We start from the raw sequence: 72089 nt of genomic DNA, 5'->3' as shown, positions 1-72089 counted from the left end.
GTTCCAAGTGAGAAGCAACTTGCAGATATCTTTACCAAGCCACTGGATGAATCCACCTTTTCAAGGTTGGTAAGTGAGTTAGGTATGCTTAATTACTCTTGAATTTATCTGAGTTATTTTGCAAGTTGAAATGTAGACAGAAATTTAGCTGATTTTTAGTCATGGATGAAATTTTGGCTAAGTCAAAATTTGCATCTCGACGGATGACCATTATCCATCGAGTTGAGCCATCCGTCGATATACTATTTGCAAATAAAAATCAATTACTTTTCTGGAATCTTTTAAAACTCGACGGATAACAGTTTATCCTCATCCGTCGAATTGTCTAAATCTTAACCGTTAATTCCCTGAACACTATCCATCGAGTATACTTAAAGTTTGTAAGCATTACACAAAGGATAATGGGTGGAATTTTTACAGTTTATTTTTTTTAAACGGCTATTTTAGGCAATTTCTATTGGGTAATTTACTTTTCTTTATTATTTTCATCCGTTGTTTTTGAGATAGTATAAAAGCTTATTTCATTCCAATTATTTTCTTTTATCATTCTCGAATTCAACTGCTTTTATTTCATTCTCTCTCAAGCAAATATCCTCTTTCTCTTTAAGCTTTCATTTTCTAACAATGGCACCTGTAGTAAAGATTATGTCTCAAACTGGGTTCATTTATGAGAAGAACAACTTCACTGCTTTGGTCAATAAGGGTATTCAGCAATCAGAAGACTATCACAAGATGATGGACTTTGTGAAGAACTACAAGTTAAGTTATGCCATGCTTGAATCACCCACAATTTTCTGTGAAGTTGTTGAAGAGATGTGGACCACTGCAATCTACAACTCTACTGACAAAACCATCACTCTAACTATCAAAGGTAATGAGTTCTGTATCAATAGTGATGTGATAAAAGCATGTTTCAAAATTCCTGATGATAATGTAATTTCACCACACAATGACACTGATATTATCAATATGCTTAATTCCATGCATTATGCACTTCCTACTACTAAGCTAAGTGATATTAGAAGATTAGGTCTTAGGAAGGAATGGAGTTTCATGTGTGATGTTGTGACTAAAGTTTTCTCTGGAAAAATCAGTAATTTTGATTCTGTGAACATTTCCATGCTTAACATGCTATACATGCTAGTTACAGATAAATTTTACAATTTCAGTGACCTTGTCTTGTATGAGTTAGGTTTTAAACTAGGTGAGTTAGCCAAAAGGGGAAAGAATGTATATTATGCTAGATTTTTCATGATATTGGCTAACCATCTTTGTCAAGAGATTGTACTTGAGAACCCAAACAACAAATTGGCTTGTTGGGTTCAAGAGAGAAGAATTATTGTAGATTTGAACAGAGCCAACCATCATAGGGATGTGCCAATGTTCTACTTTCCTATAATGCAGACACCTCAGGTAACTGAGGTAAGTTCATCCATACCCTCAACTATTCCAATCTCCTCAATTTCTTTGAGTTCAGGAGTAGCTATGGCAACTGTGACAATGACCAAATAGTTGCCTACCAATGCTGCCAAAACAACTGTAATTTCTAAATCCAAGTCAAAGAAAACCCCCTCTGGTATCTCTCAAAAGGTACCAGTTGAAAAATCCACCAAAGCCAAAGAGGGGAGTGTGAAGGAGGGTCAGTTAGGTGAGGGAAGGGGTGAACATCAAAGAAACCCCAAGGATAAGGTTGGAGAGTTGAGTGAATCTCAGCCTAGCCACACTACAGTTTGTAAAAAGGACAAAAGCTCACTTTTAGCTACATCCTCCCAAAAGGATGTGGCTATTGAACAAAGCTCTCAGCCAAGAGCACAGGCCAAAAGGGTTAGGGACACAAGCTCACCCCAAAGTTACACAAGAAAGAAGAAATCCAAACCCACTGGGGATGCACAGGGCACACACACAGTGCAAACTGGTGCTAAAGACACAGTCCCTGCACTTTCTCAAATTCAGTTTGATGTGGCTCCAATAAATATGGAGTTACGGCCAAAATCTCTTATAATAGAAGCCTCTGAAACACCATACTCACCGTCAAACTCTCTGGAAGTGGATATGATAAACACTTCAATTTCTGATTCCCCTTCTTTAACTCTGTTGGGGAAGCCAAAATCTAGTGCAAGTGAGCATCATCTTTTAGATGATTTGTTGGCTCACTTGCCAATTCTTTCAGATACTATTGTGACATCTGTGCCTCAAATAACTTCAATCAACACAGAGTCAACAATAGTTTCTCTTCCCACCTCATTCATTCCTACTCTCTCGATGGATATTTCTCATCCGTCGAGTAGTGATTGTATCCCGACGGATAAGCTTAACAGCAGTTATCCGTCGGATAGCCTTACCACTCACCCGATGGATATCACTTATCCGTCGAGTGTCTCTGCACAACTTCAAACATCAATTATTTCTAGTGCAGAAGATTTAGTGGTAATACAGTCACTCTTAGGACTGAGAGGAGAGTGTATTGAGTGAGAGGCTGGGTTGCTCCCAGGCAAAAGGAGAGGAAAAGAGTGAATCTAAGCAATCCATTTATTCAGGATTGGCAAAAGTGAGTGAGAGGAGTCCCACCTTAGTAGGTGAAGGTGAGGGTGTGAGGGTGGGGAGCCAGGGTGAGACCCTGATGCAACAAAAGAGAGATTATGAGAGAAAGGTAGGTATAGGAGAAATAAGGGTGGATCCAGCCATTGCTAGTGAGTTAATGATTGTGGATGATGCTGAAAAGGAAAGATAATTTCAGCAACATTACAAAGCTGAAATTGATAACATTTCTTTGGATGCTGACACTTTTACTCATCCTGTGTCAGCCTATCAATTGTTGGCTGCTCAGGGCAATGTGGAGGCAGAACATAATTTGAATTTAGTACCACCTCAGAATCTCTTCAAAGAGATAAAGCTGCTGTCAATAGGATGCCTTCTCAAGCTGGTGAGCCATCTGAAGAATTTGGAGTAAATTCTAATGATGATGACTCTGTTTCTTTGGATGGAAGCATGAACTTAGGGGGAGATGAAGGCCCAAGTTTTGTTTCAAATTTACTTGGATGGGCATGGACAAAGGAATCTACACCAGGACAATTTGGTGTATCTTTGGTCAAGCAAGTGATGGCTATTCAAAAGGCCCTTCAGGAAACTTCAGATGCTGGTACCAAGGCTATTCTTCAAGCTCACCTAGACTCTCTACATCTCATGAAGATCCAGCAATTAAGACCGAATCTGAGTGTGGATGAACTAAAAAGAGATATAGCTGACTTGAAGACCTACAATTCTGAGAAGCTGGATTCAGTAATGCCTTATGGTACCATGCAAGATCTATTACTAAGATTGAGGAGAGAATCAGATTCTGAAAAGAAGCTGGCCAAGCTGGAAGACAGAGTTCAAGTTATTGAGAATTCAGTGGCTATCCTTCTTCAAAATCAACAGACTCAGACAAATCTTCTCATGCAACTAGTTAAAGCACAAGGCCTAACTCCTCAACTTGATGATAACAAAAAGGGGGAGAGAGAATCAAGTAAGGGGGAGAAAGGACCAACTGAGGGGGAGAAACTTCAAGTACAAATCAGCAAAGTAATTGTACCTTCAATTAATGTCTCCAAGCCAACAGTTGCAGATGGTATAGATCTAATTAAAGCAGCATCAGCAGATTTGAAAGTTGTTGAAAAAGGAAAGTTGAGTTTGATCAACTGTTATAAGATTGATGAGGAGATACAGAAAAAGTTTGAACTAGTCAAGGAGCCAGTTAAGTCAGCCATCCATCACTCTCATGTCAAGCCAATCAGTGTGAATGAGATGAGCATGAACTATCTGGAAAAAGGACAATCTTCCTGCATCAAGTCTCCAAAGGCTGAAACAATTCTTAAACCAAGGGCAAATTATCCAAAATCATCATGGAAGAACCCTATGGACACTGTGTATGAGACACTTAAGCCTGATGAAAAGAAGCTTCTGTCAAGATCTATTATCTTCTATAAAGATCCAGCTGATTCAGCTTCAAAAAGGAGAATTGCTAAGATATTCAGAAATGGAAAGGAAATTTGTGTGGTAGCCGGACATCCACAATTTGCTCAAGCAAAGAAAGAAGAAAAAGCCAGATTAAAGCAAGAAAAGAGGCAAGCTGCTCTAGATGCAAAGAAGTCTAAACAAAAAAAAAGAACAGATTGCTATCTTGGCCAAGCTACAGGCTGTAAACTCTTCTCAACAAATTCCCTCTCAACCATCTGAAGCTGCTGAATCAAAGAAGAAAATTGAAGAATAGAAGAAATCCCCAAGAAAGAAAGAATTGGCTAGAAGAACAAAAAGGAAACTGGATGTTGTTGACAAGAAATTGGAAGATCAATTTCCTAAGGAATCCACACCAGCTACAACTCAAGCATCAAAGCCCTCTGTGGTATTTGAAGACATAAGGGTGGTGGATCCCTACGGGAACATACATGGTGAACCTATTGTGCCAAAGGATGAGCCAATAGAGTGGGATAACATACCAATTCCTGACTTCAGCTTACCAATCCTTAGCAAGCCAAAAAGGACAAAGTCAAGGGCAGTCAAGAAAGTGAAGTTGTCACCTCTCAAATCCAAGTCAGTAGTTAAAGCTAAACCCAAGGTCAACAGGGGAGACTACTTGTACTTGTGTGACTTTAAAGAATTTTCAGATCTATATCTTTATCTGGATGAACTGGATGAAGTAAGGACAATTGATGCATACAGAAACCTGCCTGAAAGGTTGGTGTTCAAGTACAAAGGAGGAAAGGAGATTCAGTGGCCACTTCACAGGATTCTTCAAGAGAGGCAAGCTGTGCTGATAAAAGTTTATTCATCCTTCAAGAAAAACTTTGGGTTCAATGTAACTGCAAGAAGACTAGTATTGAAGAAGATTGAAGAACTAATGAGTGTTAGAGCTAAAGATGCACTCCCAAAGACTCTAATCATCCCATACACAGGGAGAAGAGTGCATCTAAGGCCCTACTGGCTGATGGAATTCATGGATGACAAGGGTGTGAGAAGATTCTTCAGATTAGAAGACCAACTGAGTATCTCTAGCAATGAGACTCTCTTGGAAATGCAAGAAAAGCTAGATCTCTCAGAATCTGATGAACTGGAATTCCACAGACAGCTCCAGAATCAAATTGAGGAAAATAACAGAAAGCTTGGAAGAAGATCCAGACCTTCAAGGAACTAGAAAAATCTGCTCAGGCTAGAGGAGAATCTTGAATTGACTGTGAGCCAAACCTTGTACATTTTGTTTAATTGAAGCACTTTCAGTTTATCTACTTATCTTTAAAGATGTATGTTCAAGATGTTTTGTTATCATCAAGTATCTCTTAATTTATGGCTACAATTCCAGTAGACATAAATTGGGGGAGATTGTTGTGCATATGTTGTATACTTGATGATTACATAAACAAAACATCTAAGTAGATTTTACTTAGTAAAATTATGTAGCACTCGACGGATAAGAATTACAGTCCCGACGGATAACTCATTTTAGTCCCGACGGATGATTAACTTATTATCCATCGAATGAGTAGCTTATGTAATAATAAGTCTGTAGCACAGTTATGTATGCACCTTTGTATAGAATCTGTAGTAGCATATAAGTCATGTTGACTTTAACTAGATATGCAGAATAGGTTGATTAATTGTACATAAATGATGTCTTATAATTCTGCATAAGTGAAATAGAGTCAAGTGCCAAAATAGCTACCGACGGATGATTAACAAAGCCATCGACGGATGATCAAATGACTATCAACGGATGTTTAATATAGCAGTCGACGGATGATCAATTAAACCATCAACGGATGTTCTGAAAGTCGACGGATGATCATATGAAGAATTCAAACAGCAGTTGAACAGTGAAAGCTGACACACAACCGTCGAGATGTATACAAACACACTGTGGAAGCCCATTAACTGGGTAATAGAGGACGAAAAGCAGCAAAGCTTAAGACTGATAGTTTTTATATTTGCTCAGTCTTTTTGACTTTGTAATCTTGGTATTATATAAACCAAGAGTGTAGCAAATAGAAAAACAACTGAGATAGCTGAGAAACACAAAAACAGAGAAATCTTTGTAAGCAGAATTATTAGCATTTCCTGTATTCTCAGTAGTTCTATTTGTAAGCAGCTGTGAGCATTCCTGCACACAGAGTCCTCTCGATATATTATATATATCTCTGGTGGAATTGTTTTAAATCCACCAGAAAGTTTTTAAAGACTCTTGTTTTTAATTACTTATGTTTTGATTCAATCAAGTTTCTATTCCGCATTGTGCTAATCAAAACATTATATCTATATTCGAGTTGAACATTTTTATTTCGAGAAAAAGGTTCAAGAATTCCATTCAACCCCCCTTCTGTAATTCTTGCTATATTGTTAAGGGACTAACACTTGTGGTTTTATTACTTTGTGTTTTTGATTTATTTAACTTGTGATTCCGCACCTTGCAAATCAAAACACTTATATATATAATTTGAGTTAGAACATTTTATAGTTCAAGAAAATTTTTACTAGAATTACATTCAACCCCCCTTCTGTAATTCTTGCTGCATTGTTAGGGACTAACAATTGGTATCAGAGCAAGCTCTTGAGGCACAAAGAGTTTAAAGATTACAACAAACAGCAAGATGAACAAGAAAGATGTTGGAGTTAAGATTCCTTTTCAGGACAGATAATTACCATCACTGGAAGGTAAAGATGCATCTTCATTTACTTTCGCAAGATGAGGCCTATGTGGATTGCATGGAGAGAGGTCCTCATGTACCAAGGAGAGCTGCAATTGGAAATGAGCCATCAGTTCCCTAGCCAAGGCATGAATGGTCAGATCCTGATATTGAACAAGTCAGGAAAGACAAGAAGGCCATGAATATTCTATTCAATGGAGTTGATGGTGACATGTTTGATAACATCATTAACTGTAAGACAGCCAAGGAAGTTTGGGATACCATTCAAATAATCTGTGTTGGCACTGAACAAGTTAGAGAAAATAAGATGCGGTTACTAATTCAGCAATATGAGCATTTCCACTATGAAGAAGGTGAAACTCTCACTGATATCTTTAGTAGATTCCAAAAGCTACTAAATACTCTGAAGCTGCATGGAAGAGACTACCAAACCAAAGATTCTAACCTCAAATTCCTGAGATCGCTTCCAAAAGAATGGAAACCAATGACAGTCTCCTTGAGAAATTCACAAGAATACAAGGAGTTTACACTAGAAAGACTGTATGGAATTCTAAAGACTTCTTGAAATAAAGCAATATGAAAGAATGGAGAAAGGGAGGAAGAAAGGAGGGTCCATTGCACTGGTTGCTGACTTAGAGAAAGAGAAGGAGATGAAGATAGAAACTGTTGAGTCTACTTCAAAGGTCTGTGAAAACAAGGGCAAGGGGCTGGTAGCAGAAAATGAAGATTCTTTGAGCCAAGATGATATGGATGATATTGATGAACATCTTACATTTCTTTCCAGAAGATTTGCCAAGCTCAAGTTCAAGAAGAACTTTGGAGCAGCTAAGCCAAATAGAAACATGGTGGATAAATCAAACTTGCCAAGTTAAATGAAAAATATGAATTAGTTTCCAAAAACTTTATTTCAGGAGAATCAAGTCAAGTGTAGAAGGAGAAGAAAGTGAATGTTGGTCATCTGTCCATCAAGAAATTGAATGACAGATTAGAAAAGATTGAGGTTAAAACAGAAGCTAAAAATAAAAAATATTAGAAATAGGAAAGTATGAATTAACAAATATAACAACTACACACCTGATAAGTATGCTCCAAGAAAAATATGTGTTAAGTGTGGTAGTGCTAATCATTTGTCTGTTAATTGTAAACTTGCCATGCCTACTCCCATATTTGTACCAGCTTATTTTCCCAACATGAGTGCTATGCCTTCTATGCCTATGAATGCTATGTCTGCACAGAATATGAATGCACAATTTGCTAATATGCCATTTGCACCTAATCCTTATTATGCTGCATTTAGTATGCCTCAAATGCCATTTAGCATGCCCTACTGGAATAACATGTTTGCAAATAGCATGTCATTTCCTGTTAATCAAAATGTGCATGATAATTTTGTTTTAACGGGTTTTAAAGGTCCAACTCAGATGACTAAGGATGAATCTGATATCCCCAAGTTAAATGAGATAAAACCTAAGAAACAAAAGAAGAAAGCTAACAAGGAAGGACCCAAGGAACTTGGGTACCAAAATCAACTTGATTTGGTTTTGATGTGTGCAGGGAAATAGAAAGAATCTGTGGTACTTGGATAGTGGTTGTTCAAGACACATGACTGGAGATTTTACCCTGCTCACAGAGTTCAAGGAAAGAGCTGGCCCGAGTATTACTTTTGGAGATGACAGCAAGGGTTACACTGTGGGATATGGCTTGATTTCTAAAGACAATGTCATCATTGAGGAGGTTGCCCTAGTGCATGGTCTCAAGGATAATTTGCTGAGTATCAGCCAGCTTTGTGACAAGGGCAATTCAGTAACCTTCAATTCAGAAGCATGTGTTGTGACAAACAAGAGGAGCAACAAAGTGGTTCTCACTGGAGTGAGAAAAGGAAATGTGTACCTAGCTGACTTCAACTCATCAAATGCAGAATCGGTTACCTGTCTTCTCGGTAAAGCAAGTCAAGATGAAAGTTGGCTATGGCACAAGAAGCTGTCCCATCTAAACTTCAAGACCATGAATGAGCTTGTAAAGAAAGAACTGGTTAGAGGTATTCCTCAAGTGGAGTTTTCTAAGGATGGATTGTGTGATGCTTGTCAAAAAAGAAAACAGATCAAAGCATCATTCAGAAAGAAGCTTGATTCAACAATTGAAGAACCTCTGCAATTGCTACACATGGATTTGTTTGGAGCAGTCAATGTGTTGTCCATCTCAACGAAAAGATTTTTCCTAGTAATTGTGGATGATTTCTCAAAGTTCTCTTGGACATATTTCATAAAATCTAAAGATGAAGCTAGTGAAATCATCATCAATCACATAAGGCAAGTCAACAATCATCCTGATTTTAAAGTAAGAAGAATCAGGAGTGACAATGGAACTGAGTTCAAGAATTCTGTGATGAGATCATTTTGTGAAGAAACTGGGATTATGCATGAATTTTCTGCAGCAAGAACTCCACAACAAAATGGAGTGGTAGAAAGAAAGAACAGATCCCTTATTGAAGCTGCAAGGACAATGCTTGAAGAATCAAAGTTACCAACATACTTTTGGGCTGAAGTTGTGAACATTGCCTGCTACACTCAAAATATCTCTTTGGTGAATCAAGAAAAATGCATGACTCCCTACCAATTGTTCAAGAACAGGAAACCAACTCTAAATTTTCTTCATGTCTTTGGCTGCAAATGTTATATCTTGAAGAATCAAACTGATCAACATGGGAAGTTTGATGCTAAATCAGATGAAGGAATTTTTGTTGGATATGTTGTGGGAAAAGCATATAGAGTCTACAATCTAAGAACCAACATTGTTGTGGAATCAATACATGTGTTTGATGATAAAAAGATTGAATGACTGCAAGATGGAGATTTCCATGAGAGCCTCAAATTTGACAATGTGGAGATGGTTAGTGATGACGGTGATGATGAAAGTGATCAAGAAACTACAACTAAGGATAGTGCAGAAAAATCTACAACTAATGAAGCTAATAACTCATCACTCATCATCCATCAAGTTACAAAATGCTTCATCCGTCGGGAGACAATCTGCATCATCCATCGAGAGACAATCAGCCTCATCCGTCGGAACTCAAAGTGCTTCATCTGTCGGGTCATTGAGAGAAGCTAAAAATCAAGGTAGATCACTCACAGAAAGTTCCCCTCTCTCAAATCAAAGACTAACTAACTCAGGGGGAGTTTCTCGTAATCAAAACTCAGTCACACATCAAGACAACAATGAGGCCTCTTCATCTAGAGCAAATCTACCACAATAGAGAAAATGGACAAGAGATCACCCCTATGAGCTAATTATTGGTGATGCATCTTCTATAGTTCAGACAAGGAAAACAACTCAAGAAGAATGTCTATATAGCAGCTTCTTATCTAAGGAAGAACCAAAGAAGGTAGAAGAAACTCTGTTGGATCCTAATTGGATTTTAGCTATACAGGAGGAGCTAAACCAATTTGAAAGGAATAAAGTATGGAAGCTGGTACCCAAGCCTAAAGGAAAAAATCCAATAGACACCAAATGGGTATTCAGAAACAAGATGGATGAAAATGGCATAGTAGTCAGGAACAAAGCTAGATAGGTTGCTAAGGGCTATTGTCAACAAGAAGGAATAGATTTTGATGAAACCTTTGCTCCTGTTGCAAGACTTAAAGCCATCAGAATCTTCTTAGCCTATGCAGCCTATGCCAATTTTAAGGTCTATCAAATGGATGTCAATAGTGCTTTTCTAAATGGAGATTTGAAGGAGGAAGTATATGTCAGTCAACCTCCTGGTTTTGAAGACCCAAATTTCCCAAATCATGTCTACTATCTTTTGAAAGCACTCTATGGACTGAAGTAAGCGCCTAGAGCCTGGTATGACACTTTATCGAAGTTCCTTTTGGAAAATCACTTCACAAGAGGTGCTGTGGATAAAATTTTATTCTTTAAAAATGTTAATGGTTCTAGCATACTTGTTCAGATCTATGTAGATGATATTATATTTGGCTCTACAGATGAAAAACTTTGCAAAATGTTTGCCAAATTGATGCAAAGTAAGTATGAAATGAGCATGATGGGAGAACTAACTTACTTTCTTGGTTTACAAGTTAAGCAAGTTATTGATGGAATATTCAATAGTCAAACTAAATACATTTATGATCTTTTAAAGAAGTTTGATCTAATGGATTACACATCTGCAAAAACTCCCATGGCCACTACAACTAAGCTTGAATTAAACACTACTGAAAAGTCTGTGGATATTTCAAGTTATAGGGGCATGGTTGGTTCACTTATGTACTTAACAGCTAGTAGGTCAGATATAATGTTTGCTACTTGTCTTTGTGCTAGATTTCAGGCTGATCCAAGAGAATCTCATTTAGTAGCTATTAAGAGAATTTTCAGATATCTCAAGGGAACACCAAAACTTGGCATTTGGTACCCTAGAGATTCTTGTTTTGATCTAACTGGTTATTCAGATGCAGATTATGCAGGTTGTAAAATAGACAGAAAAAGTACAACAGGAACCTGTTAGTTTCTAGGAAACAAGCTTGTGTCCTGGTTCAGTAAAAAGCAAAATTCAGTTTCTACTTCTATAGCTGAAGCTGAATATATTGATGCTGGTAGTTGTTGTGCACAGATTCTATGGATGAAAATCCAATTGTTGGACTATGGTCTACAAGTGGATAGGATTCCTATTTTTCTGTGATAACACAAGTGCAATTGTCATCACTGAAAATCCAGTACAACATTCAAGAACAAAGCACATAGACATCAAGTACCACTTCATAAGGGAATTTGTGATGAATGGTACTGTGGAACTGCATTTTGTTCCAAGTGAAAAATAGCTTGCAGACATATTTACCAAGCCACTGGATGAATCAACCTTCTCAAGGTTGGTAAGTGAGTTAGGTATGCTTAATTATTCTTGAATCTTTTCAGATATTTTGCAAGTTGTAATGCAACCAGAAATTTAATTAATTTTTCAGTCTTGGATGAAATTTTGGCTAAGTCAAAATTTACATCCCGACGGATGATCATTATCCATCGAGTTCGATCATCCATCGGAATACAATTTGTTAATAAAATCAATTATTTTTCTGGAATATTTTATAACTCAACGGATAACTGATTTATCCTCATCCGTCGAATTGTCTCAATCCTAGCCGTTAATTCTATGAACATTATCCATCGAGTATACTTACAGTTTGTAAGCATAACACAACGGATAAGTGATGGAATTTTTACAGTTTATTTTTTTAAAACAGCTATTTTGGGCAATTTTTATTGGTCACTTTATTTTACTTTATTATTTTTGACAGTTATTTTTGAGAGAGTATAAAAGCAAAATTCTTTTTTAATTACTTTTCTTTTATCATTCTCAATTCATTTGCTCTAACTTATTTCTTTCTCAAAAGCAATTACCCTCTTTCTCTCTGCAATTTTTACTCTCTAACAATGGCACCAGTCGTCAAAATCATGTCTAAAACTGCCTTTATCTATGAGAAGAACAATTTCATAACTCTAGTGAACAAGGAAATTTAACAATCTGGCGACTACCACAAAATGATGGATTTTGTGCAAGGCTGTAAGCTCAACTATGCCATGCTAGACTACTAGATTCTCCCACTATCTACTGTGAGGTTGTGGAGGAGATATGGACAACTACAGTGTACAACTCAATTGACAAGACCATCACTTTCACTATTAAAGGTAAGGAATTATGTGTTAATAGTGACATTGTTAAAGCATGCTTTAGGATTCCTGATAATATTGTCACTACTCTACACACAGACACTGATATTGTTAACATGTTAAATGTTGCCCAGTAAAGATATAATTGTTTAAGGGGGGTTCGATACAATTGTATAAATGTTTCGAACAAGTAATAAAATATAATAGCTTTTTATATATCTGATAAAAACTATTTCAAAATCCTCTCAAGAAATACTGATGTTCTTGAGAGCTGCTAGGTCGAATGATCCTCGAGTGATGTCTCAGTAAGTGATGACCTAAACTGTGTTTATATACTACACAGCTACAACAGATTAATCTAAGATATGCATTATTAAAAACTAACTGAAACTGATACATATCTTAAACTAAACAGATAAAGTCCTATTTCTCAGACGTAACAGATATCTGCTCCACGTTATAAGGAACAGAACAAATCCTCTAATGTTAACTGTCTTCAAATACTGATGTCATACAAATCCTGATGACATACCAAATCCTGATGGTACATCAGATCCTGATGACATCCAAACAGCCATATCATGAGCTTCTTCTTGATCATTGAGAATTCAATATGTAACAATCTCCCCCAATTTATGCTTAATGCAATGAATCATAAATTCCATTCTTAATGATGCCAAAACCAATCTACAAATGTACAAGGAGTAAAGCTTACTTCAGTATCTTCAGATAACTGACAGTTGTTCCAAGAAAGTTCTTTAATCTTTCTTCCTCCTTGTCTCGTAGCACTTTAACAAGCTTTTTCTTCAACTCTCTCTTCGCTTCAGTGTCTTCTCCAAGATGATAGATAGCTGATCTTAACTTAGAAATTGAACTTTGCTTATCTCAAGATCACCAATCAACATGAAGCTTAAACTGTCATCTTCATGATCAGGACTGAAGGATAACTGAGGATTGTTGAGAAAAACTTGTAGCACTGCAGCTCCCTTTTTCATCTGCATTTCTTAACCAGTATAAGTTCTGTACTTAGGAACATAATCACCATTGAATTTATCATCTCTTGTCATAACTCTTCTTCTGATGACTTCAAGTATCATAGAAGACCAGTTTCTGGTGACACTATTCTCAACTCTAAGAAGATAGTGAATGTATTTCAATTATGTCACAGTCTTCATTAAGAGTTGCTGCAATGTAAAGCTCTTTACTTTACCATCCCTGAAAAAGTACAGAATCTCTTCTCTGACATCATTATCATTTATCTTTCTATGAACAATCTTCACAGCTTCAACTTTCTCAAGATGTGAAGGAGAAATTCTTTCACCAAGATTTTCTGTCAGAGTATCTGTATCAAGCAGATCGGATTCCAAGATCTCCATGCTGGAATGACCAATGCCTCCCCTGGTTCGAGATTTGATAAGTTTCAATTTTTCATTGTATACCACCCAAGAAGGCTTCTTGATGGACTTATCAACATCTTCATGTTCTGAGATAGAATCTCTTAACCCAGTTGACACAAAATCAACATGCTTGAACCCTTTATGATAGTCAAATATATACATATATTTCCATCTCATATCCTTCTTGCTGAGAGGAACATAGCTTGTAGACAGATCTTTAATCTTCCCTATTATTTTATGCCATACCTCTCTCTTTGATTTTAAAGCTCTCTGCAAATATTCTTTGCATGCTTGATCAGCTTCCCTTCTATTAATCTTTTCTTTTTCATCAGCCTCTGAAATATGAGGAGTGATTACCAGAGAAAAAGCTGATTCATTTAATGCTTTGATTACTTTTTCATCAGAGTTAAAATCAGTTAATAGGTTCACAGCATCAGGATCTTCTTTTATCTCAGGATTTGTGTCTATATCAGGAGTTACATTCGGATTTGTTGTATCAGCTTGATCAATATCAGTGGCTGATCTTTTCTTCCTTGGTACAATCAACTCTTCTGGCTTCTGAACTTCTTTATCTTCTTCATTTCCTTGTACAGGAACATAACCTTCTCTGGATAGAAAGTTCATAAAAGTAGAGTTGAATGCAGTCACTTGCCTTGATTCAGAAGTTCTTCCACCTCTTTCTCTTCTTCTTCCTCTTCCTCTTACTCTTGCAGATCTACCACCTCTTCTTTCTCTCCCTTTAGAAGTCTTAGCTCCAGCTTCAATTTGATATAAAAGCTCCTTTTGTTGCATAACTGCTTCTTCAGGTGTTAGATCAGGAAATTCTTCAGTTATATACCCAAGAGCACTCCTAGCATTCTTTTGCTCAAACTTCTTGTATTTGTAGTACAAGACAATCTCTTCACTTGTTTCCTTATTTCTGTAAGGAAGGAACATTCCTGTAGCTTCTGCTAAATTTGAGATTGTAATATCATCATCCTCAGGAGCACCAGCAGTAGTCTTGTGCTTGGCTTTATACGCACCAGTAGACTTCCTTTGTCCTGAAGAATCATTCTTCTTAAAATGTTGAAGTTGTTGAGCAGTAGAAGCAATTTGAACATCTGTAACTGGATTATTCTTATCACCATCATCATCAATATCTTTGTCCTTTATCTGAATAGAATCTGGTGTATATTTTATAGCAGCTATCTTCTCCCCCCTTTTTGGCATCAGTATTTGAAATAAGAGAAAACAGAGCATCCAGTTTGTCACTTATAGAAGAAACCTTGTCTTTCAAGGAGGAAAGTCTAGAGGCCATGTTGTCTTGAGATTTAACAACATCTTTGACGGTATTTTTCACACTTTTGATTTCAGCTGAGTTAGGTGTGTGAAGCAAAAATCCATCTATTTTCTCTTTGACACCAGCATGAGACTTCTTCATTTTATCAAGTTCAGAGTGAATTCCTTTAACAGGAATAGTTCTGGCCTTAAGATGCAACTTCAGATCAGGAGTTTAAATTTCATCATAAGCACGATGAATATGTTGCAGGCCAACAGCAGATGAGATAGAAGTATTTGCAAGTCTCCATTTATAATCCCATTATGTCTGTCTGAAATACTCAGCATCAGGATTGTAATAAGAAGGATTTTTAGTGAAGTGCGAAGAAGAACCAACATTGGACTTCTTAGATGCATCAATTGCAGACTTAAGCTGAGCAGTATCAGGATCATCGTCATCACTATCATTGTCAGAATCAGACAAGTCATCAGAAGAATGTGTAGAATCAGGAAAAATTGCCTTGCCTTTATCCAGATTCATTGCAAGAGATACCTATGACTGATGTGATCCTGAAGGTGATTTCTCAAGTGGAAGTGATGAAAGTGGAGGAACAAACAACACATCAGGATGTTTTTTCAAACTAGCAACTAGTAATGGATCATCAATTGTAGTTAGTGCAATTGAAGGATGATTCTCAGTAAAACCTGTTGTATCATCAGGATTTGATCTGTCAGGAGAAGGTGAAAGACCAGCATCAGTACTTTGAAATGATGGTTCTTGTGGAGTCTGAGACATGTGAGCTGCTTCAGCAATGCTTGGTGAAGGTTCTTGTGTACTCTTCTCAAAAATAGGATCATCAATGATTGCATCCACCCGTGACGGTATCTCCTGATGAGTTTGCTTTTCCTGAAGTAGTTGAACAGAGTCTGCAAGAAGATCACTCTAAGCAATATTAACAATGATTTGTGCAGCCTCAGTGTCTGCATCTCCCCTTTGAGAAGATGGTTCTTGTGTGACTGGATGTGTTGCAGTTGCTAAATCCCTTTGAGACCTAGGTTCTTGTGTACTAACATCCTTGTCAAGAGGCTGAGTCTTCTTCTTCTTCTTTATGATATATCCAACTACTTCTTCACTTCTCTTTTCAACTGACTCTATGGAGTTTTCTTGTGTTTAGCAGTTACTTCAATTTCTGGAAACTTGTAAAGCAGAGCACTAGCATCGGTAGTTGGCTTCTTGATTCCAGTAGTGTCAATCAAGTCATCAGAATTTTGATCAATGGACTTCTTGATTTTAGACAAGGACCCTATTGGCATCTGATCATCTGATTCAGAATCTTCATGAATGATCAGTCTTCTTTTCCTGATTGGTAAGCAGTCTTCTTTCTTCTCACTCTCACTCAGTGAGACTTGTTTAGCTATCTGTCGAGATGTGACATATTTCTTAAATAGCCTTTTCTTTGTTACAACTGATGTCTTTTGAGAGACAGTAGAGGAGGCTAATTTAAAGGCTTGTTGTGTTTGCTGTTTGGAAGAATAAATGCTTGGGTTAGAAACAAGATGGGTGATTTCTTGAGTCTTAGCATCAGGAATTGTAATAGAGGTGCCAGCATCAGGATATACAGGTACTTGTGTAGGAATAGGTCTATTTCTCAACAGAAATTGCCTGACCTCTCTAGGAAGAAAGGGTGGTCCTGAAAATTTATTCTTTTCATCCCTTTTGAAATGATCAGTGATTGCTTTTTCAGAAATTTGAAAAACAGGGAGTAATTCATCATCATCAAAAATGTCATTAGGGCATAGATAAGTGAAAATCAGTTGTAAAAATCTAGTATACCATATTACTCCTGAAGCATCTGCTATCCTAGCAATTATGAACTGTAATATAGTATTACCATAATTAAAAGTACCAGAGTTAAGAAAAGAGTACCCAATTCTCAGGGAAGTGGATGGAAGAGCATCAAAGTTTGTTGTCTTATTCAAGAAGCATCTACTGATGCAGTCAAAGAAAAAGTTCCACTCTCTTTTCAATTTGGTTCTGACCAGTTTTCCAATGGTTGTGATTTCTCCTTGATAGCCTAAAGTCCTTAGCATATCAAACAGCTGCTCATTGGTGTGAGTATCAGGAGCACCATCAAGAGCAGGCAATCTCAAGGCTTGAAGCCGAATGTCAGCATTAACTTCATATATTTGGTCCTTACACTCAAAAGAAAAACCAGTATGTATTGGATTTACCACAGATGTGTTCCAAACCTGCATGACAGCCCTGTATGACACCTTAACAGGATTTGTGAGAGCATATCTAATTGGACATAGAAGGAGAAAATCCTGAATATCATGAAAAGATGATGGTAGATGCTGATGTGTAAGTAGAGCTAAGTAATTGTTAGTGTCAAATGTGTTTCCATGAATGATTGTGGTTTGACTGAAGATTGGTGAAACTTCAGAAGTTGTCATGATGTGATTAACTTGTGAGAGAGAGTAAGTGTGAGATGTGTGCAGTGAAACTATGTGTATGATGAATTGTGTCACAGAATTTCTTTTGGTTTTATAGCTTCACTTTTCAGAAATATGTTTAACATACTTGTATGAAGAAGGTAACCTAGCGAATTTGACTTCGAATAGGACACAACTGTAAAATTTGTTTTTCTGATAATCCACCAATAATCATTAATTAAGTGAGACACTTAATTGCAACAATAAAGCTTACTCAGAGATTGATTAACACTAATAATCTGAATTAGAACGTGCTGACCTGTCATCAGGATTTGAGACCTTTCTTCTGTCAGGATTTGACTAACTCGGGATATGTCGATTCAAATTCAACATTTGTTTGTCAAATCATCGTAAATTATTAATAACCACAATTTTAATCAAAATATTCATCAAAAAATACAGTTCAAGTAGATGAAGTAAAGATTAACAGGCTTCAAAGAGAACATTCATATACACATAATACGAGATAAACAAAGACTAAATCTTGCAATCAAAAGAAATTTCATTAAAATATCAAAAAAGTACATTTTATGAAATTTGTAGATTGCAAAAGATTACAAGATAATCCTAGTCTAAGATGGTGAACATCAACAGCTTTGGTCTAAGAAGGCTGACAAAGCTGATGGTGAAGAGATATGGATGGATGATGTTTACTTCTTCTTCCTACTTTCAACGAAGAGAACAGCAAGACGAATGATTTTCTCCTGCTGTTTCAGATTGTGGAGTTGAAATTCTATTTGGAAAAATAAAAGATCATTTTTTATGTTGTCTGAAAGTTGAATCCAGATGTCGTATGGAATGTTGTTGATGGGATAGGAAGTCTGGATTCCATTTCGAAAAATGGTCACAGTACTTGTGCCATAGCAGTAAAACCAGATGGGTTTGTCATTGGTTGTGAGAAATGAAGGGATGTGTTTTTACTGAAGGATGAGCAGTCATTTAAATAACCAAAATAATATCAAGAGACTAGAGGACTGATTAATGATTAAGTGTAGAGTTAACTTAATGAATTAACCAAAAGATTTCTTTTTAAGGCGCGTCTCCCTAGACCGATGTGTAATGATGACAGTGATATTTTATTCGGACATGCACAATTAGCAAATAAATTCACTTAATTTTTCATGCATATAAAAATAGAATATATCAAATATTTCTGGCTTAACAACTAAAAACACAGCACTTAGGACATATCAGGATTTGATCAATATACATCAGGATTTGATCAAATAGATAAAATAAAAATTTACTTGTCTCAATTAACCATACCAAGTTCATTCACAAGCTTTGTAAATGTTGCTTCAGGTAATGGCTTTGTGAAGATATCATCCAGTTGTTGTTCAGTAGGAACAAAATGAAGCTCTATGGTTTCTTCCATGACATGCTCTCTTATGAAGTGATATCTGATGTTGATGTGCTTTGTAAGAGAGTGTTGCACCGGATTTCCTGTCATAGAAATAGCACTTTGATTATCACAATAAATAGGAATTTTTGAGAATGATAATCCATAGTCCATGAGCTGATTTCTTATCCACAACAACTGTGTACAGCAACTCCCAGATGCAATGTATTCAGCCTCAGCAGTTGAAGTAGAAATAGATTTCTGCTTCTTACTGAACCATGAGACTAATCTGTCTCCCAAGAACTGACAGCTTCCTGAAGTACTCTTCCTGTCTACTTTGCATCCAGCAAAATCAGCATCTGAATAACCACATAATACAAAATCAGCTTCTCTTGCATACCAAAGTCCAAGTGAAACAGTACCCTTGAGGTATTTGAAAATTCTCTTTACTGCAATAAGATGTGGCTCCCTTTGATTTGCCTGAAATCTTGCACACAAACAAGTGGCAAACATAATGCCAGGCCTGCTTGCAGTTAGATATAACAGAGATCCAATCATACCTCTGTAGGTTGTCACAACAACTGTTGTACCTTCATTTGGATCAAGTTTTGTAGCAGTTGCCATAGGAGTACTTGCAGTTGTACTTTCTTGCATATTAAACCTCTCCAGTAGATTTCTTGTGTACTTGGACTGATTGATATAGATGCCATTATCAGTCTGTTTAATCTGCAAGCATAGGAAGTAACTCATCACCCCCATCATACTTATTTGATATCTTGATTGCCCCCATCATACTCATTTGATATCTTGATTGCATCAACTTTAAAAACTTATCACACAGTGTTTGATTAGTTGATCCAAAAATGATATCATCAACATAAATTTGAACTAAAAGCAAATCTTTACCTTTATTCAGATAAAACAGAGTTTTATCTATTGTACCTCTTTTGAATCCACTTTTAAGTAGAAATTGAGCAAGGGTTTCATACCATGCTCTAGGTGCTTGCTTCAGTCTATAGAGTGTTTTATCAAGTCTGTAAACATAATCAGGATGTTTAGGATCCACAAATCCTGGTGGTTGTTCAACATGGACTTCTTCTTCAAGTTCTCCATTGAGAAATGCACTCTTGACATCCATCTGGAAAACTTTGAACTTCTTGTGAGCAGCATATGCCAAGAAGATTCTGATTGCTTCCAACCTAGCAACAGGAGAAAATGTCTCATCATAGTCAATACCTTCATGTTGAGGATATCCTTTTTCCACCAATCTTGCCTTATTTCTGATGATTGTTCCATCAGAATCAGTCTTATTTCTAAAGACCCACTTTGTGCCCACAATTGACCTGTTCTTAGGTCTAGGCACCAGCTTTCACACTTCATTTCTTTTGAACTCATTCAATTCTTCTTGCATAGCCATGACCCAATCTGTATCATTGAGTGCATCTTCTACTTTCTTTGGCTCTTCTTTTGAAAGTAGATTATGATATAAACATTCATTCTGAGTTGCACTTCTTGTCTTTACACCATCATCAGGATTTCCAATGATCAGATCAGGAGTATGATCCTTAGTCCATTTTCTGGTACTGGGAAGTGTCCTTCTGGAACTAGATGCTCCCCCAGAATTGTATGCCTTTTCAAATGCATTTGAGGCTCCCCCTGAATCCGTTGGGTCATTTTCTGATGAATTATTGGGACTTGACTCATGTTCTTCTGATGTTGAATCAACATTGGATTGAGAAGAACTTTGAGATGATTCTTCAGTGTTAGCATCATCAGCTGACCTTTGGTGTTGCTCCCCCTCAACTTGTGCGGGCTCATTAGCACAATGATTATCTTCAGAATCTGAAGGAGTGTCAAGATTTGGATCATCAGGATTTGACAGTTCATTAGAGTTTGATCCAGATTCCAACAATGCTTTTTCATTTGCAAAGATTAAACTTTCATGAGTGTCTTCTTCAAAACCAGGAATCTTCTTATCATCAACAGATACATTGATGGAGACTACTACAGTGAGTGTTCTTAGATTGAACACTCTGTAAGCTTTTGATGGTGAGTATCCAACAAAGATTCCTTCATCAGCCTTTGATTCACACTTTCCAAGCTGATCAGTATGAGTTCTCAAAACAAAGCACTTACATCCAAATACATGAAGATGTTTGAGACAGGGCTTCTTTTCATTTAACATTTGATAAGGAGTAACACCATGTCTATTTATCAGAGTGACATTTTGAGTATAACATGTTGTATTTACTGCTTCAGCCTAGAAGTAAGTGGGTAGTTTTGCTTCTTCTAGCAGAGTTCTGCCAGCTTCAATTAAGGTTTTGTTCTTCCTCTCAACAACACCATTTTGCTGAGGTGTACCAGGAGCTGAGAATTGTTGCTCTATGCCTTTGTACTTGCAGAATTCCTCCATCTTCGAGTTCTTGAATTCAGTGTCATTATCACTTCTCAGGATTTTCACTGTGTGAGTAGATCCATTTTCAATTTGCCTTATGTGGTCCAGAAGAATTTCTGGAGTTTCATCCTTTCTGTGTAGAAAATAAACCCATGTATATCTAGTGAAATCATCAACAATTACAAGTGTGTACCTTTTCATGTTGATGGACATTATGTTCACTGGTCCAAAAAGGTCCAGGTGCAGTATGTGATATGGCTCAGAGATAGAGAATTCTATTTTGCTTTTGAAAGATACCCTTCTTTGTTTAGACTTTTGGAAAGCATCACAAAGACCATCACTTGAGTATAGCATGTTTGGCAATCCTCTTACAAGCTCCTTCTTGGCAAGTTCATTGATTGAGTTAAAATTGAGATGTGAGAGCTTCTTATGCTAGTTCCAGCACTCATCTATTGATGCCTTAGAGATAAGGCAAGTAGCTTCCTTTTCAAGACTTTCATGTATCCTTGCTTCATAAATGTTATCATGTCTATATCCTATCAAGACAATTTTCTTTGACTTGTTATGAACAACTTCGTAGTGTGAGTTATAGAATACAACATGATAACCTTTGTCAGTGATTTGACTGATGCTCAGAAGATTATGCTTCAGTCCTTCCACCAGAGCTACATTCTCCATTGCTACCTTTCTAATTATCAAGTTGCCATATCCCAGAGTATGTCCAACATTTCCATCTCCATAAGATACATCTAGGCCAGCCTTCTTCTCAAATTCTGACAACAGGGATTTATTTCCAGTCATATTTCCTGAACATCCACTATCCAAGACAAGTGTATTTTTCTTGTTACCCTACAATCAGAAGAATGATTAATTAGAAGGATTTTTAAGGACCCACACTTGTTGGGCCCTCTTTTTGGACAACTTAAGCCTTTGTGTGTCAGGAGTACTTTTGACAGTCTTTCCTTTGTCAGGATTTGTCTTGTCAGAAGCAAGTTTAGTAAAACCAATAGAATTAATCACACAAGCAACTTTATTAAACTTAGGCAAAGGTTCATAGTAATTGTGATACAACTTGTGATAAGAACTACACGTATAAATCGAATGCCAACTACTACCACAATGAAAACAATGATTTTGTGGTTTATAAAATACTGATCTACCCCTAACATCAGACTCAGGAATAACAGTTTTCCTTTTCTTATTCCTCCTACAATCAATAGCAAGATGATTAGTATTTCTACAGTTAAAACAAGTTTTCCTAGGAGCATTGGGAACAACCTTGTAATTTGAGTCCTTAGTAATACCTTGCTTACCATTCCTGTTTCTTTTAGGACTTTTTACTTGAGGTTTGTCAGTAACTTCAGATATTTTCTTTTTCAATTGTCTTACTGACAAAAGTCCTATGTTCTTTTCTTTCTTAACAGACTTAATGGTTTCCTTGCTTTTCTTTCCTTGAGTTTTATCATTTACCAGTTTTTCTTGTGATACTGATGTTGAACCCTTTTCAAAAGTAGATTTGGGTTCATCAGCTTCTGATGAAATAAACTTAACAGGAGTTTTAAGGGAAATTTTATTTTCAGTGTCAACATCCTTAATTCCATCTTTATAGCCTAGGCATTCTTTCTCTTTTTTCTTTGAGATCATCTCATGAACCTTTTTGCCTGAATCAGTCCAGGTTTTAAGGGTTTTTCTTTCATTTTCTAGATCATTTTCTAGCATACTGTATCTAGCCTCAAGAATCTTAACTGTATGTTTAGCTCTCTCACATTCCTTCTTCAATTCTATCTGATGAATTAAGTCAGACTCTAACTGATCATTCCTAAATTTCAAGGTGTTAATTTCAGTTATAAGTCTATCATTTTCTAAAGTCTTATTCTTAAAACTACCATGCAAAGATTTAAGAATAGATTTCAATTCAGATATATTTTCAGTATCAAAAGAGAAGAAAGGAGTTTGTACCTTAGGCTCAGAAGCAGCAGGAACATCAAGACTGGCCATCAGCTCATGGCATGTGTTTTCACCTTCAGAGTCAGAGGAGTCAATCCAATTCTTGCTTGAAATGATCAGGGCTTTGCTCTTTCCTTTATCATGCTTTATTTTCTTGCACTCTGAGGCAAAGTGACCAGGTTCATCACAGTTGTAGCACTTGATCTTTGTCCCGTCTAGCTTCCCAGCTTTAGAGACCTTTCCATCTTTTCTCCCAGTTGACTTCTTTTCACCTCCAGTGAACTTCTTCCTGAAGCTTCTGTTGTTCCTAGAATTCCTGAATTTCATTCTCCTGAAGCCCTTTACCAGCAATGTGGCCATTTGCATGACATCAGAATCTGTCATGTTCTCATCAATTTCAGAATCAGTATCATCATCAGGATTTGATGATGAATCATCAGTATCTGATTCTAGCAAATTGTTCTTCTTTCGTACAGCTCCAACAGACTTTTCTTTTGAAGCTTTATCATTAACTTTCAAAGCAACAGATATCCATTTGCTGCTTTTCCTCTCTCTCATTTGCTGAACTTCCAAATCATGAGTTCTCAGCATGCCATAGACTTCATCCAGAATAATTACGTCCAGATCATACTGATGTCGTATGATTGAAGTCTGAGTCTCCCATTCTTCGATCAAAACTCTCAAAAACTTGGTGTTTGAATCCTCTCGATCATACACCTTTCCCACCAAAGACAGATTATTAAGCAGAGTCAGAAATCTGTCATAGATGTCAGTGAGACTTTCATCAGGCTTGGCCTCAAAGTGTTCATATTCTTGAATCAGAACAACCCTTCTGTTCTTCTTGATGGCCATGTGTAATATCTGGGATATATCGTGTAATTATTTTTACCAATAAATAAATATTATGCATATTCAGCATTGATTCTGTGAATTATTTGTTAAGTGGTATATGTGTTTGGATGTTTAAAAATAATATAAATTGTGTATTTTAATATTTATATGTCCAAAATAAAATATAGATAATTGTCATATCTTCCTATTTATTTTTATTATGATTTATGATTTTATAGGAAATTTATGGATTTTATAAATTCTTTTTCTGAGTATTTATAAAATATTTTATATAATCGGGAACCAGCCGAATTCACCCATTTTTACGTTTTTATAACCCGAAGTTCTTCCAAAAACTCCTTCCTAACCAAATTGCAATATTCCGAGCATTTTCCATGTTTCGACTTTTCCGATCCGGCGTACGGTTTGTCCTGTGCGGGTCCCGTCGCAATATTATCGATACAAAATTCGTTTCGGTAAATCAATAAAACTCATATTTTCGATAAACGGGATCTTTTTATTAAACTATTATAATTATCACCTCGTAATACGTGTAACCAGGCGCTGAGACCAAGACCGCAGTACAGATTGTACATATTTGGATAATTACCTCGAAAACCGGTACCATTTGGATATGTTTTTATAAATAAACGTACTATTTTATATCTGGAATGATCCAACGGGATACTAATTTTCCGTAAATATAAATATCCTTTACCGTATTTTATATCCGGAATGATCCAACGGGGTTTCTGTTCTAGGGGTTATTAGATGATTTTGTTGATTGCATCGTGTTCCTTGTTGAATTTGCAATCGATTCATGTATATTTCAACAACTGACGATTCGTGGTTTGCTCAAATCGAAGCAAACAAGTTCACCGGAAACCGACGAACTTCTCGGCCATTTTCCGGCCAATTCTGGAATAGGTTGTGTGTTTTGATTGCTGGTATAAGTTCCCAGTGGTCCATACTTTAATTCTGGAGAGTATGGTGGCCTGAGGTGGCCGGAATCGTGTTCTCCGACCACACTCCGGCGAAGTCGAGAGCGGGGCTAGCAAAATTGCAAACAGGCCCCTGTAGTTTTGAAAGAGAAACAGTTTAGTCCCTGTAGTTTGTAAACTTTGCAAAAATTGGATTCCTGTTTATAAATTATTTAAAAATCATATTTCCTATTTATTTTATTTATAAAAATTCGTTTTTAATTATTAAAAATTCCAAAAATTATTATTTTAATTCCAAAATTTATTTTTAAATTCTAAAATAAATCTGAATTAATTAGTTAATTAATTTTAGTTAATAATTAATCAGTTAATTGGTCAATTAATTCGAAAATTAATGGATTAATTGATTTAATTAATTATTAATTGATTTTAATTAATTATTTAATTAGATTTAATATTTTATTTTTGATTTAAAAATTCCAAAAAATAGTTTCGAGCTTTAAAATATTATTTTAAATTGTTTTCAAGGCTCGATAATTATTATAAAATTATTTTGAAGCCAGATGTGGCCAACCGAACCCTGTTTATTGCTTTAAAATTCATCCAACGACCCGTTTTGACTCCGAAAAATGTTTTAAAAATCATATTAAATACCTGAAAGACTGTTTATGATCTGAGACTTCCTTATAAATGAAACAACATTGATTGTTTGACATGTTATATGTTATATGTGACTTGTTTGCTTGAATGTCTGACTGCGTGATCGGTGTTTTATATTGAAGTGTAGATAGAAGTGTATATCGAATAGAATCGTATGAGTTGAGTATTGATAGATACTTATGATATGTGAGCAGAAGAAGCAAGGCATGGGAAAGGGAAGCAAGTAGTCGAGGAATAGAAGATTGTGATTGGAAGTTAGTGAAGTATAATTGATAATTCTGTTTTATATTGCAAGTGATTTGAGGCACTGAACCCTAAACCTTGATTTAAGTTATTAATCTTTTAGCCGTAAACCTTATTCTTTCTGAACCATTGATTATTAAATCTCCGAATACGAACCACAGATATACGATACTACTCCACAAATACAAATAAACTAAATACCGAACACTGAATCAAGATTGCTTACATATTCAAAACATTGTACCTTATGCTTTAAAAGACCAAATCCTTATAACCTTGCAACTTTGATTCTTTTGTTATCCAATTCTTTCACCACCCGATAGCCATTCTTTGAAATTTTCATATTGTTTCCTTGTGAAGATTGAGACCATCTCATGATTGGAAATCCAATATTGTTTATGATTCTGTTTATTGCTTTACATTGTTTATTCTGTTATTGTGATAGAATTGGATTGTTTTATAAAATTATGGACCAGATTCGTGGTCAGACCAGATTGGTGGTCAAGTTAGGCCAATGTGTGCCTTGGATCCAGTAAATAGAGCAGAGCTGTGTGCCTTGTTCGGGGTTAGTGTGTGACTGATCAGCAGCCTAACCTTAGTTTTTAAAATGAAGATATAATATCCAATTCTGAATTATTATTCATTGTTCACTTGATATCTCAAATCATTTCACTTGATCATTTTATTCTCAGTATTGTCGCTGTGACTTGCTGAGCTAGTTAGCTCATTTGTGCGATGTTGTTTGTGTTCTTTTCCAGTTAAGAAGGAACCTGTTGTTAGTGAGGATCCCCAATCCAGTGCGAGAGCTAGGGGTCCAGGTTGATCGAGTTAAGCTAGCTGACAGCTTTTGGGATAGTTTAAGTTTGTAAAGTTTGTAATGATGTTTAATATTCAGTTGTAAGATTGAATAGTTGGGATTTGGGCATTTGTAATATAAGTGTGTGTGTGGCTTGTGTGCATACTTTAACCTGTTGCGGTTCATGGTATTGGTAATTAGGGTCACTGCATATTATTATTATCTTTATTATACTTATAAGCAGGTTTTAAATAAGGTGTGTGTATGGACCCCAAACTTCTGACCCGGATTTGGAGGGCGCCACAGGTTTGGTATCAGCGCTACAGGTTATAAGTCACTGACACAAGCCTAGGTTGACGGGAATGGGTAGAGGGTTAGGATTAGAAGTAAGAAAATAGAAAGATAGAACATCGAGAGATTGAGTGCGACAGTATAACAGGTATTAGTATAATTCGCATTGTGGTTCGAGATTCTTATATTGTGATATGATTTCAGATAGCAGCGATGGCCGACTCTTTCATCCCCGTATCAGCTGATCACTTAGAGCCCTCAGTTGGAGGACCATTTTCAGATCCACGTCCTGTTGTTCCACCAGTATTGGCTATTTTACCTCCACCTGTGTTACAGCCCGTACCACTGCAGGCTATTCCACCCCCAGGCATGAGGCCGCCTATCAGAGGACCCCCACCTGCTGATTCAGATTCCACTGGGCATTCAGTTGCGGGTTCCCCATTCCAGTCTACATTGCATCATGTTCCTTATTACCGGTATGAGGCTCTTCTACTGGAGCGTGATTCCCTGTTGGCACAGATCCGAGAGCTGCAGCATATCATCAGGACTATAGATGTTGATCATGGTGTGAGGGAGCTTCGAGAGGAGATTCATGTGACATGGAGGGTTCTTGAGGCTAGATTGCATGGAGCTACATTAGCTGACCCTGATGCATTTATGGGATGGGCTAGTGAGGTGATGGAGGACCTCGAGAGGCTGGGCGGACCAGAGTTTCCTTTAATTTAGAGCCAGAGACCCATAGATGGAGATGTTGGGCAGTGTTGTTGTGGTTGTTTAGTATGTACAGTAGTGTGTAGTATGTATCAGTAGACTTTTGGGTTGTATTTATAGACTAGATCTGCTGACTAGTGAGTAGGTTTGTTGTACCCTTTTGCTTTTACTTCCAAAGCGTTTTAACGCTTGTACTACCTAAAACTTTTGATCTATATATATCAGTACATTTTACTTACCAGCATTGTCATTTACATTAATGCACCTGTTTTACTTTACTTTATTTATTGCACCATTTATACCACCTGTGACACCATGTACCCTACCCCTTTAACTGTTTACATTCTGTAAAGAAGCATGCAATTTACTTAGTTTAACTGTTACAATTGTATTCAAAAAGAGATATTTATGTTTTACAAAACATTTCTTTTATGCAAAGAATTTGATTTAAAGGCTAAATAAGTTGTTTGATTCTTTACAGAAAATATCTCCCAGAAGAAATACCCGCACAAACACCCAGAATGAAGAAACCAACAACAACAACAACCAAGATAATACCAACCAGAATGCAAACCCAGGACCCATAGACCCAGCAGTAGCCCAGATTCTTCAAATCTTGGCTCAACAAACAGTTCACCTGACTCAACAACAACAAAGACAGACCAATCTCCAGGTAACTTTCAAAACTTTTCAGGTGGTGAACCCACCAGAATTCAAGGGTTCCTTAGATCCGATTGAAGCGAATGTTTGGCTAAAGGAAATAGAGAAATCGTTTGCTTTAGTTAAGGTAAAGGAAGAACAGAAGGTTGAGTTTGCAAGTTATTATTTGAAGAATGAGGCCACCTATTGGTGGGAAACTGTGAAGACATTGGAAGGTACAGATGTTATTACTTGGGAGAGATACAAAGAATTGTTTCTAGAAAAGTTTTTTCCCCAGTTTGTTCAGGATCAAATGGAGCTGAAGTTTTTAGAGCTAAAGCAAGGAAATATGTCGGTAGCTGATTACGAGAGTAAGTTTAAAGAGTTGTCAAGGTATGTGCCATCATATGTGGATACTGACAGGAAAAAGGCCAAGAGATTCCATCAAGGTCTGAAGCCATGGATCAGAGGGAAGGTAGCCATATTTGAATTGGATACCTATGCAGGAGTCGTACAGAAGGCAATGATTGCAGAAACGGAGAGTGAGATGTCACAGAAGATAAAGGAAAGTAAGAAGAGAAAGTTTGAAGGGAATGAAGGACAGTCACAACCAGGATAGTTTCCAAATTTTAGGAAGGGCAAGTTTCAACCAGGAAGGAATTTTAATTTTAAGAAGCAAAATGCAGGCGACGGAGGTCAAGGCAACCGTCCAGTCAATGTGAATCAGCCGAATCAGTTGAGGCTAACTTTTCCAGATTTTCAGGTATGTGGGAAGAAGCATGGAGAAGTTTGTAATAAGTTGAACGTGGTTTGTTTCAAGTGTAATCAGAAAGGGCACTATTCGAGGGAGTGTCGCAATCAGCCAGCGAGAGAACTAGTGAACAAGGATCAGTCTACCCGGAATCCAGCAATTAGGGTTCCAGCTATTGGATTTTCATGCTTTAAATGTGGGAAGCCAGGACATATAGCCAAGGATTGCAAGACACCGACCCCAGTTAGTAATGTATTGAGAATTATGGGATCTACTCCAGTAGTGAATGAAACTCCAAGGGCTAGAGTTTTTGATATGTCTGTGAAGGAAGCTATCCAAGATACTGATGTAGTGGCAGGTATGCTTATCCTGAATTCTTTATGTGCCAAATTGTTAATAGATTCGGGAGCAACTCGATCGTTTATTTCTCAAGATTTTGTTAGTAAGTTAAATTGTCCAGTTGAGTATTTAAATGAAATAATGACTATGGAATTAGCAAATCAAGAGCATGTATCTGTTAATCAAGTTTGTGGGAATTGTGAAATTGAGATTTCTGGTAATAAGTTTTGTGTGGATTTGATACCATTTAAGCTAGGAGAGTTTGACGTTATCTTAGGAATGGATTGGTTATCTAAGCACGATGCCCAGATAGATTGTCGAAATAAGAAGGTAATGATGAAAACGCCAGATGAAAAGATAGTAACGTTTAAGGGCCAAAAGCAAGCAAAGAAGTTCTTAACGATGATTCAAGCCAAAAAGTTACTATGACAAGGATGCGAGCATTTCGTTGCATATGTGATTGATAGAAGTCAGGAGCCAGCAAAACTCGAAGATATTCCGGTAGTCAATGAATTTCAAGATGTGTTTCTCGATGAGTTACTAGGACTTCCTCCAGATAGAGAAATTGAGTTTGCGATCGATTTAGCACCTGGAACGGAACCAGTATCCAAGGCCTCGTACAGAATGGCGCCCATTGAGATGAAGGAACTAGCAAAGCAATTGCAAGAGCTGTTAGATAAAGGAGTAATCAGACCTAGTGTATCCCCGTGGGGTGCACTAGTACTATTTGTCAAGAAGAATGATGGAAGCATGAGACTGTGCATCGACTATCGAGAGCTCAACAAGCTTACAATCAAGAACAAGTATCTGTTACCTAGAATTGATGATTTGTTCGACCAATTAAAAGGAGCCAAGTACTTCTCCAAGATTGATTTGAGATCGGGATATCACCAACTAAAGATTAAGCCAGAGGATATATCAAAGATAGCTTTCAGAACAAGGTATGGACATTATGAATTTTTAGTGATGTCTTTTGGATTAACCAATGCCCCGGCGGCATTCATGGACCTGATGAACAGAATTTTCAGGGAATACTTGGACAAGTTTGTTATTGTGTTTATAGATGATATTTTAATTTATTCAAAGATCATGCAGAACATTTGAGGATAGCTTTGGAGATTTTGAGGAAGAAAAAATTATATTCTAAATTCTCAAAGTGTGAGTTTTGGCTATAGGAAGTTCAGTTCTTAGGACACATAGTCAGTAAAGAAGGGATCAAAGTGGACCCAGCGAAGATTGAAGCAATTACAAATTGGGAAAGACCGAGAACACCGACAGAGGTAAGAAGTTTCTTGGGATTAGCGGGATATTATCGCCGATTTGTTCAAAATTTCTCAAGGATTGCAACACCATTGACAAAGCTTACACGGAAGAATGAAAAGTTTATATGGAACGATAAATGTGAAGAAATTTTTCAGGAATTGAAGCAAAGATTAATTGCAGCACCTATTTTGTCACTTCCAGATGACCAAGGGAATTTCGTAATCTATAGCGATGCTTCCCATAAAGGACTTGGATGTGTTCTGATGCAGCACGATAAGGTTATTGCGTTCGCGTCAAGGAAACTGAAACCACACGAACAAAAATATCCTACTCATGATTTGGAGCTAGCGGCCATAGTATTCGCTTTGAAGATTTGGAGACATTATCTATATGGAGAAAAATGCGAGATTTATACGGATCGCAAAAGCTTGAAGTACATATTCACACAAAAAGAGCTTAATATGAGACAGAGAAGATGGTTAGAGTTGATTAAGAATTACGATTGCATGATTAACTATCATCCCGGTAAAGCAAATGTTGTGGCGGACGCGTTATGTCGGAAAGAAAAGATTGAATGTGTTATCAGTACCCGAAGAGATATACAAGGAATTTCAGAAACTGGAATTGAAAATTAGAGTTTGCAAGCCTGATGAAGCGAAAATGTATAGTATGCCTTTCCAGCCGGAGTTGTTAGAAAAGATAAGGAAGTGTCAAGAGGAGGTAATGGATCAGGACATTAATCTTTTGGTAGGTGAGGAGTTGTGCACGCAAAATAATGATCAAGGTATTCTTAGATTTTCTTCTAGAATTTGGATTCCACCAGTAACGGAGTTGAAGAATGAAATTTTACAGGAAGCTCATAATTCAAGGTATTCAATCCATCCAGGGAGTACCAAGATGTACAGAGATTTAAAGGAAAATTATTGGTGGCCAGATATGAAGCGGGAGATTGCAGAATGGGTTAGCAGATGTTATAATGTCAGAGAGTTAAAGCAGAGCACCAGAGACCAAGTGGATTGTTGCAGCCATTAGATATTCCAGAGTGGAAGTGGGAGCACATTGCCATGGTTTTCATAGTCGGATTACCAAGGATGAAATCCAATCATGATGCCATTTGGATTATAGTGGACAGACTTACCAAGTCAGCTCATTTTCTTCCTATAAATAAAAGATTTTCACTAGACAAGTTAGTCCATATGTACGTGAAAGAAATCGTAGTTCATCATGGAGTTCATGTGTCTATCGTATCCGATCGAGATCCGAGGTTTAATTCGAGATTTTGGAAGAGTTTTCAAGAATGTTTGGGAACGAGACTGAATATGAGTACGGCTTACCATCCACAGACGGATGGCCATAGTGGAAGAACAATCCAGACAATCGAAGACATGTTACGTGTTTGTGCTATTGATTTCAAAGGAAGTTGGGATGAGCATTTACCCTTGGTATAATTTGCTTACAACAACAGTTATCATGCCAGCATTGGGATGCCATCCTATGAAGCTCTTTATGGACGCAAATGTCGATCTTCCATATATTGGGACGAAGTAGGAGAACTCAAAATACTTGGACCTGAATTGGTGCAACAGACGAAGGAAGTTATTAAAATTATATAGAAGAGATTGATAGCAACACAAGACCGTCAAAGGAAGTATGCAAATCAATCAAAGAAAGATATGGAATTCGAAGAAGGAAATCTGGTATTACTGAAAGTATCGTCGTAGAAAGGATTGACAAGATTTGGGAAGAAAGGAAAAATGAGCCCTAGATATGTTGGACCTTTTAAGATTCTAAAGCGTGTTGGCAAGGTAGCTTACGAGTTGGCATTACCCCCGCACATGGAGCACATTCACAATGTTTTTCACGTATCGATTCTTAAGAAGTATAATCCAGACTCCAGGCATGTAATCGAATACGAGCCAATAGAACTTCAAGCAGATTTGTCATGTGTAGAGAGTCCGATAGAGATTCTAGAAAAAAGAGAGAAAGTGTTAAGAAATAAAGTGATAAAGTTAGAAAGAGTATTGTGGAGAAACCCAAAGATTGAAGAATCAATTTGGGAGTTAGAAAGTGATATGAAAGAAAAGTACCCTCATTTATTTTCTTAGGAGATTCTGAGAACAGAATCCTTTTAAGGGGGAAGGATGTAATATCTGGGATATATCGTGTAATTATTTTTGCCAATAAATAAATATTATGCATATTCAGCATTGATTCTGTGAATTATTTGTTAAGTGGTATATGTGTTTGGATGTTTAAAAATAATATAAATTGAGTATTTTAATTTTCATAAGTCCAAAATAAAATATAGATAATTGTCATATCTTCCTATTTATTTTTATGACGATTTATGATTTTATAGGAAATTTATGGATTTTATAAATTCTTTTTCCGAGTACTTATAAACTATTTTATATAATCGGGAACCAGCCGACTTCACCCGTTTTTACATTTTTATAACCCGAAACTCTTTTGAAAACTCCTTCCTAACCTAATTGCAATATTCCGAGCATTTTCCATGTTTCGACTTTTTCGATCCGGCGTACGGTTTGTCTTGTGCGGGTCCCGGCGTAATATTTTCGATACAAAATTCGTTTCGGTAAATAAATAAAACTCGTATTTTTGATAAATGGGATCTTTTTATTAAACTATTATAATTATCACCTCGTAATACGTATAACCAGGCGCTGAGACCAAGACCGCAGTACAAATTGTACAGATTTGGATAATTATCTCGAAAACCGGTACCATTTGGATCTATTTTTATAAATAAACGTACTATTTTATATCCGGAATGATCCAACGGGATACAAATTTTCCGTAAATATAAATAGCCATTACCGTATTTTATTTCGTACCGAAAATCATTTGCAAACATTAATTATAGAATTTTTCAGAGAAAAACCCTAATTTCATAAAACCTTCTGAGAATCAAACTACAGTTTCAAGGTGTTATTGAAATAGGTTGGGAAAGTTGGAGTAACCAAAACAAAGGATTTGGAGTGTACTTTCAGATTCCAGAACTCGTTTTACTGCAGAAATCAAGGTTTAATTTCTATATTTTTATTTATTTTCGAATTATTTTGATTAAAATTATGAATTTTTGTTCGGATGATTGTTTGGATGATTTGATGATTGCATGTTATAGAACTTTTCTTCCTGATGATTTTGATATATTATATGACTGATTTGTAGTTCAATAACATGTTCAAAATTGAGTTTAATTTTGAAATTAGGGTTTATAGCCCGTATGAATGTTCTTAATTGGAATTTAAGGGTTTCTTTTCTAGGGGTTATTAGATGATTTTGTTGATTGCATCGTGTTCCTTGTTGAATTTGCAATCGATTCATGTATATTTTAACAACTGGCGATTCGTGGTTTGCTCAAATCGAAGCAAATAAGTTCACCGGAAACTGGCGTACTTCTCGACCATTTTCCGGCCAATTCTGGAATAGGTTGTGTATTTTGATTGCTGGTATAAGTTCCTGGTGGTCCATACTTTAATTCTGGAGAGTGTGGTGGCCTGAGGTGGTCGGAATCGTGTTCTCCGACCACACTCCGGCGAAGTCGACGGCGGGGCTGACAAAATTGCAAACAGGCCCCTGTAGTTTTGAAAGAGAAACAGTTTAGTCCCTGTAGTTTGTAAACTTTGTAAAAATAGAATTCCTGTTTATAAATTATTTAAAAATCATATTTTCTATTTATTTTAATTATAAAAAATCGTTTTTAATTATTAAAAATTCCAAAAATTACTATTTAAATTCCAAAAATTATTTTTAAATTCTAAAATAAATCTGAATTAATTAGTTAATTAATTTTAGTTAATAATTAATCAGTTAATTGGTCAATTAATTCGAAAATTAATTGATTAATTGATTTAATTAATTATTAATTGATTTTAACTAATTATTTAATTAGATTTAATTATTTATTTTTGATTTAAAAATTCCGAAAAATAGTTTTGAGCTTTAAAATATTATTCATGGCTTGATAATTATTAAAAAATTATTTTGAAGCCAGATTTGGCCAACCGAACCCTGTTTATTGCTTTAAAATTCATCCAATGACCTGTTTTGACTCCGAAAAATGTTTTAAAAATCATATTAAATACCCGAAAGACTATTTATGACCCGAGACTTCCTTATAAATGAAACTTCATTGATTGTTTGACGTGTTATGTGTTATATGTGACTTGTTTGCTTGACTGTCTGACTGCGTGATCAGTGTTTACTTGTTTTTAGTATAACTTTCAATCCGTTAATCGGATTTGGGTAAAACGAAGGGTAGATAGAAGTGTATACCGAATAGAATCGTATGAGTTGAGTATTGATAAATACTTATGATATGTGAGCAGAAGAAGCAAGGCATAGGAAAGGGAAGCAAGTAGTCGAGGAATAGAAGATTGTGATTGGAAGTTAGTGAAGTATAGCAAGCTAATATCAGGCAAGTGTTCTGAACTTTCTCAAGATATATATTGTGAATAGTTGATAATTATGTTTTATATTGCAAGTGCTTTGAGGTACTGAACCATAAACCTTGATTCCAGTTATTAATATTTGAGCCGTAAACCTTATTCTTTCTGAACCATTGATTATTGAATCCCCGAATACGGACCATAAATATACGATACTACTCCACAAATACAAATAAACTAAATACCGAACACTGAATCAAGATTGCTTACATATTCAAACCATTGTACCTTATGCTTTGAAAGTCCAAATCCTTATTGTAACACCCCCAGATCCGGGGTCGGGAATCCGGGTCGTCACGGTCTTTCTTTCCACAATATCACTTCACTTAATTAATAATAAATAACCTTATACTGTGACCCCACACTAACACACACCACAACCCGTTATAGTCTCAGAGATGAAATTTAAATAAGTACAAGTCTTTGAATCCACAATTTAAAAGTTATTACAACCCAAAATGATTACTTGATAAATTTACAGTTAATTGCCATTATCTGCCACAAGTTATAATTATACATAATTGATTCTCAAAAGTAGATGGTCTGATCTACAATAGATCTACCTCTGCAGCTATAGCAGCTACAACATCAACGGGAAGACGCGGGACGCTTCCCACGCGCTTGCGCTGGGTCTGCTGGAGTCTGGCCATCTTTCCTAACTGTTGTTGTGTGATGAAGAAATAAAGCAAGGGTGAGCAGCAAGCCCACCAAAATAATATGTATAATGATTTACAATATATGAGCCTACTCATAATACTCATGAAAGTCTTGGTCAAAAGAAATGAACCAAGTTTGATATCTTAATGCGATGAAGTCGCAAAATATTCAGTATATATACATATATACTTTTCAAAATATTGGAAGTCCTCTTCCATGCATAATATACACAAAGTCCCAGTGTATAACTGTATATAAAAAAAATATCGTTGCAAGGTGATCTCATATATCTAACCTTGTCTCAACGTTTTTCTGAAAATCTTTGTCATTCATAAGACAATTATTAATTAGATATAAGTTTAAAAGATGAGGTTACCAAATACCCCAATATACTTATATCTTTCCCAAATACTACTTGAACTACCCCCGTTCAAGTTATAATCAGTTTCAAAGGTTCATCACATAGATGAGACTACAAGACAAGATTTGAATAGATTCAATCTTTGAATATCATTATAAATAATGAAGTTACGAGATACTTCATTAAGTCCCGATATATAAATATATTCATATATATCTCCCATACATTTCCTGAAAACCTCTGTCATGTAAAGTATGAACAGAGTTGCAATATCCAATGAATTTGGAAGGAAAAGAATTTTGGCATAAACCAGATATCTTGCTGATCAGGCAAAGATACCAATAAGTAACCTTTTCTACTAGTAGATGGATGAATCCCCCACCGGTCATCACCCTGGCCTCATAAGGACCTTGTGCTGGACCGCCACCCGGCCTCTTACGCGTTGATGGACTGCCACCCAGCCACTTACACAATAATAGACCGTACCCCGGCATGTCGCTTATGCCGACTCAATTAGATGGGCTTACTTCCCGAACATTGGGCAAGTAATCAATTCATTTACCAAAACTGCAACCTCGTTGCGAATATAAAATACACCACAGAGCCGGATTCCCCAGGTTTTGAGCGAGTATTTAAATCCCCTTAAAAAAAGAAGATCTTAAATATAAAAATGAGTTTTGGGATCCGCTCTAACTTTAAAAATCATTTTGAAGACTCGAAAACACTTTATAGAGTGTTTGGAGTAAAGCTGATTTAATGAAGTAAATCAGTCCCCAGAATATTTAGAAAATGAATGAATATTATTATTTAAATAATATTCCCATAAAGAATAATTTTTATAAAAATAATTGAAGTAGAAGTATTAAAACTTATACTTGAAACGAGTATTAAATAACCAAAGATATACTTATATGAAAGTATTATCTTTATTTGAATAATCGAAAATAAGTTTGATTATTGACACCTTATTCTTTAATAAAATAAAGAATATACCTCAGCAAATAATCGGAGTCATAGATCCTCAAATGAATATTCAAATAATATTCAATAAATAATATAAACTGAGTCATAAGCCTTCGAATGAATATTCAAATAATATTCAAATAAATAAATAAAAGGAGTCATACGCCTTCGAATAATATTCGAAATAATATTCAATAATAAAATAAAGTTAAAGTTATCGAATAAACCTTATTCGATTAATAGTTTGGAAAATTATAACCATATATATATATAAATATATATATATATATATATATATATATATCCATATCCATATATACAAAATCTACTCGGGATCCTCGACTCCCGGTTTTAGAAAATATTTTCACCTTTGGGTCCCTATACTAAGGGTATATGCAAGTTACCGCTATCCTCTAGCATAGGTATTATCAACTGAACCAACAGATATATAACCAGATTACGAAACAGACATGCATATATACCATATCAGCATGCTCCAATATATCGCAAAATTTGCTAATAACAATCATGCACTTATCACAAGATAATGCATATACATATATTTACATCACAACAACAGTATAACGGGTAGAAAACTTGCCTGAGCGACTGGGGGTTACGAATGGCTCGGGACGAGTCTGGTAACCTATAAACAACAAGTAAGTTGTAATTAAACCAAAGTCACTTGTAAATCTATACTTTAACTAACTTAGACTCTAACGCTTGTTTTGCGCTTACTGATTCTCTTAAGTCACTCGAGTACCCTCGGCTCCACCATTTTTAATAATTTAACCTTTACGAGTTTTAAGGCGATTCCTTCGCGAGTGTCTTACCAACTGCCTAACACACTTACCATAAATGTTTCATACATTAATTAACCCTTTTCAGTCTTTAACCTATGTTTCAAAGTAAGGCGAGGGGAAAAGTTTCGTTCGCGAAACGCCGTTACTTGAAACGGTCATTTCTCCTAAACCGTGCATCGGAATCGAACGAACTACATATCAAAACGAAGCTCGTAACATGAGCTATCTAAACATGGCAGTGGTCATAATCTAGCAGGGGGTTCTCGGGTCCTAATGTTATGCACAAAAACAGTCCAAAGAAAATCGGACGTTACGACGTCTATGTTTACGCGATTACCAATGTTTAAACTACTCCAATTAACCACCAACCAACTCATAACCATCAATACAACAAAACTTCACCTAAACCATACCACATCAGTCCATAATCTCCAAGGTTTTCAACTCAAACAACCACAATCAAGACCTATGAACTATAATCAAGCTTCAATTACCAAAACACTTCCAAATCAAACCAAACTACTAATAATCACAATTCATGCTTCTCATTTCACAACACCAACCATTAAACTTACTAACAAATAAAGTAAAGGCTAGGGTTTGAAGTTTATACCTTCCTTGGGAGGTGTTAAGTTGCTAGGAAGCCTTAGGGAGCCTCCTACAAGCTTGATCTTTCCAAAGAAATCAAGAACACAAAGTTAGGCTTTGAAGTTTCTAAAAGTCCGATTTAAAGAACTGTAAAAATGAGGGTCTTACCATGATTATTTGGACGAGACTTGTGAACAATAGTTGTAGGTCATCTCAATACCTTTCCAATGAGCTATAGAACACAATATTTGAGTGAGAAATGAAGGAGATACAGCAGTTTTAGTGTGCTGGTTCTGTTTTGGCCGAGAGCATGAAGAACAATGCCTTGGTTTCTTTTTGATTTTGATGAAAATGATTTTGCTTGGCTTGGTTGGCTTGTTTTTGTGTTTGATTTAGTTAATTACCTTGTTGCCCTTGAATTTGTGTGGTTAAAAAGCCACCACACCTCCTTCCTTCCCATGTCATGCTTGTGTCACCTTGCACATGTCATAATGCTCCCACTTGTCCACACCTTGTGGTTTGATGATGTCACAATCCCTGGCTTCTTGTACAAGCTTGTCTCTTGGTCACTTATTTGTTTTACGGTTCGCTTATCTTTCGTTCTCGTTTATCGTTTGAGGGATCATACCCGGGATCTTATTACTTAGGTTCCCTTAACCTTTCTCAATATATTGTATTCCTTTTATGATCCTCTCTTATAATCCTTTAATTTAAATCATTTTTATCCTGTTACCTTATACTCAATTCTTTCCGTATCTATTGGATTTCCGGGAAAAATCAAAGTGTTCGGATTTGGATTCTGACGATCTTTACATACACTTATATCCCATATAAAGTACTAATAAAATCTCAGAATATCCATATCAGAACCCCTACATAGTGTGGCATGAAAAGTTTTCTCATTCAGCAAAAACACTATTCATAAGGGTTTCAAAAATTTCCCAAAAATTGGGATTATTACAGTCTCCCCTCCTTAAAAGGATTCCGTCCCGGAATCAGATAGAAAATGAATAGGGATACTCTCTTAGCATTGCACTTTCTAACTCTCGAGTAAATTTTCCCACATTGTGGTTCTACCATCAAACTCTTACTAGTTTGATAACCCTTCTCCTAAGCACTTGCTCCCTTTTACTCTATACCCTTCCTGGTTGCTCCATATAGGTTACGTCTGGTTGCATGTCTATGCGCTCATATGCCCCTATTTGTCTGGCATCCGAATTACACTTCCTTAACATTGATACGTGGAACACGTTATGAACTTGCTACAGGTTCGGGGGTAGGGCTAGCTCATATGCTAACTTCCCAAACGTCTTAATATATCCAAGGGTCCAACAAATTGTAGACTTAGCTTTCCTTTCTTTCCGAACCTCATCAATCCTTTTCAAGGGTTTCCAAGGGGATACCTATAACATTACTAGGCCCCCTATTTCATACTCTTTGTCCTTTTTGAATCAAATCAGCATACCTCTTATGTCCATCTTGGGTTACTACCAGCCGTCCTCTGATTAGATCTATCATATCCTTGGTCCTTTAGACCACTGCTGATCCGAGCATCTTGCGCTCTACAACTTCATCCTAACATAAGGGAGATCGATATTGTCTTCCCTCAAGGATCTCATAAGGCGATATCTCAATACTGACATATGATCTATTATCGTAAGAAAACTCAATCCGTGTTAAGTGATCATTCCAATTTTTTTCAAGTCTATTGCACAGACTCTCATTATAGCTTTTAGCATTAGAGCTTTTGCTTCTTAATACCCATTCTTTTCCAGTTCGTAATCGCTACTACCTTCCGTTCCTAATATTATACTGGTTATACTTTTGCTCGTTAGCGTTCTATAACCTTTTAATAACCACGTCAACCTTAGTATCACGAATGTGTTTCCATTCCGCATACTACCACCACTTTATTACTCCTTTTTCAGTTGTTTCTATTTTCCAAAATTTGATCAATCAAATAGAAGTAAAGGAATTTGTTGAGAGATCACTATGATCATGAACACTTGTTATATCGCATAGTTAGTACAGAAGGTGGCCAGCCTTTAGTACTTGACAAGCAATTAAACAATAGCTGGTATCCTACTCGGCTTCTATCACACAGATAGATAGTCATTCGGCAATACCTCCCCTTCTAGAAGGGTTGTTCTTCTCAGCTTACATGAAATGAAAAGAAGAGAAAAGAACGAACTGAAGAGAATTGTATATTCATAAAAAAATTTTATTGCCATAAAATATCTGGCTTGGAATCTACCTCTGAACTATAGAGGTTTGTCATAGAAGAACAAAATATATATGTATTTATATCAACATCAAGTATTATAGCATCGCATTTCACGTGCCTAAATATTTTCGTTATCCCGTCCATCATTCTATGGACCCATGCTCTTCCTCGAGCTTATACACAATCACCTTTGAAACTCCCTCGACATCGAAAATCGAATTTGGGATCTCATTCTATATATCACCGTTACTAGGATTCTATGCTCGCACCGCAACCTTCCTCGTATAATAATACGACTCTCTATTGATAAGAAAGAATAATTATTCACTAGGTAGATACTCTACTTAATTAGTCTATCAATGATAACTTATACACTACCACGACCCGATTAGGGGTACTCAATCTCAACACCCATTCCAATACAACTCTCATGGTTGTAATCAGCTCACTACTCGCAGAATCATTGCTGCCTTACTATGGTCCACCACTGACCCACTGTAGTCATTCATTTTCCATGAAGTCTTAATAGCTAACCATACGGAGTCCATACATGTCGTATCAAATCCTTCTAAGGAGGTAACATAATCACCATTCATGATTCATGGAGTACACTCCTGATTCTGACATACATACATGACATGAAGCAGATAAAAGTGCAGAAGAGTTTCAATCAAAGCAACGATAGCAGGTTAATACCATTCTTAATCATACGCCCTAAATAGAAGAATTAACTCAAGGGTTCATCTAGTCCTTTTTGAAACATGGTCCTGGCTTATCTCAAGATAGGACCTTCTAAGATAGATAGCCCGTTCCTGGCGATTACACGAATTAAACCTTTACCAACTACTATTACGGTTGGGTATTGCACAGTCATCAGAAGGAATGTCAATCTTCCAAACCATAATTCAACCTTCACATTTTTAACCATCATCACTGTTTTCTTTTGGCACACGCGCCTATAATTATCCACTTACCTTTAAAGTGTCGGCCACCTCTTTGGCCTTTCCTGATAGTAAAATTTCCTTATAGTCAATGTCATTTTAACCACCTCCAAATAAATTTTCTACCTTATTTCCGATCACTGCTTGAGTGAAGATGTTTTCCTTAAAATCAGATGGGAAAGAAAAGAAAAAAAAATATCACCATTTTTCCATAAGTTATTGCCTCAATCTTTAGAGGCTAATCACTGCCAAGACTGACTCTCAATCATACTTAGAACATTTTTTATCTTAAGTCCTAATTGCCCTGAACAATTTCGACCATTACTGGTTCGATCCATACTTTCTCGTGGTTTAACACGTGCCCCACTTGGCAACATTATAATTACGTCATATTTCCTTTATCAACATTTCTATTCTTGAGAATTTTGAATATTACCTTTCTCCTTGTAAAACCTCTAAGGTTATCCTTCAATCGTTCCTCCTGTATTCCCTAGATACAGGGCATATCAAGATACCATTTATTAATACCAGAATCATTGTCTATATACTTCTGAAAAATTTCTCCACTGATTCTTAAAGGTTGTTGTTACCTTAACCCTTTCCCAATCATTCTGTCAAAACTCATACTGTCCCTATTAAGGGTGAAATGCCAACCTTTATGCATTCCCCTAGGATTCATTTTAAGTTACCGATGTTCTATCCTTAATTCCACCTTTAAAAGGTACCTGCATCCTTCCATGGATAAATCAAGTCATATATCCCTGATAAGGGTGTCTTATTCAATCATTCCCACCTCGATAGTATATGCCTAATTTCACAATGACATATGTATTCAAAATGGGGTCAATCAATATGGCCTCCAAAAGATAACAACGGTTGTCCGCTTGACTCGCCGAATTTGGTAACGATAACAAGGATGTTCTGGAGAATATTGGTCGTGTTCAACGTGAACTTCTTCTTAATAATTCCTTATTTACTTTTGTTGTTTATCTCAACAGTCACCTCAATGTTGGGATGTCTTTCATACCTGGCGTCTCCCTTTCTGGGTATCAAGCCACCGGTCTTACACTTCACATTCTTGAAGGTCACTTCCTTCATCCAATTTTCCTAATTTCTTACTTTCTTGTCTTCTCAGTCTATCCGCGTCTCATTATTTATCCTTCGAACTATCTCAAGGTTTTCCTCGAATCCTCCCAACTTAAAGGGGATAAAATATACATAACTCTTATGCCTTCAACCATCAATTTTAACTCATGGTGAATCACCCTCATCCTGACGATTACATACTCTTCTATTTCTATTTCTACGAGTCTTTAGGGTTTCCTCATACCCAACTCCCTTATCATTCCTCAAACTCACTTGCCTTTATATTCCTTTCTCTTATCATTATTTTATGAACCAACACAACATAAGCATTGATTTCAAACATCCCGTCATTCTGGATTCGTGTCCTCAGAACGAATCTTGATAACTTTTACAACTTAGATTCATAATTCATCATACTCGTCTGCCTTTGTTCTGTCTCTAAAGCTTTTACACTATCTCCATAACCTTGGGAAGTACTTTCCTAAAACAATTGACTGAACTTAAATCAGTTTATTATAACCTCTGGCTCCGTGCCTTTCTTGGTCTTTCACCAGCAGGTGGTCTCTCTCTTAGGAGGGTGAGTGATAAAAACAGTCTTTTGTGATTCGTCAATCATTTAGAATCTCAAATGATTCCTATATTTCCTTTAGCCAGGCTCTTGCCTCGACTAGGTCAACCTGTTCCTTGGAACTCTGAGAGCTTAACGATTTAAAGGTCATGAAAGAATTTCCTGCCGCATTGTCCCCTCAGGGTGGTGGTTGGGGATAATAGTCTAAGTTCTCTTTAGACAGGTCCATGAATTGCCGTATAGGAGTACCGTCTCGGGTCTCCTTTCCTTACTCGACTTTCCGTTTCCTTAGTATGGAATGTTTCATCCTTCTCCCATACTTGGGGTTATCTTGTACGTTAAAATCCTAATTTTCCACTTCATTATGTTATGGGTTCCTTCTATCTTGATGGCATCCTCCCTGACTATCACATTCAGGGTTTGCTCTAACTCTTATTCCTCAAACTAGCTTTCATCTAAGATTTCATCTTTAAGCTCTTAAACATTTGGAACCCAAATTCTATAGGAATACCTCATTATTCCCTTATCATCTCTCTCGGTATTAATCTCATATCTATTTGTTGGCTCTCTACCTTCATTCATCACTTTTTCTGGCACAATATGTTCATTTCCAATAATTCGGGCTGTATTGCTATCTCAAACAGCTTTTCGGTACCGGCTCCGGTTACCTTCACTACTATTTCCATTTTCTCAAAATCTCTTATAAACTCTCCAAAAGACATTATCATCTTGAGTCTCTCCTTTTTACTAAGGGCATCAGCCACCATATTGGCTTTCCCCGAATGATAAAGAATCTCCCAATCATAATTCTTGATTAGCTCTAACCGCCTCCTCTGGCGTATGTTGAGCTCTTTCTACGTAAGAATGTACTAGAGCACTTATGGCTTAGGTAATTCTCGCACTTCTCTCCATACAAGTAGTGCCTCCAATCTTTAGGGTAAAACTATTGCCACGAGCCTAAGCTCATGGGCGGGGATATCGAATTTCATATTACCTTAATTGTCTTGACGCAGACGCGATTATCTTGCTGTGCTAAGAAGCACCCTAATTCCTTATGCGAAGCGTCACTTACAAATCACAAAATCTCCTTTTTCCATCCGGCAACGCCAGCATAGGGGCCATCACCAACCTCTGCTTCAGTTCTTGAAAGCTGTTCTCGCATTTCTCTGTCCATTCGAACTTCTCAGTCTTACGAGTAAGCCGCGTTAAAGGGGCTACTATCTTTACAACTTGAACGAACCTCCGGTAGTGACCGGCCAATCCTACCTCTGGTAGTTGCCCTAACCATGGTCATCAATTCCTCAGTGGTCCTTTATTCATTCTTGTCAGGATCCTCCATGGGATCCTCCTCAGCAACTATCCCTTCTAGGACAACATCCTCAACCGCTACATCCTCAATATCAACATCATCCGGTCCCGCGTTAGGACGCTCTATCGGATCCATAATCCGATCCCCAATAAATAATAAAACATCATCGCGTTGATGTTCCTCAACTTCAGGGTTCGGAGTCCCGCTACCATATATGATAACGAACTACGCTTCTATCGCTACATTTATAAGGGTTCCCATAAGGGTTTTAACTGTCAGTACTACGTTAGGTAGTCCGACTATGAACTTGGCAAGAGTTCTTATTATCTTAGTGAATTTATTATCTTAACGTCTCATCATCTCTGAGGTTTATAACGCTTAGCTCTGATACCATTTCTGTAACACCCCCAGATCCGGGGTCGGGGATCTGGGTCGTCACGGTCTTTCTTTCCACAATATCACTTCACTTAATTAATAATAAATAACCTTATATTGTGACCCCACACTAACACACACCACAACCCGTTATAGTCTCAGAGATGAAATTTAAATAAGTACAAGTCTTTGAATCCACAATTTAAAAGTTATTACAACCCAAAATGATTACTTGATAAATTTACAGTTAATTGCCATTATCTGCCACAAGTTATAATTATACATAATTGATTCTCAAAAGTAGATGGTCTGATCTACAATAGATCTACCTCTGCAGCTATAGCAGCTACAACATCAACGGGAAGACGCGAGACGCTTCCCACGCGCTTGCGCTGGGTCTGCTGGAGTCTGGCCATCTTTCCTAACTGTTGTTGTGTGATGAAGAAATAAAGCAAGGGTGAGCAGCAAGCCCACCAAAATAATATGTATAATGATTTACAATATATGAGCCTACTCATAATACTCATGAAAGTCTTGGTCAAAAGAAATGAACCAAGTTTGATATCTTAATGCGATGAAGTCGCAAAATATTCAGTATATATACATATATACTTTTCAAAATATTGGAAGTCCTCTTCCATGTAAAATATACACAAAGTCCCAGTGTATAACTGTATAAAAAAATATCGTTGCAAGGTGATCTCATATATCTAACCTTGTCTCAACGTTTTTCTGAAAATCTTTGTCATTCATAAGACAATTATTAATTAGATATAAATTTAAAAGATGAGGTTACCAAATACCCCAATATACTTATATCTTTCCCAAATACTACTTGAACTACCCCCGTTCAAGTTATAATCAGTTTCAAAGGTTCATCACATAGATGAGACTACAAGACAAGATTTGAATAGATTCAATCTTTGAATATCATTATAAATAATGAAGTTACGAGATACTTCATTAAGTCCCGATATATAAATATATTCATATATATCTCCCATACATTTCCTGAAAACCTCTGTCATGTAAAGTATGAACAGAGTTGCAATATCCAATGAATTTGGAAGGAAAAGAATTTTGGCATAAACCAGATATCTTGCTGATCAGGCAAAGATACCAATAAGTAACATTTTCTACTAGTAGATGGATGAATCCCCCACCGGTCATCACCCTGGCCTCATAAGGACCTTGTGCTGGACCGCCACCCGGCCTCTTACGCGTTGATGGACTGCCACCCAGCCACTTACACAATAATAGACCGTACCCCGGCATGTCGCTTATGCCGACTCAATTAGATGGGCTTACTTCCCGAACATTGGGCAAGTAATCAATTCATTTACCAAAACTGCAACCTCGTTGCGAATATAAAATACACCACAGAGCCGGATTCCCCAGGTTTTGAGCGAGTATTTAAATCCCCTTAAAAAAAGAAGATCTTAAATATAAAAATGAGTTTTGGGATCCGCTCTAACTTTAAAAATCATTTTGAAGACTCGAAAACACTTTATAGAGTGTTTGGAGTAAAGCTGATTTAATGAAGTAAATCAGTCCCCAGAATATTTAGAAAATGACTGAATATTATTATTTAAATAATATTCCCATAAAGAATAATCTTTATAAAAATAATTGAAGTAGAAGTATTAAAACTTATACTTGAAACGAGTATTAAATAACCAAAGATATACTTATATGAAAGTATTATCTTTATTTGAATAATCGAAAATAAGTTTGATTATTGACACCTTATTCTTTAATAAAATAAAGAATATACCTCAGCAAATAATCGGAGTCATAGATCCTCAAATGAATATTCAAATAATATTCAATAAATAATATAAACTGAGTCATAAGCCTTCGAATGAATATTCAAATAATATTCAAATAAATAAATAAAAGGAGTCATACGCCTTCGAATAATATTCGAAATAATATTCAATAATAAAATAAAGTTAAAGTTATCGAATAAACCTTATTCGATTAATAGTTTGGAAAATTATAACCATATATATATATAAATATATATATATATATATATATCCATATCCATATATACAAAATCTACTCGGGATCCTCGACTCCCGGTTTTAGAAAATATTTTCACCTTTGGGTCCCTATACTAAGGGTATATGCAAGTTACCGCTATCCTCTAGCATAGGTATTATCAACTGAACCAACAGATATATAACCAGATTACGAAACAGACATGCATATATACCATATCAGCATGCTCCAATATATCGCAAAATTTGCTAATAACAATCATGCACTTATCACAAGATAATGCATATACATATATTTACATCACAACAACAATATAACGGGTAGAAAACTTACCTGAGCGACTGGGGGTTACGAATGGCTCGGGACGAGTCTGGTAACCTATAAACAACAAGTAAGTTGTAATTAAACCAAAGTCACTTGTAAATCTATACTTTAACTAACTTAGACTCTAACGCTTGTTTTGCGCTTACTGATTCTCTTAAGTCACTCGAGTACCCTCGGCTCCACCATTTTTAATAATTTAACCTTTACGAGTTTTAAGGCGATTCCTTCGCGAGTGTCTTACCAACTGCCTAACACACTTACCATAAATGTTTCATACATTAATTAACCCTTTTCGGTCTTTAACCTATGTTTCAAAGTAAGGCGAGGGGAAAAGTTTTGTTCGCGAAACGCCGTTACTTGAAACGGTCATTTCTCCTAAACCGTGCATCAGAATCTAACGAACTACATATCAAAACGAAGCTCGTAACATGAGCTATCTAAACATAGCAGTGGTCATAATCTAGCAGGGGGTTCTCGGGTCCTAATGTTATGCACAAAAACAGTCCAAAGAAAATCGGACGTTACGACGTCTATGTTTACGCGATTACCAATGTTTAAACTACTCCAATTAACCACCAACCAACACATAACCATCAATACAACAAAACTTCACCTAAACCATACCACATCAGTCCATAATCTCCAAGGTTTTCAACTCAAACAACCACAATCAAGACCTATGAACTATAATCAAGCTTCAATTACCAAAACACTTCCAAATCAAACCAAACTACTAATAATCACAATCCATGCTTCTCATTTCACAACACCAACCATTAAACTTACTAACAAATAAAGTAAAGTCTAGGGTTTGAAGTTTATACCTTCCTTGGGAGGTGTTAAGTTGCTAGGAAGCCTTAGGGAGCCTCCTACAAGCTTGATCTTTCCAAAGAAATCAAGAACACAAAGTTAGGCTTTGAAGTTTCTAAAAGTCCGATTTAAAGAACTGTAAAAATGAGGGTCTTACCATGATTATTTGGATGAGACTTGTGAACAATAGTTGTAGGTCATCTCAATACCTTTCCAATGAGCTATAGAACACAATATTTGAGTGAGAAATGAAGGAGATACAGCAGTTTTAGTGTGCTGGTTCTGTTTTGGCCGAGAGCATGAAGAACAATGCCTTGGTTTCTTTTTGATTTTGATGAAAATGATTTTGCTTGGCTTGGTTGGCTTGTTTTTGTGTTTGATTTAGTTAATTACCTTGTTACCCTTGAATTTGTGTGGTTAAAAAGCCACCACACCTCCTTCCTTCCCATGTCATGCTTGTGTCACCTTGCACATGTCATAATGCTCCCACTTGTCCACACCTTGTGGTTTGATGATGTCACAATCCCTGGCTTCTTGTACAAGCTTGTCTCTTGGTCACTTATTTGTTTTACGGTTCGCTTATCTTTCGTTCTCGTTTATCGTTTGAGGGATCATACCCGGGATCTTATTACTTAGGTTCCCTTAACCTTTCTCAATATATTGTATTCCTTTTATGATCCTCTCTTATAATCCTTTAATTTAAATCCTTTTTATCCTGTTACCTTATACTCAATTCTTTCCGTATCTATTGGATTTCCGGGAAAAATCAAAGTGTTCGGATTTGGATTCTGACGATCTTTACATACACTTATATCCCATATAAAGTACTAATAAAATCTCAGAATATCCATATCAGAACCCCTACATAGTGTGGCATGAAAAGTTTTCTCATTCAGCAAAAACACTATTCATAAGGGTTTCAAAAATTTCCCAAAATTTGGGATTATTACACTTATGACCTTGCAACTTTGATTCTTTTGTTATCCAATTATTTCACCACCTGATAGCCATACTTTGAAATTGCCATATTGTTTCCTTGTGAAGATTGAAACCATCTCATGATTGGAAATCCAATATTGTTTATGATTTTTTTTATTGCTTTACATTGTTTATTCTATTATTGTGATAGAATTGGATTGTTTTATAAAATTATGGACCAGATTCGTGGTCAGACCAGATTGGTGCACAAGTTAGGACAATGTGTGTCTTGGATCCAGTAAATAGAGCAGAGCTGTGTGCCTTGCTCGGGGTTATTGTGTGACTGATCAGCAGCCTAACCTTGGCTTTTAAAATGAAAATATAATATCCAATTCTGAATCATTATTCATTGTTAACTTGATATCTCAAATCATTTCGCTTGATCATTTTATTCTCAGTATTATCACTGTGACTTGCTGAGCTAGTTTGCTCATTTGTGCGATGTTGTTTATGTTCTTTTCCAGTTAAGAAGGAACCTGTTGGTAGCGAGGATCCCCAATCCAGTGCGAGAGCTAGGGGTCCAGGTTGATCGAGTTAAGCTAGCTGACAGCTTTTGGGATAGTTTAAGTTTGTAAAGTTTGTAATGATGTTTAATATTCAGTTGTAAGATTGAATAGTTGGGATTTGGGCGTTTGTAATATAAGTGTGTGTGTGGCTTGTGTTCATACTTTAACCTGTTGTGGTCCATGATATTGGTAATTAGGGTCATTGCATATTATTATTATCTTTATTATTGTTATAAGGAGAGGAAAAGAGTGATCCAATGTAGTCCATTTCTTCAGGACTGGAAAAAGTGAGTGTGAGGAGTCCCACCTTTGATGGTGAAGGTGAGGGTGTGAGGGTGGGGAGCCTAGGTGAGACCTTGATGCAAGAAAAGAGAGAAAATGAGAGAAATACAGGTACTGAAGATATAAGGGTGGATGTCATTGTAAGTGAGTTAATGAATGTCTAGGATGCAGACAGGGAGGGACTATCTCAGCAAACTCAAGTTGTTATTGATTTTATCTCCTTAGATGCTGAGACATTTACTCACCATGTTCTAGCATATCAACTTCTAGCTGGACAGGGCAATGACAATGCATAAAGGATGCTCAATTTGGTGCACACCACACAGTCTATGCAAAAAGCTAAGGATTCCATCACAGCTTTGCCCTCAACAGCTGGTGATGTTGATTATGAGACTGATGGTTCAGCAGAGATCTTTGGAGGTGAGGGTGGAGATAGTGAAGAAGAGCCATTAGACATAGGGGGAGAAGTAGGCCCTAGTTCCAGATCAAGCATGCCATCATGGGCCTTCTCCAAAAAATATGATGATCACCATTTCAAGACCACACTCATCCAACTTATCAGCCAAACACAGTCTACACTTCAATCATCCACAAATGCTAGCACCAAGAAGCTTCTGCAAGCACATCTTGCTTCTCTCCAACTACAGCAAATCTCGGGCTATCAACAAAGTCAAAATGTTTCCCTCATCAAAAATGAAGTTGATCAACTTAAGAAAGACATCTCTGACAAGTTGGAAGTTAGACTTTTAGAGACAACAATGATAGACATCAAAAGACAGCTCAGGAAAAACTCTGATCTTGCAACCAAGGTGGATTCCTTGGACAAAAGAATGGTTGCTATGGAAGCTTCTCTTACAGCAATCCATCTACACCAAGCTCAACAAACAGACTCGCTTCAGAAACTGGTGGCTACACAGACCTCCTCATCTACTCAACTTGCTGATAACAAAAAGGAGGAGAAAGAGAGTTCTAGGAGTGAGGGGGAGCAAAAAGTGATTTACATTCAAGTGAGTAAAGCAATTGTGCCAACAATTGCTTTTACAGAGCCACCAGCTAAAGATAGTATTGATCTGATAAATGAAGCAGCAGCCACTTTGAGAGCAGCTGAGAAGAAGTAGTTGAGTCCAATCAACTGGGAGAAAATTGATGAGGATATTCAAAAGAAATTTGGTCTACCAAAGAAGCCAGAAAAATCAGTCATTAATAACTCTCAAGTTAGGCAAATTTCTGTGAATGATATGAGCATGAACTATCTGGAGAGAGGCCAGGCATCCTGCATCAAATCCCCAAAGGCAGATCTAATCATAAAGCCAAAGGTGAACTACCCAAAGTCTTCACTCAAGAACCCTTTGGACACAGTCTACGAAACATCAAAGCCTGATGAGAAGAAGCTGTTGACCAGGTCTATAGCATTCTACAAAGATCCTGCAGATTCAGCTCTAAAAAGGAGAATTGCCAAGGTTTTCAGAAATGGTAAGGAAATTTGTGTGGTGGCTGGACACCCTCAATTTGTTGAAGAAAAAAGGAAAGAAAAGGCAAGATTAAAGCAAGAAAAGAGGTAAGTTGTTCTAGATGCTAAATGTTAGGAATATATATATATTAGTTTGATGATAAGTTAAACAAAACACGTAAGTAGAAATCTAGTATTTGTAGCCTCAACGGATAAGACCACTTTGGCTATCCGTTGATGGAGTAGCTTTACTTAGAAATAAGTTTAGTATTGTAGCACATTTCAGTCTCTGTATTTAAGTTATAATTCTTAGAGGTTGTGGGAAATTATAATTCATGTTGACTACTAGTGGATATGCAAATAGGTGGGCTAATTGTAAATATTTCATGCCTTGTAATTTTGTATAAATGAAGTAGTATCAACTGATAGATTAAAGGCCTTCAACGGATGAGAAACAAAGCTTCAACGGATGTCTCTAAAGCTTCAACGGATAACATCCATCAATGGATGAGTGCATCAATGGATAAAGCTTCAACTGTTAAAGCAGCAACGGATGTCACTAAAGCACCAACGGATAAAGCCATCAACGGATGAAAGCTTCAACGGATGCTCAGTTCCATAGCAGTTGATAGTGACAATTCATAAGCTGACAGAGGCACATGGGTTGACAGAGACAATTGGAATGTGGTAGCCTCTTGGAGGAATCAAGAAAAAGTAGCATTTCCATTATGGTGCAAACAAGAAAGTATTCAAAGATTCACAGATTATCTTAGATTGCATTGGATAGAGAAATAAAGAAGAAACATGTGAAGAACTATTTTATGATTGTATTTTATCTTTTTCTTCACGTGTAAACTTGGTGATATATAAACCTAGTTGCAGCTAGTAATTAGGTGTAAATTTTCCAGAGCTGTTTAGAAAAACTCAGAGAGAAAATCATCTAGTTTGTACTAGGAAGCAGCTGTGAACAATTCTTTGTATCACAGATTTTCTGAAATACACATCTCTGGTGGAACAACAAATCCACCAGAAAAGTTTTTAAAGCCTTTATGTTCTTTACATTTATGTCTTGAATATACATCTGTCTACACCTGCTCAAAGCAATTCACACACATATGTTCATCATACACTTAGCTTTTGAAACTGCTCAAAACTTGAAAAAGTTTTGAGATTTACATTCAACCCCCTTCTGTAAATCTCATTGTTAGTTCCTTGGGAATAACAATTAGTATCAGAGCAAGCTCTTGACATACAAAGAGTTTAAAGATCTATTCTACTAATATCATGAGTAAGAAGGATATTGGAGTGAAGATTCCAATCCTGGAAAGAGATAATTATCATCACTGGAAAGTGAAGATGCATCTACATCTTCTCTCTCAAGATGAAAGCTACATAAACTGCATTGAGAATGGTCCTCACATCCCTCACAAAGTGGCCACAGCTGCCACTGCCACAGTTGTTGTTGGACAGTCTATTCCCAAGCCAAAAGCAGAATGGACTGATGAAGATATTGAAGAGGTTCACAAGGAAAAGAAGGCCATGAACATTCTGTTTAATGGCCTAGACAAAGATATGTTTGATAATGTCATTAACAGCCAAACTGCTAAGGAAATTTGGGATACTGTACAACTTATCTGTGAAGGTACTGAACAAGTTAGAGAAAACAAAATGCAGCTTCTCATTCAATAATATGAATATTTTCATTCTAAAGAAGGAGAATCATTGAATGATACCTTCAATAGATTTCAGAAACTGTTGAATGGATTGAAGCTGTATGGCAGAGTGTACCAAGTCAAGGATTCCAACTTAAAATTTCTGAGGTCTCTACCAAAGGAATGGAAGCCTATGACTGTTTCACTAAGGAATTCTCAAGATTATAAGGACTTCACACTTGAAAGATTATATGGAATTTTGAAGACCTATGAACTTGAGATGGAGCAAGATGAGCTGTTGGAGAAGGGAAAGAGAAAAGGTGGATCAGTTGCACTTGTAGCTGAAAATGAGAGAACTGAAGCCATGAATGAAGAAAAGACAATGCCAAGTCTCAAAATTGGCACAAGCAAATCAGAATCAAGCAAGGAAAAGGAGCAAGCAGCTGAGGTTGAAGACAATTCCGGTCAAGATGACTCTGATGATGTTGATGAACATCTGGCTTTTCTGTCCAGAAGGTTTGCAAAGATAAAATTCAAGAAAAACACTAGAGCCACTAAGCCAAACAAGAACATGTTGGACAAGTCTAAGTTCAAATGTTATAAATATGGCACAAGTGGATACTTTGCAAGTGAGTGCAGAAAGCCAACCTCTGAAAAGAAGAAATTTGAGCAAGTGGATTACAAAAAGAAATATTTTGAATTGCTCAAACAAAAGGAAAGGGCTTTTCTGACTCAGGAAAATGATTGGGCAGCTGATGGAGCCAATGAAGATGATGATATGGAGTATGTCAACTTAGCCCTGATGGCTAATTCTGATGAAAATGAAACTAGTTCATCAAGTAACCAGGTAATCACTACTGACCTCTCTTAACTTTCTAAAAATGAATGCAATGAAGCTATAAATGATAAGTCCAATGAATTATATCATTTACGTGTTTCCCTTAAATCACTGGCTAAAGAGAACATGAGAATTAAATAGAATAATCTGTTTTTAAATGATAGGAATGTTGTGTTAGAAGGTAAGGTAATTGAGCTTGAAAAGATTAAAATCAAATGCTTATCTGTTGAGAGTGAACTAGAAGAGTCTGTTAAGAAAGTAGAAGTTCTTTCTAAACAACTAGAACGTGAGCAAGAGGTAATCAAGGCCTGGAAAACATCTAGGGATGTGAGTGCTCAAATTCTCAAGGTTCAAGGAATTGAATCACTCTGTGAGAATGCCTGGAAGAAAAACAAAAAGGAAATGGAATTAATTGATGGACTGTCAACGGATGTGGAATCAACGGATGATGAGAATCATCCGTTGAAGGAAGAAAAGGAGCATCCGTTGAAGGCTAATCAGTTGAAATAGGCAAATGACTCTAAAAAGATAATTTGAAAAATCTCAGTAAGAAGTTTGGTTCAACTTCCAAGAACTTTGTCAAAGGAGAAGCTAGCACATCCAAAGATGCCAGTAAGGTGAATATAGGACACATGACTTTAGATCAGTTGAAAAATAGGCTTAAGTTGGTTGAGGATAAAAAGGAAACTAAAAGAAAATCTAATAGAAATGGGAAGGTAGGGATTAACAAACACAACAACTACACACCTGATAAGTATGCTCCTAGAAAAAGTTGTGTGCATTGTAGTAGTGTTAATCATCTATCTGTTAACTGCAAATCTGTTAAAAATGCTCCCATGCCTTTAACTCCTTCAATGCCTAACATGTCTATGTCACCACTGCATGTTATGTCTGTTATGTCTCAACAGAATCCACATGCATATTTTGTAAACATGCCATATGTTAATAATCCTTATTTTGTTGCATTTAGTATGCCTCAAATGCCATACAACATGCCTATGTGGAATAATATGTTTGCACAATCTATGCCTTATCAAATTCAACCAAATGTGCTAAATGATTTTGTGACTAACCCTACACTTCAACCAACTACATCTGAGACCAAGGTTGACTCAAAGTTACCTAAGTCAAAAGGTGCAGGAAGTGTGAAGTCTAGGAAAAAGACTAACAAGGCTGGACCCAAGGAAACTTGGGTACCAAAATCAACTTGATTTGATTTTTTTGTGTGCAGGGAAAAAGAAGGAATCTATGGTACTTGGACAGTGGTTGTTCAAGGCACATGACAGGAGATTTCACTCTGCTCACAGAGTTCAAGGAGAGAGTTGGCCCTAGCATAACCTTTGGAGATGACAGCAAAGGGTTCACTATGGGATATGGCTTGATTTCAAAGGAAAATGTCATCATTGATGAAGTTACATTAGTTGATGGTCTCAAACACAATCTATTGAGCATCAGTCAACTATGTGACAGAGGGAATATTGTTTCCTTCAATTCTGAAGCCTGTGTTGTTACCAGTAAGAAGGACAACAAAGTGGTTCTAACTGGAGTTAGAAAAGGGAATGTGTACTTGGCTGACTTCAACTCTACAGATGCAGAATCAATCACTTGTCTTTTCAGCAAAGCAAGTTAAGATGAAAGTTGGCTATGGCACAAGAAGCTGTCCCATTTGAATTTCAAGACAATGAATGATCTAGTCAAAAAGGACTTAGTTAGAGGAATGCCTCTAGTGGAATTCTCAAGGGATGGACTGTGTGATGCTTGTCAGAAAGGAAAGCAAAAGAGAGCATCATTCAGTAAGAAGCTTGAATCAGCAATTGATGAACCATTACAACTGCTACACATCGATCTTTTTGGACCAGTCAATGTATTGTCAATTTCAAGGAAAAGATATTGCCTAGTGATTGTAGATGATTTCTCAAAGTTTTCATGGACCTATTTTCTTGGATCAAAGGATGAAGCTAGTGAAATCATTATCAATCATATCAAGCAAGTCAACAACCATCCAGATTTTAAAGTAAGGAATATCATGAGTGATAATGGAACCGAGTTCAAGAATTCTACCATGAGGTTGTTCTGTGAAGAAAATGGGATCATGCATGAATTCTCAGCTCCAAGGACTCCACAACAAAATGGTGTGGTGGAAAGGAAGAACAGATCACTTATTGAAGCTGCAAGAACAATGCTTGAAGAGTCAAAACTCCCAACATATTTTTGGGCTGAGGCTATTAACTGTGCATGTTACACTCTGAATATTTCTTTAATTAATCAGGCAAAAGGCATGACTCCCTATCAATTGTTCAAGAGAAGAAAACCAACCTTAAACTTCCTTCATGTCTTTGGTTGCAAATGCTACATTCTGAGGAACCAACCTGATCGCAAAGGCAAGTTTAATGCAAAGGCTGATAAAGGGATATTTGTTGGTTATTCTGCTGGAAAATCATATAGAGTCTACAATCTAAGAACCAACATTGTTATGGAATCTGTGCATGTTGTGTTTGATGATAAAAAGATTGATGGACTAACAGATGAGGGACATCATGAAGGACTCAAATTTGACAACATTGATATATATTATGATGGTAGTGAAGATGAGAATGATGGAGAAGATACTTCAAAAAGGATCCAAAATTTGCCTTTGGATAATGCACAAAATGCTGCATCAGTTGAAAATCATAACTCAGCATCCGTTGACAGAAGTAATGCAGCATCCGTTGAAAGACAAAAAGCATCATCCATTGAAGTACATAATGGAACATCCGTTGATCATAGTTTATCAACGGATAATCAATTTACATCATCAGTTGATAGAACTCCCATTTCCTTGCAAAGGACCAATAACTCAGGGGGAATTTCAACCAATCAACACTCTATCTCACATCATGACAATACTGAGGCTACCTCATCTAGAGCTAATCTACCACCTCAAAGGAAATGGACCAAGAATCATCCCTTTGAACTAATCATTGGTGATGCAACATCTAAGGTGCAAACTAAAAGGACTACACAAGATGAATTTCTATACAGTAGTTTCCTATCATAGGAGGAACCTACGAGAGTGGAAGAAGCTCTATTGGATCCAGATTGGATTTTAGCAATGCAAGAGGAGTTAAACCAATTTGAGAGGAACAAAGTATGGAAGCTGGTACCCAAGCCAAAGAATAAGAGTTCTATTGACACAAAATGGGTATTCAGAAACAAGATGGATGAAAACGGCATTGTCATAAGGAATAAAGCTAGATTGGTTGCCAAGGGATACTCTCAACAAGAGGGAATAGATTTTGATGAGACATTTGCTCATGTTGCAAGACTTGAAGCCATCAGAATTTTTCTAGCCTATGCAGCCCATGCTAATTTCAAAGTCTATCAAATGGATGTCAAGAGTGCATTTCTGAATGGAGAATTGGAGGAAGAAGTCTATGTGAGTCAACCTCCAGGGTTTGAGTATCCAAACTTTCCAGACCATGTGTATTATCTGTTGAAAGCACTCTATGGACTAAAGCAAACACCTAGAGCCTGGTATGAGACTTTGTCAAAATTTCTTCTAGATAGTCACTTCACTAGAGGTACTGTTGATAAAACTCTTTTCTTTAGAAATGTTAATGGCTCTACAATACTTGTTCAAATTTATGTAGATGATATTATATTTGGTTCTACAGATGATAAACTTTGTAAAAAGTTTGCTAAGTTAATGCAAAGTAAATATGAAATGAGCATGATGGGAGAGCTAACTTATTTTCTTGGTTTACAAGTTAAACAAGTTAGTGGTGGAATTTTCATTAGTCAAACTAAATATATTTATGATCTTTTAAAGAGGTTTGACTTAATGGAATGTTCATCTGCAAAAACTCCTATGGCCACTGCCACTAAGCTTGAATTAAACAAGGCTGAAAAGTCTGTGGACATTATAAGCTATAGAGGCATGGTTGGTTCACTTCTATATTTAACTGCTAGTAGACCTGATATAATGTTTGCTACATGTCTTTGTGCTAGATTTTAAGCTGATCCTAGAGAATCTCACTTAGTTGCTATTAAAAAAAATTTCAAATATCTCAAAGGGACTCCAAATCTAGGAATTTGGTATCCTAGAGAGTCTGGTTTTGATCTAATTGGCTACTCAGATGCAGATTATGCAGGTTGCAAAATAGACAGGAAAAGTACATTGCTGCTGGTAGTTGCTGTGCACAGATATTATGGATGAGGAATCAACTATTTGACTATGGGCTAAATGTTGACAAAATTCCAATATTCTGTGACAACACAAGTGCCATTGCCATTACTGAAAATCCAGTGCAGCATTCAAGAACCAAGCACATTGACATCAAGTACCACTTCATAAGGGAACATGTGATGAATGGTACAGTGGAACTTCATTTTGTTCCAAGTGAAAAACAAATTGCAGACATATTTACCAAGCCACTTGATGAATCAACATTCACAAGATTGGTAAGTGAGCTAGGTATGTTTAATTATTCCTAAATTCATGTCCTAATTGTAATTTGTTTTGTAGCCTGAAATGAATTTGTTACAAGAACAAAGTTGGCTTTAAGTAAAGTTTATTCTATCAATGGATATTCCCTATCCGTTGAAAGTCAAAATTGTTCTATCAACGGATGTCCATTATCCGTTGAAAGATAAATACATTTCTGGTAATTTTATCCTTCAACGGATAAAACTATGTTAATCTTCAACGGATGACCATTTACCTCATCCGTTGAACTGTCACATCAGTCGTTTTGAGTGAGTCACGACCGTTGATTCTATTTTCTTAACCGTTGATACATATATATATATATATATAGTTGTATGTATTTGTATTAAAGGCAGTTTTTAGAATACATACAGTTTTTCTTTTATTCTCAAACGGCTGTAATTCACTTAAAAATATTGTTTAATCATTCTCTTTATGTTTTAATTTGAGAAAGTATAAAAGCCCCTTTGAATTCTTATTTTCACTTTACGCTTTCTTGCAATTTTCAAAAGCTTTTACTCTCTTTCTCTCCCAAAACTCTCAACTTTTCTCTGCAATTTCTACCCACAATAATGGCACCAGTAGTAAAGATAATGTCCCAATCTGGGTTTGTCTATGAGAAAAACAATTTCGTAGCTTTGGTGGAAAAGAATGAAGCCCACTCAGATTATCACAAGATGATGGACTTCATCAAAAACTGCAAACTGAGCTATGCAATGCTAGAAGCCCCAATAATTTACTGTGAGGTAGTTGAGGAAATTTGGACAACTGCTGAGTTCAACCCCACTGATATGACCATCTCTTTCTCTCTCAAAGGTAAGGATTACTGTATTAACTGTGATGATATACAGTCCTGTTTTAAATTACCTGAAAACAATATCATGACACCATACACTGATAATGATGTATCTAGCATGTTAGATTCCATAGGCTATTCCCTTGATTCTACTAGTTTAGGCAGTATTAAGAGAAAAGGCCTTAGGAAAGAATGGAGTTTTCTCAGTGATGCCTTTATCAAGGTTTTCTCTGGGAAAATTAGTAATTTTGATGCAATAACTTCATCTCTTGTTAATATTCTCTATATGTTGGTTTCTGATAGGTACTACAATTTTAGCAACTATGTTATGCTAGAATTGGGTACTAGGTTAGGTAACAAGGCTAATAGACCTCATAACATCTACTATGCTAAATTCTTCATGTTATTGGCTAACCATGTTGCTAAAGGTTTGGTCATAAATAATGAGAGTAATAAACTCAAATGTTGGGCACAAGAGAAGAGGGTCCTTGCAGACCTTTTAAGGATTAACCTCAACAGTAAGGTGCCATTGGTATACTTACCAATCATGGATGCACCTCTGGTAAGTGAGGTAAATACTTCTTCAACTCCTACTACTTCCAACCCCATCATTTCTTTGCCTTCAAGTATGGCCATGGAATCTGTGTTAATGCCCCAACAGGTTCCTACCAAGGCCACCAAACCGAAAGTTTCAAAATCCAAGTCAATGAAAGCCACCTCTGTTGTCTCTCAAAAGACAACAGTTGTAACACCTACCATAAACCTTGAGGGGAGAGAACAGGGTGTCAGTGGTGAGGGGAGGGGTGAATATCAAGAAAACCCCCAGAATAAGGTAGGAGAGGTGAGTGGTACCCAAGCTAGCCAAGCCACAGTTTCTCAAAAGACCGTGGTGGTTGAAAAAGATTCAAACTCATCCCTAGTTGCATCCTCCCAAAAGGGTTCAGCTATTGAAAATAGTCCCCAACCAGGGACACAGAACAAAAGAGGGAGGGACACTGAAGCCACACAATCACCTGTAAAAGCCTTTACAAGAAGAAAGAAGGTCAAAACCCTAGTTTCCACACAGGGTGCACACACTGCACAGATACAACCACTTGTATCTATGCCTTCTCAAATTCAGCTTGATGTGATTCCAACAAATATGGAGTCACAGCCCCATTCTCTCAAAATTGACACACACCAACCACCAAATTCTTCATCACCATCTCTGGATGTGGACATGATTTTCACATCAATTCCTGATTATCCCTCTTTACAACTCGGGGAGGAGCCCCACTCAAATACTGGTGATCATCATCTTTTAGATGATTTGTTGGATCATCAGCCAATTCTTTCAGACTTAGTTGAAGAATCTGTGTCACCTAAATTAAAATCAATCCACACAGATTCAACAATTATGTCACTTTTAATTTCTACTTCTTTTCCTTCTTCAACGGATATCCCTCATCCTTTGACAAGTGGTTGTTCTTAAACGGATAAGCTTAACAGCAATTATACGTTGATACCATCAGTTTCAACTTCAACGGATATTCCTTGTCCGTTGATGGTCTCTACACAAACAACTGAATTAACTCTAAGTGTAGAAGACATGGTTACTGTACAATCACTTCTAGGGTTGAGGGAAGGGAGTGAAAACTTGAGTGAGAGGCTGGGTTGCTCCCATGCAAAAGGAGAGCTTGAGAGTCTAAATATGTATGCTATTTCTTCCAGCATGGCAAAAGAAAGTGAGAGGAGTACCATCTTAGTAGGTGAAGGTGAGGATGTGAGGAGTGTGAGCCAGGGGGAGCCCCTGATGCAAGAAAAGAGAGAAATTGAGAGAAAAGAAGGTACAGGAGGTATAAGGGTGGATCCAGCCATTGCTAGTGAGTCAATGATTGTGGATGATGTTAAAAAGGAAAGACAATTTCAGCAACATTACAAAGCTGTAATTGATAACATTTCCTTGGATGCTGACACTTTTACTCATCATGTGTCAGCCTATCAACTGTTGGCTACTCAGGGCAATGAGGAGGCAGAAAAGACTTTAAACCTAGTACATACTTCAGAATCTCTACAAAGGGATAAAGCTGATGTCAATGTGATGCCTTCTACAGCTGGTGAGCCATCTGAGGAATTTAGAGTAAATTCTAATGATGATGACTCTGGTTCTTTTGATGGAAGCATGAACTTAGGGGTAGATGAAGGCCCGAGTTCTATTCCAGAGTTACCTGAATGGGCATTGACAAAGGAGTCTACACCAGGGCATTTCAATGTATCCTTAGTCAAACAAGTCATGGCTATCCAAAAGGCAATTCAGGAAACTTCAAATGCTGGTACCAAGGCTATTCTTCAATCCCACTTAGATTCTCTACATCTCATGAAGCTACAACAGTTAAGACAGAATCTAAGTGTGGATGAACTCAAGAAGGATATAGCTGACTTGAAGTCCTACAATACTGAGAAGCTGGATTCAATCATGCCCTTTGGTACCATGCATGAACTGTTATTGAGACTGAGAAGAGAATCAGATGCTGAAAAGAAGATGGCCAAATTGGAGGAAAGATTTCAAGTTATTGAAAACTCTATGGTCATAATTCTTCACAATCAACAGTCTCAGACTAGTCTTCTAGTGCAACTGGCTAAAGCACAGGGCTTGACCCCACTCCTTGATGATAACAAAAAGAGGGAGAATAAAGGGGAAGGGGAAGGGGAGCCATCTACACATATACAAATATCAAAAGTGCTAGTTCCAACCATCACTACTTCTCCAACACTTCAAATCAAAGGAAAGCTTGATCGAATTGATCTAATCCAGCTAGCAGCAGCTGAGATGAAGGTGAAAGAGAAAAGGAGAAGAATTGATGAAAGGATGCAACACGTGTCTGGCTCTACAACTACAAAATCCTTATATGTGAAACATAGCACAAAAGTTGAGCCAATCATTATGGAGCATAAGCCAGTAAGGAGGAATAAGGTTGGAGAAACTTCTTTTAGGAACCTGAAACCTATGGTACTCAAGCCAACCACTAGATTCAACAAGGACTCTACAAAGAATCCTCTAAGCTTTGCTAAACTAAAAGAAGTGGATTTTCCTCTTCCAAAGCTTGATGAAGATAAAGTTTTGGGTGGTAACATCATAAAGCACAAAGAGACCAAGGATGTAGTAGAAAGAATGAATATAGCTATCATCTATAGAGAGGGAAAGAGCATCTGTGTGATGCAAGGACATCCCAAATTCTCAATAGCCAAGTGGGAAGAGACCAAGAGGCTAAAGGAAGAAGCTAAAAAGTTGAAGGCTGACAAAAGAGCACAAGCAAAGCTTGAAAAACAGCTAAAGTCAAGTCAAATTAAAGAAAAGAAGAAGATTGAAGACAAGAGTGAAGGAGACAAGACTGAAAGCATAAATGTGGATATGGGGAATATGATTGGTGAGAGTGTGGAGGAAAGAAGTGAGGAAAGAAAGGAATGACAGAAAGGGAACAGGAAGAAGGCCAATGCAAAAAGGAAGAGTGGAGATGACACTGAGGAAACCCAATCAAAATCTAAACCACTACTCTCTATTCCTGAACCTGTTGTGGCTGATCCCAGTATAAATATCCATAGTGAAACAATCATCCCTAAAGAGGAACCTATTGATTGGGACACTATCAAATTGCTTACCTTCTTAACTACCTCTCCACCACCAAAGAAACTGAAAAGAAAATCCAAATCAACACCTCCTCTAACCTCAAGTAAATTCACTCAGAAACATAAACCTAAGCCTAAGACACAAGCCTCAAAGGATGATTATGTTCACATTTATGACATAAAAGAATATACAGATATTGAACTCTACTTGGATGAGCTGGAGGAAGTAAGGGGAATAAATGCTTATGGACAGCTACCAGAAAGGCTAGTGTTCAAGTATAAAGGAAGTGTGGAAAGGACTTGGCCTCTTCAAAGAATTCTAAGTGAGGGCTATTCTACCTTGATTAGAGTCTACTCAGCTATCAAAAGGGATACTGGCTTTACCAGGACTGCCAAAACTGAGATTCTCAACAAAATTGCCAACATAAGGAAAATTTGGTGGGAGTCAAATTCCTTGCCTAGAACATTACTCATCCCTGAGCATGGAATTACAATTCATAAATCACCTCATTGGTTGATAGAGTTCAAAGACAATAAAGGAGTCAGAAGATTTTTCAGACTTGAAGACCAGCTTAAAATTGCCAGTAATGAAACTCTCAAGGACATGCAATCTAAGTTGGATATCAGTGAAGAAGATGAAGTTGAATTCTACAGACAACTCCAACTCCAAGTAGGGGAAAATGACAGGAGGCTAGGGAAGAAAATAAGGGAACAAAGGAAAAGAAAATGATTTGCTCAGACTAAAGGAGTACCCTTGGAAACACTGTAAATCTTCAACTCTATCTCAGTACATACACTTTTGCAGCACTTTTGAATTTCTACTTGGTTTCAACTCATATATTTGTTAAGTGTTTTGTTATCATCAAGTTAACCCTGAATTTATGCCTACAATTCTAGTAGACATAAATAGGGGGAGATTGTTAGGAATATATGTATTAGTTTGATGATAAGTTAAACAAAACACTTAAGTAGAAATCTAGTATTTGTAGCCTCAACGGATAAGACCACTTTGGCTATCCGTTGATGGAATAGCTTTACTTAGAAATAAGTTTAGTATTATAGCACATTTCAGTCTCTGTATTTAAGTTATAATTCTTAGAAGTTGTGGGAAATTATAAGTCATGTTGACTACTAGTGGATATGCAAATAGGAGGGCTAATTGTAAATATTTCATGCCTTGTAATTTTGTATAAATGACGTAATATCAACTGATAGATTAAAGGCCTTCAACGGATGAGAAACAAAGCTTCAATGGATGTCTCTAAAGCTTCAACGGATAACATCCATCAACGGATGAGTGCATCAATGGATAAAGCTTCAACTGTTAAAGCATCAACGGATGTCACTAAAGCATCAACGGATAAAGCCATCAACGGATGAAAGCTTTAACGAATGCTCAGTTCCATAGCAGTTGATAGTGACAATTCATAAGCTGACAGAGGCACATGGGTTGACAGAGATAATTGGAATGTGGTAGCCTCTTGGAGGAATCAAGAAAAAGCAGCATTTCTATTCTGGTGTAAACAAAAAAGTATTCAAAGATTCACAGATTATCTTAGATTGCATTGGATAGAGAAATGAAGAAGAAACATGTGAAGAACTATTTTATGATTGTATTTTATCTTTGTCTTCACGTGTAAACTTGGTGATATATAAACCAAGTTGCAGCTAGTAATTAGGTGTGAATTTTCCAGAGCTGTTTAGAAAAACTCAGAGAGAAAATCATCTAGTTTGTACTAGGAAGCAGCTGTGAACAATTCTTTGTATCACAGATTTTCTGAAATACACATCTCTGGTGGAACAACAAATCCACCAGAAAAGTTTTTAAAGCCTTTGTGTTCTTTACATTTGTGTCTTGAATATACATCTGTCTGCACCTGCTCAAAGTAATTCACACACATCTGTTCATCATACACTTAGCTTTTGAAACTGCTCAAAACTTGAAAAAGTTTTGAGATTTACATTCAACCCCCCTTCTGTAAATCTCATTGTTAGTTCCTTGGGAATACACTAAAAGCTCAAACAAAAGAAGGAGCAAGCTGTTATCTTGGCCAAGTTGCAAGTTATGAAACCCACACAACAAATTCCTGAACAACCATCTAAAACCACTGAATCTAAAGATTAGAAATGCAAGAAGCACCTCAAAAGAAAAGAAAATTCAGTTACAAGCTTCCTCTAAGAGAAAATTGGATTTCATTGATGAGGAGATAGAAGACTACTTTCCCAAAGAGTCTACTTCTACAACAACTCAAACATCCATGCCTCTGTAGCACATGAAGAATTCAAGATAGATCCATCCAAGAATTTTCATGGTGAACCTATCATTCCAAAGGATGTGCCAATAGACTGGGATAGTCTACCAAATCCTGAACTCAATCTACCTCATTTCATGAAGCCAAAGAAAACAAAGACTAGAGCAGTCAAGAAAGTGAAGCCCTCAACTCTCAAATCCAAGTCCCTAACCAAAGTTCAAACCAAGGTCAACAAGGGAGATATCATGTACATCTGTGACATCAAGGAATTCTCTGATCTAAACCTCTATCTAGATGAACTGGAAGAAGTTAGAGGGATTGATGCTTACAAAAATCTACCTGAAAGGCTAGTATTCAAGTACAAGGCAGGAAAAGAGATGATATGGCCATTTCACAGGATTCTTCAAGAGAGCCAAACTATACTGATAAAAGTCTATTCATCTTTCAAGAAGAACTTTGAATTCAATATGACAGCTAGAAGACTAGTTCTAAAGAAGATTGAAGAACTGAGGAGTATTAGAGCCAAAGATGCATTCCCAAAGACTTTAACTATTCCTTACACAGGAAGTAGAGTGCATCTAAGGCCCTACTAGCTGATGGAATTCATGGATGATAAGGGAGTTAGAAGATTTATCATACTAGAGGACCAGCTGAGCATCTCTAGTAATGAGACTCTACTGGAAATGCAAGAAATGCTAGATCTGTCAGAAGCTGATGAACTTGAATTCCACAGACAGCTCCAAAATCAGATAGAAGAAAACAATAAGAAGCTTGGAAAGAAATCCAGACCATCAAGGAAATAGATCAATTTGCTCAGACTAGAAGAGCACCTTGAAAATGACTGTGAGCAAATCTTTGTACACTTTGTCTTGTAAATTCTTCAGTAAATGTTGCAACACTTTTTAGTTTTATCTACTACCTTTTAAATTTGTATTTTTAGGGTTTTTTGTTATCATCAAGTTTCTCTTAATTTATGGTTACAATTCTAGTAGACATAAATTGGGGGAGATTGTTGGGATATGTTGTGAACTTGATGATTACATTAACAAAACACCTTAGTAGATTTAACTTAGTGAAAAATGTAGCACTCGACGAATGATCAAATATAGTCCCGACGGATGACTCAATTATAGTCCCGACGGATGATGATTTGTTATCCATCAAGTGAGTAGCTTATGTAATAATAAGTATTGTAACTCATTTCTGCAAACAACTTTGTATAGATTCTGTAGTAGCATATGAGTCATGTTGACTCTCATTAGATATGCAGAATAGGTTGATAAATTGTAAATATAAGATGTCTTGTAATTCTGCATAAGTGAAATGAAGTCAAGTGTCAAATAGCTACCCGGCGGATGTTCAACAAAGCTACCTGACGGATGATCAACAAAGCTACCCGACGGATGACAAGCATGTACCCGACGGATCATCAATTTAAATGTCTGTTGACAGTGACAACACAGTCACATGTGTTGGGTGTTTGCAAAAGGAATGTGGCAGCCTGTTTAATAGGAAATGAAGAACAAAGAAGCATTACCATTTCCATGCAAGTTAAGAAGATTTTCAAAGATGCTGGAATAGAGTAGTGAAGCAGCATGGAGTTTGACTTGATAGTTTTGTTTTATTATCCTATCTTATTACCATGTAAACTTGGTGGTATATAAACCAAGTGTAGCTAGTAGAACAAATAACTAAGCAAACACTTTTAAGTGAGAAATAGAAAAAGTTGTAATTATTAAGAATTTCTCTGTAGTTTGTTTGTTCACTTGTAAAGCAGCTGTGAGACAATTTGTTCTTCACACAGTTCTTAATTCTATATATATATATATATATATATGGTGGATACTTTCATATCCACCAGAAAGTTTTAAAGACTTGTATTTTTATTACTTTGTGTTTTTAATTTATTTAACTTGTGATTCCGCACCTTGCAAATCAAAACACTTATATATATAGTTTGAGTTTGAACATTTTATAGTTCAAGAAAAAGTTTAATAGAATTACATTCAACCCCCTTCTATAATTCTTGCTGCATAGTTAGGGACTAACAAAGTCAAAATAAAATTAGAATGAATTTTCCAAGAATATTTTACCAAAATAATTTATTAATTTAAATTATCTCAGTTCTGAGTTATTGATAAGTCAAAAATTGTACTTGTAGAGAACTCTTTGAATAAACACTACTAGAGAACTCTACAAGAACTTATCGATAAGTCATTTTTAAGCCTATCGAGAAGTCACTCGAGAAGTCAGTAGATTGACTTATCGAGGACTCACTCGAGAAGTCCTAAAATGACTTGTCGAGAAGTCAATTTTTACTTATCGAGAATTCAGTTCTCTATATACTTTTGGTTTTTATAATTCTGCCTTGTGTTAATTTTACATATTAATAATGTAAATTAACAACTGAGCAGTTTACTTAAAATTTGAAGAATTCCAAGTTGAATTTGAATTTGAAAAACAAATATGCAGAGATTTCTGAAATATTTATAATTCATATTTCAGTTAATCTCCAATTAAATCAAATTAATTTTGATTTACTGGAGATTAATCTGTTGCAAAATATTGGCTGAGTTCTTACCTTAGGATGAAGAGTTAAGCATTCCAATTTCACCTATGAGTCTAGTGAAAGTTGCTTCATCCAAAGGTTTAGTAAAAATGTCAGCTAATTGTTTTTCTATTGGTATAAAAATGAGCTCAATGGTACCCTTAGAGCATGTTCTTTGATGAAATGATACCTTACATCAATGTGTTTTGTCCTAGAATGATTAACTGGATTAGATGCTATAGATATAGCACTAGTATTGTCACACATAATATGAATTTTGTGTAACACTAGGCCATAATCCATTAGCTGATTTCTAATCCAAAGCACTTGAGCACAACAACTTCCTGCAGCTATGTATTCAGCTTCAGCTGTAGAAGTTGATACAGATTGTTATTTCTTGTTATACCAAGATACAATTCTTTGTCCAAGAAATTGGCAGCTTCCACTAGTACTCTTTCTGTCAATCCTGCATCCAGCAAAATCTGCATCTGTGTAACCAACAGCTTCAAAACCAGTTCCCTTAGGATACCATAATCCCAAGTTTTGAGTTTCCTTCAAGTATCTGAAAATCCTCTTTCTCCCCCTGAGTTTGTATAATTAAATTCAGGTGTATGAGATGAGCTTCCATTTCCATGATTTTCCTGTTGAGTAGTTTCTTCATTTTTCTTTTCTGACAGATTTCACAAACTTCAACTTGAGCGAACTCCAGCTTAGGCATGTCTCTTACCAACTCCTTTTTGACAAGGTGTTAATTTCTTTGAAATTCAAGTGAGACGGATTTTTATGCCAGAGCTTGTTTACTTCTTCTGATGGTTTGGTGTAGAAGCAACAAACACCATCCTTATTTGTTAAGTCAAAATCTGTAACAAACAAGCTTCATTTCCTTGCTCCTTTCAGAGCAACTTCACCAGTTTTCTTGCTGATAACAGTGCATTCTTCTTTGTTGAATAAGACTTAAGGCCTTTGTCTGCAAATTTGCTAACTTTGAGAAGATTCACTTCAAGACCAGTTACCAGTGCTACATTATCAAGGACAATATTTTCAGAAAGAATCTTGTCATATCCCATTGTGAATCCTTTGCTGTTGTCTCCAAAGGTCACCAAAGGGTCAGCCTTTCCCTTAAATTATGATAGCAGGGCTTTACCACCTGTCATAATCCTGGAACATCCACTATCTATGATCCAGGTGACTCTCTACACTATGTTCTGCACACAATGAGTCTTAAGTGTGTTTGGAAACCCAAGCAGTGTTGGGTAGTTTCTTCTTGGTAACTTGTCTAGCAGAAGTAGAATGAGTTGTTTTAGAAAAAATAGAATTCAGTGATTGTCGTGCATGTTTTCCTTCTGATGAGGACTCATTTCTTATTTCTTTAAGGTCTACTCTCAGTTTGTGGCAACTATTCATTACTTTCAAGTTGCAACGAATGCAGTCAAACTTGTCACATAATGAATATGGATCATTTGAATCTGCTTCATTATATTTGCAAGTTCCTTCAGCTGGCTTGCTAACAACCCTTTTACAAAGGTGAGTTAGATGATTTGCAGAGCCACATTTTTCACACTTCTTTCTAGGAGCATTTGCAACATAAGAGAAATTATTGCTTTTGTTTATCCCTATTTCCCCATTTCTATTTTTCTTTTTCTATCTTGCATCTTCAGTTTTGGTTTCTTTAACAGGAGTCTTGGGACTTTGTTTGTTCATAAGTTTTTCTTCAGTATTGGAAGACTGAACTGATTCTTCAGTTTTTTTCTCTTTATCTTCATCAGCAATTTCTTGCTTAATAATCAATTCTTCTTCACTGAAGTTGACTTCACATGCTTTGAATATAGGTGCATTAATCTCTTTCAAAAAGGTTGGAGCATTCTCAGTTTTTTTTGTTTTCCCTTTGTCACCTACAGTCTTCTTTTTGTCATTCATGGCATCATAGTCAAGGCTAATAGCAATGTTTGCACATGGTTTATTCTTCTCATGATACTGTCCGACCAGTTCAGATGCATTTCTGAAAGATTTCATCTTCACTTCATTCTTTTCCAGCTTCTCCCTTAGCACTGCTTCAATTTCATTTGCACACTTGAGCTTGTTCTTTAGATATGCATTTTCTTGTTTTAAAGCATCAAGCTCTACCAACAAAAATTCAGTTTCTTGCTTCTCACTTTCAAGCTTCTCATTTATCTTTGTTAATCTGCTAACTTCTTCATTAGCAGCCACCATGCTTGTGTGAATGTGAAACAATTCTGTGTTCATCTTTTCAATAGTTTTCTTGTATTGATTCATATTTAAATCAATAGTGGTAAGAGTTGGTGTATGTGCTTTTGATGAGGATGATTCACCTTGCTCCATAGCCATTAGAGCATAGTTTCCAACTTCCTCATCTTCATCATAATCTGAATCATCCCAACTCTTTCCCTCTGCAATGTAAGCTTTGCTTTGCTGCTTTTTTAGAAGAGCTTCATACTTTGCTTCCAGTTCAAGATAAGATTTATCTTTCTTTGCCTTCTTGAGTTTCCTGCATTTTGTAGCAAAGTTGCCTAGTTCATCTTAATTGAAGCACCTTATATTAGATCTGTCAACAGATCCAATTTTGTAGCCATTCTTGCTATCAGAATTGTACTTCCCTTTTTCCTTCCAGCGGCTATCTTTGTTGAAAGATTGTCTTTTACTCTTGAAGTATCTTGGCTTCTTTACTCTAATGTTAAAGAATTTTCTAGCCAAATAGGTCATTGACTGATCTAACTCATCCAGTTCTTCAAGAGTATAGAACTCATCCTTTTTCAATTCCAGAATGACTTGCTCTTGTGAATCATTTTTTCTTTGCTCACTTGTTAAGGCAACTGAAGTTTGAGATCTTGGTTCATCATTGGATGTTTGACTTTCATTTACAATTAAGGCACTTGATCCATCCATAACATGTCCTTGACCAGATCTCAATAATTGCCTTTGAATCATCTCTAGTTCATATGTTTTGAGAATTTCATATAAAACTTCCAAAGTTACTCTGCTCAAGTCTCTCCCTTCCCTGATTGCTGAGATTTTTTGTTTCAAATGATCAGGAAGAGTAAGCAAGAACTTTAGATTCACTTCTTCAGCTTCATAGTATTTGTCATGAAGTTGTAAGTCATTTATCAGCTTATTGAATCTTTCAAACACATCAGTAATTCTTTCCTTTGGCTTAGCCATGAACCTCATACTGTGAAATCAGTATCCTTCTTTGATTTGATCTAACTTCCTCAGTTCCCTCACAGAGTATCTCAATCTTTTCCCATATTTTCTTGGCAGTGTCACAGTTGACAATGTTGTTGTACATTATATTGTCAAGTGACTCAATCAATATTAATTGCAAGCTGTTATCCAGGGAAACTTTCTCTTTTTCAGGGTCACTATACTCAGAAGGATCTTTTGGAGCATAATGAGCAGGAATAACCATGTCTCCGTCTGTAGATTCCTCAACTCTAACCATAGGAATGAAGGGTCCATTCTTGAGGATCTAAATGTAGAGTGGATTGGCCATCCTGATAAACAACATCATCTTCTTTTTCCAAAGAGTGTAGTTAGTTTTGTCAAAAGTAGGAATTTTGATGCTATTGATTTTCTGTGTATTCATTCTTCCAAGATCTTGAATCTGTTTACTTTCAGATATGGCTCTGATACCACTTGTTAGGAAATGAATAACACACAGGGGGTGAATGTGTTTTACTGTTTTTGTGCTTTTCTTGAATGTTTATGGTTGAACAAAGTAAACTAAATCTTGTAATGAAATGTGTTCATGCAGAATTTAAGCTTGCAGAAAATAAAGAACACAGATCTTCAAAACTCACTTAATTTTATATTAAAATTTAGATTGTTTTGCTACAACATTCTAGACTCTTTGTTGATAAAGAGCTTAGCTTCTCCTTGAGAGTGTTACAAGAAATTTGATCTAAATTTTTACAACTGACTAAGGACCAGTGTTGACTTTATAACTCAGTTAATTGCTGGTTTACACATTGTGTAATAAGACATGCTATTAGCTTTTCTAAACCGTCACTTGTCATTTCTATTTATAAAAAAGTAGATCTTCCATTTCTGGCTTAGCATATCTTTAGCATCTCGTGTTTACTTTGATCTTCCTCTGTCAGTTAATCTTTACCATTGATCTTGCACATTCTTCAAACTGCTTTTTGTAGACTTGTCAATCCAACTGTTGGATTGTTTGTTGATTGTTTATCTTGGATATTAAACTGATCTGCAACTTTTTATTTTGAGATTGTACCTCGAGATCTCCAGTTTAGGTCTATAGAACACTTGACATCTGTTATTCCCAGTGGACTAATAATGAGATTTACAGAAGGGGGGTTGAATGTAAATCTCAAAATGTTTTCAAGTTTTGAGCAGTTTCTAAGGCTAAGTGTTTGAGTGATCAAATGTGTGTGAATTGCTTAAGCTGATGCAGACAGATATATATTCAAATTAAAAACTTTTCTGGTGGATTTGTTGTTCCACCAGAGATGTGTTATTTCAGAAAATCTGTGATTCAAAGAATTAAATCACAGCTGCTTCCTAGTACAAACTAGATGATTTTCTCTTTTGATATTTCTAAACAGCTCAGGAAAATTCATGT

This window comes from Apium graveolens, chromosome 3, assembly GCF_009905375.1.
Source record: "Apium graveolens cultivar Ventura chromosome 3, ASM990537v1, whole genome shotgun sequence".
Lineage (NCBI taxonomy): Eukaryota > Viridiplantae > Streptophyta > Magnoliopsida > Apiales > Apiaceae > Apium > Apium graveolens.
Note: the sequence above shows the minus strand (reverse complement) of the source record.